The sequence below is a fragment of the Eublepharis macularius genome, chromosome 2 (assembly GCF_028583425.1).
Source record: "Eublepharis macularius isolate TG4126 chromosome 2, MPM_Emac_v1.0, whole genome shotgun sequence".
Taxonomy (NCBI): Eukaryota; Metazoa; Chordata; class Lepidosauria; order Squamata; family Eublepharidae; genus Eublepharis; species Eublepharis macularius.
The window spans coordinates 40,256,545-40,328,633 of NC_072791.1; the positions used below are offsets into that span (position 1 = coordinate 40,256,545).

The 72,089-nt window shown below is 43.4% G+C and overlaps 1 protein-coding gene across 1 annotated transcript; it reads left to right on the plus strand.

The window, feature by feature from the left end:
• Positions 1–17,662: 17,662 nt before the first annotated feature.
• On the plus strand, positions 17,663–58,817 carry SEL1L (SEL1L adaptor subunit of ERAD E3 ubiquitin ligase). The gene is made up of 21 exons (XM_054970465.1): positions 17,663–17,795; positions 27,761–27,798; positions 28,457–28,682; positions 30,741–30,908; positions 32,325–32,430; positions 33,316–33,478; positions 36,183–36,236; positions 36,345–36,404; positions 36,511–36,592; positions 37,753–37,907; positions 40,971–41,027; positions 42,726–42,794; positions 44,049–44,126; positions 44,566–44,628; positions 45,943–46,030; positions 47,424–47,572; positions 49,094–49,259; positions 50,541–50,615; positions 51,748–51,920; positions 52,303–52,431; positions 54,378–58,817. The coding sequence occupies exons 1-21, from the start codon at positions 17,708–17,710 to the stop codon at positions 54,579–54,581; spliced, it is 2,391 nt and encodes a 796-aa protein (XP_054826440.1). The 5' UTR covers positions 17,663–17,707; the 3' UTR covers positions 54,582–58,817.
• The last annotated feature ends 13,272 nt before the right edge of the window (positions 58,818–72,089 follow it).

A 72,089-nucleotide genomic window follows, 5' to 3' on the forward strand; every position in this document is an offset into this window, starting at 1 on the left:
GTCGCCAATAGTTCCGAGACCAAACCCCATAAATCCTCATTTTCCTCCTCTTTCACATTCTGGAGACGCAAAATTGTTTGTGTTCGTTCCACTTGTAGCCCGATCAGCTGGTTCTCCACCAGCTTTAACTCTTTATTCATAGCCTTCACGAGTGACGCACTTTCCTGAGCAGACTTCTCTGCCCCCCCCCCCCGCTGCTTCCTTAATGGTTTTCACTTCGCTCTCAATTAAGCCCACCCTTTGATCTGTTTCGTTCAGCTTGTCAACAAAGGGTTTTATGGCTTCGGTAACCGACCTCCACACCAGTTCTTCGAGCGACTCTCCCTTCCCCTACAGGGCAGCCGAGATTGACTTGCCCAGGGCGGGACTCTGTTTTTTCGCTGCCATTTTAGGGGGGAGGGACCGCCAGCCAAATTCTGAGACTCAGCGAGGGGGAAGAACTAGCCTTCTTAGCTTCAGATCCCACCACTCCTTCGCGTGCGCTTGTAATAACAGAAGGGATTCGCTTACTTGCAGGCTTCTGCCTAGTTCTGCTCTTTGCCGTTTTCCATGGCCCGGCAGCACACGAGGCGCCGCGCACATCTGCCGGCCTCCATAGGGACAAACGGGCAATTTACCCCCTGCATAGGTTTTCGGGGGGCTCTTCCCACAGCGTCCCGGACCCTGCCTCCCTCACTGGGAGTCCTGGGGGCTAATCTTCGCAGATCAGCCACCCGGTCAGAGTGCTCGGGCGCTTCCTCCCGGACCTGCGGAGAGGAGCGTCCGACATGGCCGAGAAAACGAAACCGAATCCTGTAAAAAGCCTTTCTGATAGTTTGTGGACAGCCAGGAGAATGGGAACTTTCCAGGCCTCTACAGGCAGGCCATTCCATAAAGTGGGGGCCACCACACAGGGGGCCATCTTCCAGGCTAAACTGAGTTTAAAGAAGGCTTTTTTTCCCAGCTGCATTCATGTGCTTAGTAGTCCACTATAACCCCAAGGCTCTTAACAGAGTCTGCAAAAATCAACTGAACCCCACTGAAAGTGGGGATCACAAAGTCCTTTAATATCTCCACCTTCTCAACCAGCACCAGTTCTGCCCTGTCTAGGTTCAGTTTCAATTTGTTTGCTTCAATTTGATGTACCAGTATATTCAACACCCAAATGATCTTTGCATGTAACCAAGTTTTACAGCTACAAGTTCTGAACAAAATTACAACAGAGAGCCATTGCTAGAGGTGAGGAAAGTTATTAACAGAGAAGATTACTATAGTCTGCTCTGTGCCTGAGAGTTAATGAAATGGCAAGAAATGTGGCCACTTGCTGATATAGGCTATGTCCATTAGGAAGATTGTGATAAGAGCAAATTGTATTTTTAATGAATTAGTAAGATCACAAGAAATCGTCTCTGCTGCCTAAAATCAAGGGAACATTTACCTGAAACTACTGTGTTAGACAACTCAATGTGTGTGTGTGTGTGTGTGCGTGCGTGCGTGCGTGTGTGGTCTCAACCAACTTAAGACAACTCTGGAAAGGGGCTTTCAAGGCAATTGAAAAGCAGAAGTGGTTTGCCATTGCCTTCCTCTGCAGAGTCTTCCTTAGTGGACATCCATCCAAGAACCAACCCTGCTTAGCTTCTGAAACCTGATGATTTCCCACTTCCCTCCAAGTCAACCCAATAGGAGAACAGTTGTCTTGTTAGTTTATAAAAGGCAGAGGCAGTGAGCTTTGGGGTGCATACAGGTGAACTATAAAAAGAAAAGCCAGCAGCACATTCACAACACTATGAGCCTTATATGTACTTCATGTGTTTGTAGCATATCTGTAAATCAAATGCTGGTATATAATATAATAATAGTAACTCAATATGCTCAATATAATAATAGTAACAGTGTGCTTATATACTGCTCTTCTAGATAGATCGGTGCTCCACTCAGAGCAGTGAACATAGACAGAGCTATTATTACCCCCACGATACAGCTGGAGAGCTGGGTCTAAGAGAAGTGGCTAACCCAAGACCATCTGCTGAGCTCATGCCAGTAGTGGGATTCAAACCAGCAGAGGGCTGGTTCACAGCCCACTGTGCTACAGCAGCGTTGCCTCCTTTCCCTGTTGGGGAATCAAGTGACCCACAGCAGGATGTCTACAATGGGAAGAGGGCTGCATTGCCTGCATCTCAGATCCTCAGTGGATCCTCAGGTGCTTTCTTGCTCACCTACCTGCATCCATGCCTACACAGCCTCCTCTCCCTTACACTTCTTCCTGTTAGGAAAGAACCTAGCAGTGACCAGGCCCTACAGCCATGCCTCAGGTGGAAACTGCACCTCTTCCCATCCCAAGCAGCCAGAAATGGGCTGATTCAAAGGAAGAGGAGGTGGCAGTGATCAGGCCAGCCAGTAGGAGGCGCAAGAAGATGCACTGCACTGGTATTTAGTTTAATGCTATATTATAGGCATATGAAAAGCATTTCACAGCGCTGTGGATGTATTTTGGATTCTCTTATTATATTTTGCCTATCGATGTGCTTTATGGCACGTCGCAAATCTGCCTTGCCAGAATCTGGGCTATTCTAAACATGTTATCTATTCTAACAGCAAGCAACAGAAATGACTTTTTAAAGGCAGAAAGGAAAGAAAACATATAAAGAGAAGAGATCTATAAAAGCCGCTAACAATGGTTAGTGGAAGTGCAAACTTCATTTTCAGAAACAGCAGAGTTTCAAGGACCAGAATGACAGGGAGTAGCTGCAGGGGATCAATTTTGTTGCCATCAAGTTCTTCTCAAGAGCTGCCCTAAGACACCTGCACAACTGTTATAAACAGAGAGAATACTAAAGCAGACAAATGGTTGGTCTCACCCAGTGCAACCCTTTTTATGTTCCAAAGCTTCCAAGTATTTCCATAAGCCTCCTAAATATACAAGATATGCACTGTTTAAAAAAAATCAAAAGCTGCCCTATGGTATTTCCCCAGGATTTTTCCAGCACTGAATAATGGTGGGTTGTGCTATTAGCAGGCTCGTTGCCATACCACACTAGCTCCCTTCGAGGGGTATAATTTATTGAACTTTTCTAACAGTTCGGCAAAAGAGCAAACAGGAGAGTTACCACAAACAAAGCCCTATGCTTTGGGTTCCTGCTTGCCAAGGTAAAAGATAGCTTACAAAACTGGGAAAGTTTTTGCTCCTTGTTAGGCAGACAGAGAGAGGGGGAGGATTCTGATGCTTGTAAAGGGAGTCTGGCTATTGTTGTCAACTCTGAGTTGGGGGATTCCTGGGGATTTGAGGGCAAAAGCTGGGGAGGGTGGAGTTTGCAGTGGACGGAAGCTCAGCAGCAATGCAATGTTGTACAGTCCACCTTCCAAAGCTGCCATGTTCTCCAGGAAACTGACCTCTGTAGTCTGGAGGCCAGTTGCAATTCCAGGAGAATGCCCCCCCCACACACCTGGAGGTTGGCAACCCTAAATCTTGCTTAGGCTGATAGGTTGTGATTCCATTAGAGGATTGCAACGAAGCAGAGGGCAAGGAGAAAGGGACTGAGTGGAAGAAAGGGTGGAGCGGAATCAACTTATTGAGGTCTAGCAGCTTTCAACCAGTGCCAGCAGGGGAAATCCCTCATTCACAGGGGTAAAAATAGGAGCCTAAGGAGTCATTTTACAACAAAGAGAACGACCAAATCCAGAGGCAGTAAACCTATGAATATCAGAGCTAGGAGGCAACATCTAGGGCAGGTCTTGGCCTCTATGCCCCGTTGTTGGCCCTCTCTGAGAAGGTGTTAGTGTGGTAGTGCACAGTACTTCTAGAGTTTTTGATTGACACATCTGCCCTTGACCCATTTCAATCTGGCTTCAGACCTTGGTTTGGAACTGACATGGCTTTTGCTGCACTGGTGTACAATCTCTGCTTGAAGATGGACAGGGGACAGCCATCCCTGTTGATGCTATTAGAGGTATCAGCATAAATGACACGATCAACCACTCTGTTCTGATCCACCAGTTGGAACATGGCAAGGGAGTATCCTTTTTGGAAGTTTTTTTAAAAAATCTGATCAGACACAAAGAATTTCCACTGGAGGAGCAGAAACAACTGGGTGGGATTTGTCTTGTGGAGCGACACAACATTCTATTTGCTCGCCCGTGCTCCTCAATAGCTATACCAGACTGCTGAATGAGATCATGCAGAGGTTCAGGGATGGGTATCATCAATATGTAGAGGGCACCCAGCTCTATATTTCAGCTCAATACTGGCTGTGATCTGATGCTTTGAGGTCAGGAGGCTAAGGGATAACATGCTGGAGCTGAATATAGCCAGAGGTAATGCTTGGCTGGGAAGGCTGGTGTTCTAGAAAGACTGGATCCACTTATCCTGGATGGAGGGGACTTGGGTTTTGCAGAGCTGGTTAAGATCTTAGAAGTGCTCATGGACCTAGCCTTGCTCTTTGAAAAGCTGGTTGGAGTAATGGCCTAGAGTGCTTTCTATCAGCTGAATTGGATCCACCAACTGTCTTCTTTCTTAGAGTCACTCAAGCCTGCCATGTTCTTGTAACCACACATTTGAATTACTGCAACGCACTCTACATTGGGCTGCAAACTTCAGTTGGTTCAGTATGCAGCAGCTTTATTATTGTCAGGGGTAACCAATGGGAACAGACCTTGCCAATTTTAAAACAGCTGGACGTCTGTTTCCCAGTGCAGTTCAAGGTGCTGGTTAGGTAAAGGTAGTCCCTTGTGCAAGCACCGAGTCATTACTGACCCATGGGGGGATATCGCATCACAACGTTTTCTTGGCAGAATTTTTGCAGGGTGGTTTGCCATTGCTTTCCCCAGTCATCTACACTTTACCCCCAGGAAACTGGGTACTCATTTTACCAACCTCGGAAGGATGGAAGGCTGAGTCAACCCTGAGCCAGTTACCTGAACCCAACTTCCGCCAGGATTAGGGCTGCCAATCCCCCGCCCAGGGCAGGGGAACCCCTGTTCCCACCTCCTCCTCCCCGACCCCACTTACCTGGCCAGTGGGGGTGCCCCTTGTGGCACCGCCTGGCAGCATGGTGCACCCCTGGGCAGTGAAGCGCACCCCCAAGTGGCACAGTGCGCCCCCATGCCCCACAACGGGCCTATTTGGGGCCAAAACGGGCCCATGGGGCCAATTCAGCCCTTCGGTGCAGGAGCACACACTGGGCCACCCTTTGACCTGCATGATGACATCACTTCCCGGAAGTAACATCATCATGCACGTTGGGAGCATGCGCGCGCGCGCGCGCGCATAGCACATGCACAAGAAGGGACACCAATCGCCACAGAGGGTGAGTGCCGGGTTCCCAGTCCCCTGCTAGGGGACTAAAGGGATCTGGCAACCCTAGCCAGGATCAAACTCAGGTCGTGAGCAAAGATTGGGCTGCCGTACTGCAGCTTACCACTCTGCACCACCGGCCTCTTTAAGGTGTTGGTTATGACCTTTAAATGCTTTCACAGCCTCTGACCTACATACAGGGATGCCATCCCTTGGCTAGCCATCCCTGGAGTTTGGTATTTGTGTGGAGGGGAGGGATCTAGGCATTCTGCAGTGTTGCATGATACTGCAACATCAATTCCAGACACATACCAGCAAGTGACATGCAGCATCGCAATGCTATAGATGTCTCCCATCTACAGGTAAGCCTTTGCATATATCCAAAGGACTATCTCCTCCCATGAGCCAACAAGTCTCCAGGCTGCCCCTTACTGGCTGTTCCCCCATTTAAGGTGTCCCATTTGGCACCAATCAGAGCCTGTCCCTTCTCCTTTGTGGCTCCCACAGCACCATCTTTTAAAATCTTTATGCATTTCTGCAAGGCCATTTTATTTGCCCCGACTATTAAACTGCGGACCATTGTAAGGACACTATGACTTTAAGTGGGAGGTGCTTAACAGGTTCTACACTTCCCAGAGGGCTTTGCAAGAAGGTGCCAAGAGATCTGGCTGGGGTAGCAAGTTATTTGTTCTCTCTCTAATACTGTTTTCTAAGTTAAGTAAATAGTTAATAAAAGTTCATCTTATGTTGTACTGCATCCTGGATCCAGAAAGATACTCATAAAGAATGTAACATGGTGCCAGAACAAAAGCTACTGATGAACAAAAGCTACTTATGTTTTTTAATGCAGCTGGATCAGAGACATTAGATTTAGTCAGGGCTTTTTTTCTGGGAAAAGAAGTGGTGGAACTCAGGACCGCACAATGACATCACTTTGGGTCAGCTGGAACAAGGGGGGAGTTTTTTAAAGTTTAAATTGCCCTTGGCGAAAATGGTCACAGGGCCGGTGGCCGGCGCAGAGGGCAATCCTCTGTCTGGAGCTCAGGGGCGGGGCCACTGGCCATGTGAACATTTTCAAGAGGTGCCGGAACCGCGTTCCTGCTAAAAAAAAGCCCTGGATTTAGTTAATAGTTTGCAAATTAGTGAAGAACAACAAACTAGTTATGAGACTGTCTTACAGAAATTTCAAGAATATTGCTCCTCTAAACTAAATGAAACCTTTGAGAGATACTAGTTTCATATGAGATTGCGGAAGGAAAGGGAAACGTCTTTTGAGGGAAGAGGAGTATGTTGAATCTTATTCTATTGATTTTAAATTTCAAAACAGCCCTGAAAGCAAAGGAAGGACAAAAATATTTAAATAAATAAACAAGCTAATTGGGCACTGTCAGTGCGATACTGAGGGACAGGGGCTGAAAGTGATCACGGAGCTAACCAGGAGTTATGCCAGCACATCACAAACTAACCCCAGCGTAACCCCCCATGATGCCTCAGGATCCTGATCCGCCCAAGCCTTCTGCCAGTGCCCAGCTGTGGCAGCCTGGCGTGACTGTAACCACAGTGCAAGTCCCTGCACCAGCAGGCCAAGGGGCAGGCTGGGGGTGGTGTACAAGTTAGCTCCCTAAGCCGTTTCAGGCCCAAGAATGCTCCCAGCAGTGGCAGAAAGTTATACCATGAAAAATGACAGCATAGCCCCATAGGCACCTACTGTACAGGAAAAGTCAGCTGCCCCATGCCCCACCCAAGCAGCCCAGCAGAACATAGGATGTTGACTACTGCAAGGACTAGGGTTGCCAGCTCCAAGTTGGGAAATTCCTGGAGATCTGGGGGGTGAAACCTGGAGAAACCTGGAAAAAGTGGTGTTTGGGGAGCGAAAGGACCTTGGCATGGCATAATTCCATAGGGTCCACCCCGCCAAAGTAGCCATTTTCTCCAGGTGAACTGACCTCTGTGGCCTGGAGACCAGATGTAATTCCAGGAGATCTCCAGCCACTACCTGGAAGCTGGCAACCCTAGGAAGCATGAATCTGCTTGCACCCCCGTGGCAGCCGAGCCCCTTCTCCCATGCCCACTCAGCTCCCTGGGCACCCTATATAATCTTTAACCAGGGTGCTAATAACTCCAGGTAAGTAGGGAGGCAGCCAGAGGCTCTGCCTGAGAGCCTCTTGCCATGGGAACCTAGAGTGCAAGGTGGTAGAGGGTGCTCACAGTGGCTGGGCAAGAGTGTGCAGGGGAAACTTTGTGAAATCTGGGGCATACCTCATGCTCACATATGGGAGGATAACCATGTCCAGTCCCCTTGCAGGTTACCTGTCACCTGAGTCCTGGCTTGGGGAAGGGCAAGGGTGCACAGACAGGTAAGAAGGAGCTCTGTGGATGAGGTGCACTGGGAGGGAACCCCTGCCCGTGAGACAGTGTTGCCCATGCCTGCCATAGAGGCAGTCAGGCAGGGAGCCCTGCTCAACCTGGCTGTTTTGGGGGAGAGGGCCGCAAGCAGCCCATGGCAGGGCTCTGCTTAGACACCCCCCCTTGGCCGACCCCACCCTCAGGCAGTGGAGAGGGCACTGCCACAGGCTCTGGTAACTAGGTACTCGCTTCAGCAACTCCTCAAAGTTGGCAGGTGCACAACCCTTTTTCTGTCTCCCTTACAGGATAAGAGCTCCAAGCAGCCACAGTAGCAGAACACCCACATGCAGATGATGAGCACCATCCCACCAGAAGGACATCCCCCATCTGACTGCTGGCAGAAACAGTGACAATGGTGCCACCGCTGCTGCTGTCCCCAGCCATGGACTCCTTCCCAGGATGTGGCGGACCTGCCCATGGCTTGCACAAGGCCCAGTTCCTCACCACACTTGCCCTCGCCATGGCCAGAGGCACCTCAGCATGATGAGTCACCATTGGGCCTTTTGGCTCATGGCAGCGGAGCAGGTGTCAGATGATTGGAGTGAGGGGGCGAGGATGACACAGGGCACATGCAGTGTACCCAGGGCCCAGACACCCAGCCTGACCACCTGGTTTCTGCCCCTCAGGGGCCTGCATGCTGTCAATTGTTACTGAAATGGAGGCAAATTTTTGAGCCATGACCCCCTCGTTACAGGCTGCAGTGGCAGAGGTGACTGTCCTCCAGACTCTCAGTATCAGTAGTCCCCAGAGCTGGAGGCTGCAGGGGATCCTGTACCATAAGCAGACTCCACATCCTCTGAGAGGGACAGAGCAACACTAGAGGGGAGTTTGGAGGAGAACCACAGGCTGATGGGATGGGCAGACCTGATGGGGAGGGTGTAGCAGGCTCCAGCCCGGAGGGGGGTGTTGGGGACATGGAGCCCAAGCCAGGGGCCTGGGCACGGGGCCATCAGCCTGTGCAGCACATCCCCCCTACTCTCTCCGTCATGTGTGCAGTGATCGAGAGGGAGCAGCTGGAGACATGCGGCGAGTGGAGAGAGACTGTGTCCCAAGGCCACAAGTGCATTGCTGGTGTGGCTGCATTGGCAGCAGCAACCACAGCCTGCCTCGGGGATCTGCTGGTTGGACAGCTCATGGTTGTGGCTCCTGCCCCCCATCCCATTATCTGTGGGAGTAGCCAGGGGACAATCCACGTCCATTTCCTCATCCTCCGGGGGGGGGGGGTGGCACAGGGCACCAAATCACTGTTTCTGCATGAGGTTCCCCAGTGGGACAACTGAGGTCAATTTGCACTGGAACAGCCCCCTCATCTGCATAAAGGGATCCTTTGCAGAGGCAGTGACAAACTACCCTCCTTGCACCCATATGGCCATGGCTGGACAAGGATGGCCAGCCCTATCCAGCAGGTCATGCAATGCTGGCGTGCAAGGGTGTCATGAGACTGCAGGAGCCGTGGTGGGACGGTGGTGGCAGCGGGCAGCAAGGATCATAGCCCACACATTGGCTGCACCTTTGCTGGCTGCTGACGCACCTGTTGGGGGGAGGGCAGGACAGCCATTGGGGGATGCTGGGGGATTTGCCAGAGGAAGAATGGGGCAGGCATTCTCGCCAGGGGCCTCACCGTGCCTTGGCATGCACAGCCGCCAGCACAGCTCTCCCACCAAAGTCCTTTGGGAGCAGACTAGCGGCACTGCAATCATGCAGCCTTGCGGGCCTCAGGATTGTGTTACCTGTAAAACAGGACGCTGGACTAGAGTGACCACTGGTCCAGTCCAGCAGGACTCAAGCAATGGCAGAAGAAAAATAAAAATAAAATAAAAATGCTGCTGGCAATACATCAGTTCCAGGGACAAACCTGAAGTGACATGGAGTAACTCCAGGAATCACTGGAAACACTATGGTAAAACCAATTATTCCTAGAGTTATCTATTCTTACTTCCAGGTTGTTCTCAGAACTGGCCTACTGATATTGGCAATGCTGCTGATGTCACACATCCCCATGCCCCTGACCCCACCCCACCCTCCTGTTAGTTTTCTGGCTCAGCCCAACAACTCTAAGCTGGGCTCTTCTCACATTCTTATTATCTCAGTCATCACGGCTGGAAAGCGTCCTACTTCAGACTTGGGAAAAGTACTACTCATCATAAAAGATCATACTAGACAAAAGATAATAAACTAATTATATCCTACCTTGTACTTCCAAAATTGGAAGAGGAGGCTTCCCTGCATTTATTGTTCTAATGCTTGCATTGTTATTATCTAAAAGATTTGTGTCAACACTTTTCCCTTGCTAGCTATATGAGGCAGCTGACTTTTGTGTTTTTTTCCAAAACGTTAATTCAACCCCATTTGATAATGTGTTTCAGTCCTATGGGCTAATTAATTTCACTCAATTTAATATACACATTTTATAGGCACCTAGTGTATTGAGAGGAAACAATAAAATTATCTGTGCACCAACTATAAAATTCCTGCTATTTTCTTAACAAATATCCTCCCTTGAAAGCTTAATGGATGGTTGTTTATTTTTCAGAGATGGTTTCCCCTTAAATAATTTCCATAATATGTAACCTGGAGCTTTGCCTTCCACAGGCAATTGCTGAAGAATTGGAGGCCAGAAACAGTACTATTTCATATCAAACAAACAGAAAAATGGCTCAAATAAAAGTTTAGAATAATAACTAGCAATTACTGAAAGCCTTAAATAAATGGAAGCCAAGCCAGGAATCAGACTATTACAGGCCACAGACAATAGATTACCAGTGTTCTGTCCTAGCTTCCACCTCTAATTGTACAGTTTTCCCATTTGTTATATTCGTGTCCCGACCTGGATAGCCAAAGAAACACTTTGCTCTAGCCCTCCTTCTGCCCTGCTGCCAGCAGCTGCAGGCAAGGCATCTGCCTGTATCTAAACTGAAATATCCCTGATTTGGATAGCTTAGGCAAGCCTGATCTTGTCAGATAACAGAAGCTAAGTGGAGTCAGCCTTGGTCAGTAATTGGATGGGAGACCTTCCAGGATTGCTATGTAAAGGCAGGCAATGGCAAACCACCTTCGTTAGTTTCTTGCCTTGAAAACTCCACTGGGGGGGAGGCAGTTGCTATAAATCAACTATGACATCAGGGCACTTTCCTCCTGCACCATGAGCAGAAGTGACCAGAACTCCTGGTGATGTTTTACCTTAATGGGGGGTGGGAGGTATCTCCTTGTGAGTTGGGGGAATTAGCATTCAAGGAGATGCAGCAAGAGGGGGTAACTTAGGGATCTCCACCAATGTATACCAGGATTGTTCTCTTAGAGAACTCTCAAATAAACAAGCAGATATTCTACAGGAAATGTTTCTTTTATTAACAGAGAAATAAAAGGGAAATGTACAGAGAAACACACAAACAACATACATACAGAGCTAGCTAAGAAAAAAATTGAGGAAACAGGGAGAGCACTTCAGGATAGGGTGATAATTACATTACCAGTCTTGGAGAGGGGGAAGGTCCGTGGGAACACCAACAAAATGACCAATGCTTCACAGAAGAGAAAGAAGAGCTCAGACATAATCTGAGGTTGCATAGTTGGGTCCCAGAACACACACCCATCATGTGCTTGAGGGCAGCCCAATTATAGGGCAAAATGTGTCCAAGGCAAAACTTGATGTCTTGTCTCAAGGATAATGGCTTGTCCAGGATTCGGTTTCGCTTTCTCAGCCATGCCGGACGCTCCTCTCGGCAGGTCCGGGAGGAAACGACCGGGCACCCTGACCGGGCGGCTGATCTGCAAGGATTAGCCCCCAGGACTCCCAGTTAGGGAGGCAGGATCCGGGACGCTGCGGGAAGAACCTCCCGGAATCAATGCGGGGGGGGGAATTGCCCGTTTGTCCCTATGGAGGCCGGCAGACGTGCGCGGCGCCTTGAGTGCCGCCGGGCAACGAGAAACGGCAAATAAAAGAAACAGGCGGAAGCCTGTAAACAAGCGAATCCCTTCTGTTCTACAAGCGTTTGTGAAGGAGAGGTTGATCTGAAGAAGACTTGCTCTTCCCCTTTGGTGAGTTCCAGGATCTGGCTGGCGCCCCCCCCCCCCAAATGGCAGCAAAGAAGCAAAGTCCCGCTCTCGGTAAGTCAATCTCGGCTACCTTGCAGAAGGGAGAGTCGCTCGAAGAGTTGGTGCGCAGGGCGGTGGTGGAAGCCATAAAACCCTTTGTTGACAAGCTGAACGAAACTGATCAAAGGGTGGGCTCAATTGAAAGCGAAGTGAAAACCATTAAGGAAGTAGCGGGGGGGGCAGAGAAGTCTGCTCTGGAAAGTGCGTCACTTGTGAAGGCTACGAAAAAAGAGCTGAAGTTGGTGGAGAACCAGCTGATCGGGCTACAGGTGGAACGAACGCAGACAACTTTGCGTCTCCAAAATGTGAAAGAGGAGGAAAATGAGGATCTGTGGGATTTGGTCTCGGAACTACTGGCGACACCCGCGAGGACAACTAAAGAAGAGGTTAAAAGCGCCATTTTGGAGGTCCGTCGGGCTTCTTCAAAATATGCAACAAAGCGACAGTTGCCTCGCGAGATCATTATTGACTTTTCATTTTAAAAGATTCGGGACACTATCCTATATAACTCATACAATGCGGATTTGGACTTTATGGGTCATAAAGTCAAGATTTTAAAGGACGTTCCATTTCTAGTCCGGAAAAGACGTTTTAAGTACAAAAAGTTCGCAGCTCTTCTGAGGGACCATGGAATAAAGTATAAATGGTTACTTCCGGAAGGAATATGGTTTAGACATAAAGATCAAGCCTATAAGATACTATCAGAAGATCAACTAAAGGATTTTGAGGATAAAAACCTGGAATTCCAGTGTACCAAGAACGAAAAAAAGGAGAAGCCTGAGGGGGGGGGGGAGGAGAGCACCGCAGCTGCGGTTGCACAGAGAGAATTGCGTCCGGGACCCAGAAGGGGGAGGAAAGTTTAATTAGAATTTGAAATGTGTAATCTGTATGATTAACCACCCCATCATCATTTTATTGAGCTATTTTTTTCTATTATGGCAGTATGAAGGGAAAACATTGAAGTGTAGTGTTGAATGTAGTTTATCCTTCCCTTTATGTCCCCTTTTCCCCGCCCCTTCCCTTTCTCTTCATCCTTTCCCTTTCCTTGTGATAGTCTTGTGTAGTGTTATTGTAGTGTTGTGTAGTATACTGAAAAATAAAAAATTTATATAAATAAAAAAAAGGATAATGGCTTGTCCAGAGGTTTGGACAATAAGGAGAAGCTTAATGGCTCTACCAGGGTAGACAAAAGGTGTGAATGGGGTTTCATGACCCAGTTATTGCTGGATGGGGAGAACTATCAGGTCTCTGAATAGCTCTGATTGGGAAGGTGGGCGAGAGAAGATATAGAAGGGCATTGATGAGATAAAACAGGAACTCCTGGAAGACTTCTTTGTGTCACTTAAGTGCTTCTCTGGGGCGTGAGGGGCAGCTAGTCGATCTGTCACATCTGGTAATTTTCCAACTCCAGCTGTGGTTGGCATCTGCTCTGCCTTTCCAGGCAGTGTTTTGTGCTTATGGGACAAGAGGAAGAAATTTATATTACATTCATAAACTGCTCTTTCAGTATGAGGAAGGGGTCTGACTGCTAACAATAAAGGATGCAACCTTCCAAAGTCAGTGAGCCAGCTGTGCAATTAGGGGACATACTACCCACAGAACAATGGTGGGTGATTGGACAGCATGCCTATCAAGAACATACCGGCTGAGTCTCTTATCTCCCCTCGCTGCCCCTGCCTACCAACTGCCACCCTGGGAAACAAAATAATTTGTAAACCTTCTGATGCCAATGAACTGTGCTCAACTCAAATTTTTATTAGTTACTTTCTGAATGCACACCCCTATTGATCTCTTAAAAGCAAAACCATGGATCTATTCACCCAACATAAAAATGTTTCGTTCCAACACTGCAACCTCAAGCTGGAATCATCACACTGTATATTGCTGAATTTTGCCTTGGGTTGCCATTCTTTGTTATAGGATAGGTGATGTTGTAGCGAAGGCCTGGGACAGGAAACGGCTTCTGCAATAGGTCTATATATGCATGAGAAGAGGCAGTTTGTTCCTTTAAAATTCAGCTTGCATAAAGGAGTGATTCTTGTACGAGTTACCTGTGCTACCAGCCAGTTAATGGTTCCAAGATTGCTTTCTGAACTAACCTCTCCAGGGAGTGAGATAAAACAAAGCTAATTAGTTCCTTTTTGAATTTCTCACTTCAGCTCTGCCTTTTTGGATAGCTCCTTAATAAACCGCTTAAAGTCGAGGCACCTGATGAGAATAAGATGGCTGAATAGACTTCAAATTCTTTTCCTATGTATGTGTCTTTCTGCAAGAATTTGAGATGGGGAATATGGTGAATGCCAAAGAATGTATCAAGAGGTTTCCGGGGGGGGTTTTGTTGCCGTCCCAGACAGATTTCTCTTGTTCTACCTAAAATCCTGCTGTTAATGTGGATGTGTGAAAGATGAAAAAGGCAGACTTTTAAATGTATTTGCTTCAGGTTTTTTAATCAGTTGGTGGTCCTCAGGAAAATGCATTGGTAATCAATCACATTTCAGCATTGTTGAATTTGTTGTGTCATCCACATTCCTTTACACAGCTGATCTGGCCACCTGGATTCATGCCACTGTAACATCGAGGCTAGACTACTGTAATGCACTCTACATAGGTCTCTCCTCAAAGTAGATTCAGAGACTCCCGCTGGTGCAGAACACTGCAGTTCACTTACTCTTAGGACCTAGATGGAGTATGCATATTACTCCCATTTTGCAGTCGCTCAATTGGCTTCCCATCAGTTACTGGCCTCAATTCAAGGTCATGACTGTCACATTTAAAGCCCCTCATGGCCTTGACCCCTCATATCTGTGTGAACGCCTCTCCTCCTATGTTCTGCCATGGCAGCTTTGCTTATCTGAACAGGGATTTCTGCAGATATTGCCCTGCAGTTGGGCAAAATCAACAGCTGTCCACACAGGTGCTCTCTGTGGTTGTCCCTATCTCATGGAATGGCCTGCCTGAGGAAGGCAGGAAAGCTCCCACTGCTGGCTTTCCATAAACTATGCAAAACTGAATTATTCAGGAGGGGTTTCTAGCCAGATTACAGGGCTATAGGGAGATGCTTTGGTTGGGACATGGGACTATATACTACACTGTCTGCTGATGTAGATAATCATCACCAGGGAGTGTCCACTTTGCTTAACAGTCCATGTAAATTAGTTACTCGTTGTTTCAAGATTTCATCTCTATGCTCGATTTCATGCTTGTTTTCAAATTTCCTGCCGCCATACCCTATTGTATCTGTTGACTGAATATCCTAACTGTTGTTCATTATGGTACTTGCTGCTCAGTGAACATCCTGACTGTTGTTTATATTGTATTTCACTTGCACAGTGTAATGCACCTTGGATCTCAGTGAGAAAGGCAGACTATAAATGAATAATAATTCTACTGGAAGCACATTTTCAATACTTCATCCACCTTTCATACCATCAAGTTGTGCCCATTTAACTTCCCCACATTTACCTTCCCCACCCCCCACCGTTGTTCGATTCTTCTTTTTCTAGGAACCTGGACATCTGGATCGTGGCTTTTAGCTTCTTCACCTCCACAACCATCACCACCAGCAGTAACTGCCTTTTGGTAGAACTTTAAAGGACAGAAGAAACCTTTGTCTATGACACTAGTGGGTATTTTCTTCTTCATACAGGTTATACTTCTTTTTTTTTAATTTAACACATTATTTCAACGTTCATTTAAAATATGAAAAATAAATACTGTTAGGGAATCTGTGAAATTTCTCAGGAACCAGCTATCTAAGGTGATTACTGCCTCTTTTTCGCAAGGTTTTATGTACCTCCACAGTCTGTGGAGCATTCCTCCAAGGTTCTGTTAGTTTATCATCAAGCGCTTCATACTCTAAAAAAAAACCTCTCTACCAGATAGGAACTTCCTGGCCAAGGCAGCTGATCCCTCAGCCTCTCTGGGGTGTAACCTACCTTATCTCCAATCTGATCTGATCTGTAACACTACACATCTAGGTATGCAACTTGCAGAATCAGAGCGGCTGCAATCCTAAGAACTTTCCCAGGCGTAAGCTCCATTGAATAAAAGGGGACTTACTTCTGGGTCGACCTGTTTTGGCTTGCTCTCTCAAGCACTTGAATATGATAAAGTGGTTTTAATGGGGGGGAGGGATAAAAAGACACATAATCTTAAGTCAAATTCTGTATCTACATAGACTGCAGAACAAACCAATCCTACAATCTTAACCAGTTACTAAAAAATTGTATTTATATCGCCAGATGGAGAGGGACTCCCCAGATGTGGAAAATCTGGAACCCAAGTCTTTTTTCAAGGAGATGCTAAGAAAGGAAATGTTTAGCTTCTGGGATGTTGGCCCAAGCTACTTCAAGAGGACTGAACTAATCTGAGATACTGATTTAGTCATAACCAGTGTTAACCCAATTCCCAACGGTCTAAAGCATTAGAAATACTTCCCTTGAAGCTAAAAGTAATTATCCACTCTGTGGTTCTTTCAAAGACCCGCAAAGTGTATTGTTTCAAAGATTCAAATGAGCCATTAATAAGGGGAAAGTTAAAGTTCTGGCTGGGGACATTTGCAACTGATTCCCCTGACAGGTGGGTTGGGGAGAGAAGCAATGGCCACAACTTCCTGGGATTCAAGGAAACTGCATTGATTTGATTTAAGACGTTATTTATCCTCTAGCAATACTAACCTCTCTGTCTCCCACCATTTGGAACAGTGAAAGCAGGCGTTAGGAAGCTAAAGTTCACTTAATGCGCTAAAAAGATTCAAGAGGTGGTTTAAATCTAGTCCAGATTTGCAGAAGTTTCACTTCAAAATGTATAGATGATTTCCTAGCATAGTATTTTCAAGACTCAACAATCACCTTTTCACGTACGGAACCTCAGATTAAATAAAAACATAAGCCTCTGCCTTGGCTGAACGATCATTGACCCGACAAAACTGTGCCTGCTTTACTTCATAAAAAGCAGTGTCCATGACACTCCTCTAATGAGTCAAATTCCATCCAATCGGAAACCTGAGCTAATTAATAATAATCTCTCACTTTATTCAAGGTTTCGAACCTAAGAAATGCAACTGGGGCGGGGAGGGAGGTTGAAGTTTCTTGGAAGGCGAACTGTGATTCTCGAAAGCTTATGCTACAATAAAATTGGTTAGTCTTAAAGGTACTACTGGACTCTTTTTGATTTTGGAAGGCGACAGAATCACAAGTCATTTGCTCCCGGCTCTTCGGCACAGTTGCTCAGAACGGACGCCTAGATTGGAACGCTAAGGGGGGGGGGGGACGGTCGCACTGCCTTTTGGTTATTGTAGTCCTTCCTGCTCAGTACTTTGCGCTCGACTCTGCGACGAGCCAAATGGCTACGGTTTTAATTAATTTTATTTACTTCCGGTTCTATGGCAATGCATAGAATCCGCCATATGCGGAACACGAATGCAAACTTACTGATAAAGTTATGTAAAATTTTCCTTAAAACGCTCCAAAATGCAATAACCCTCCATGCGGGGTGAAAAATTCACCCAAAGGGCTAGCTAATAATAACTCTTTTTTCTCCTTTTCTGTCGCCAGGGCCCCGCTTGGAAACACTCCGCAAGCTGCAATAATTAACCGGAAGAAATTTTCACCCATCCCTTTTTTTATTCTCTTTGGGCAAGCGTGCAAGGGCGGCGCTTCCACCCTCCTGATTGGCTGGAAGGAAGGCGTCGCCCATAATCATCAGTTTCAGGAATTGGCTGCTTTTACCCAATTCGAAGCAGCCATGTCAAGGAACGTCTGGGCCAATGAGCGCTCGGCGTCGACGACGTCCGGCGGCGATTGGAGGCTCCGGCGCAGCGGAGGCGGCCCAGGCGTTGCGGCGTGATTGGCTGCGGCGCCGTGGGTGGGCGGGGCGGAGGGGTGCCGGACTGAGGGCTCGGTCGGCGTTGCCTCTCAGGCAGGGACCGTCAGCGAGATGGAGCCGCGCAGGAGGGCGGGGGCCCCGTTTCTGCTGTGGGCCGTGGCGCTGTTGTTTGTCGGGGTCAGCCTGGCTGTGGCAGCTGGTCAGTGGAGACTCCGTTTCATATGGTGGGGCCCTGCATGAAGGGGAGGACCCTAGAAGGGAGTGGAAGTAGCTTGGAAGGGGGCTGCGGAAGAAGGGGGGCGACATGCAGTAGGGAGGCTGCCACCCACCTGTTCCCCCTCCAAGGAACTCATTGCAGTTCCCTCCTCATTTTGCCCTCACAACAGCCCTGTGAGGTAGGTTGATCCTTGAGAGAAATTGGTTGGCCTAACTTTTACTGCAGAGGAGGGATTTGCATCTAGGATCCCTAGCTCTAGCACATACGCTGATTGTAGGCTGGGTGCATCAAGAAGACCCCGGTGAGCCATAGTTCCCCCCGTTAGTTGTTTCTATGTTAATCACTGTAACATTTTTTTTAAATTTAAAATCTTGTCCCTGCTTCCTGTGTTTTCTGTGCTGAGCAATATGTAGAAAGCCTTGAGTTCGATTCACAGCAACTTCATTTAAAACGACCTGGTGGCAGGTGATGTGAAAAACCTCTGCTTGAGACCCTAATGGGCCGCTGTCTGTCCAATATAATAATACTGATGTTGAAAAGCTAGTGATCTGATTCAGTATAATGTCAGTTCACATATTCAGTAGTGTTAGGTGGGTAGCTGTGTTGATTTGCAGTCAAACTGCAGGATTTGAATCCAGTGGCCACTGTACTCCAATCCCACTTATTCAGTAGTAACACATTCAGTATTGAAGGACAGGCAGAAAGGATGTCTTCTTAATTTTCACTCTGAACACTTACCATAGCTGTACTCTCTTTTTGTCTTCTCCCATCTTTTGCATTTAAGTTTATGCTTTAACTAAGATTAGCATGGTCTGGATCCTATTCTGGTCATGATCAGTTGCTAAGCTGTCTCCATGTGTCTTTTCCAAAAGCACAGGCAACAACATTTTTTCTCCAAGATGCATATGTAACTGAGTTGGATGTCCCTGGAGTTTGGCACCCTGCAGGTTTCTTGATTGGCCTCTGATTGCACCTGCCCATGGAGCTAGATACCAGTAGGCTGAGCGGATTTGTGCATTTTGTGCATGTGGTAGCCTGAGTGAAATGGAATCAGTGGCTTTTGGAGGTTGGAATAGGAACTACTTGGGCATTGTTGAATGGAGAATGGCTGGTGCAAGAAAGAATGGGAATATGATTTAAAGGTGACGAGCGGATCTCTGAGAAGCTTCGGGCAATGTTCTAATTTGTTGAACTGAAAATGTATGTTTGGGTAAGTGGCTGTACAGTTGGAGGAAAAGTAGTTATGGGAGAGTAATGTTGGACCTCCAGCAGTTTACAGTTTAATTTATGTCCCACCCATAATTGAAAAACTGGGTAGGTACCACTAAAGGGTGGTATATAAATCGAATGTTGTTGTTGTTACTACATCGGAGTCATCACAAGTCAGCTGTACCTTAGCAGCACTCTCCACCACTACACCAAAACAAAAAAGCCTCACACATTACACAATTATTCTTTCTCATGATCATGTGTTCTCTGTTTGGCAGTTGTCAGAAATGAACAGGCAAGACCCTGATTGCAAGTCTGTGCCTAACTTAAGTAATTAATCCCTTGTTTCAAAGCTCTTTCCCATAATATATGCTGTTTGAAGAGGAAAAACATGCTAGTAATTTACTTAACCTGTGGTGGCAGATAAATCTTATTTGTAAACTAGTATGCAAAAAGCATTGATTGCAGTGTTTACCAGGAGAGTTGATTTTGTTGTACCATAGTGTCTGTATCTGGAATTGGCCAGCTTTATAAAGCTGTTGCTAAATTTTAAGTGTTAGGAAAGAGTTAAAGATGATTTGGGGTGAAACTCATTATATGCCAGTGGCGTTGCTGTTTTTGGCTGTTCAGCTGTTTGAAATGAGGTTATTGAAAAGGTTTTAAGTAGACTACTTTCTAAATAGCTCCAAGGTATCAAGCACTTGTCTAGGGCAGCAGTGATATTTTGTTGTGCCTTTAGGCAGGGGACACCAGCACTCAGCAGGTACATCCCCTGTTCTCATTATACTTTGAGCTGGTGAATGGACATTTGTCCATTCCCTAAGAGCAGGTCTCTGTGTGTCAAAGTGTTAAGTGGGACAGTTAGTCCTAAAGTTGGGCCCTCGGTTTTTTTTTCATGCAGCAGAAAGCCCTTGTATTGAGGGAAGTGTCTGGGCAGCAACAGTACTAAGGGTCCAAATTACAGCTACAAGATTTGAAGGAATGGAACTGGAACTGTAGCCATCACATAATAAGGCCAATACATATCTGTAACCTGTTTTACAGATAGGGAGCATCAGCATTATCATTTTAAGCCATCGCTAAGTTGTTATTCTGGTTTCAGGTTCACACATTTCACTAAAGCAGATAAACTTGTCCAACCTTTCGCCAAGGGCAAGTATCTGCCAGTATAAGCAGCTGAGGATCAATAAAGTATGTGGGCCCACAAGGAACAGTGGGCTTACTGTTTGAGATCAGTCGCTGTGTTCTATTACATGGCTCATTTCAACTTGATTTGTTTGTTCAGAGTTTCAGAGAGCAAACATTAAGTGAAGATGCATGAAAAATTTGTAGGGCCTTATCGCCTGTGCCAGGTAGTGTCCACCTTGTCTACTAAAAATCAGCACACCCATTTGCAGCATATTTTTGCACTGTTGACCTTGAAAGCCTAGTACAAATGGAAACTGGCTGCAGTCCAAAGTTCTTAAGGACCCCAAACTATGTTTTCATGATAACCATGAAGAACACGCGAAAGTACTATACAAATGGTGTTTAACAGGTAGTATATTATCTGTACAACAGCCCTGTACGCTAGGTGAATTCTCGCATGCGCTATCACCATATTAAAGACAGGGGACTGAAAGAGAACTGCTTGCCTAAGGCCACCCACCACTTAATTTCACAGTAGATCTGAACTGTGGGCTTTCCAGCTAGTAGCACAGCACAATGTGTCACTTACAGAGAAGTGGTTTTGTATCATGGCCCAACTGGTAATAGCTGGGCTCTGGAAAACAAAGCCCATTAAATCTTGGAGAAGATAAACAATCTAGCTGACTTCCTTGGAATAATATTGAGGTTGCTGATGTGGTTATCTCCAGATCTATACATTTCCTTTATTTATGTTTATTGAGATGGATGTAGTGATCTTGATATAATTTCTCAGAAATGGGGAGGGGTTTTAGGGAGGCTGGGCCTGCATTTTTGTTTCCTTCTCTGTTTTAATATCTTGTAAGACACACTAATGTCAGTGAGGGACCCTTAAGCACACGGTTAGTTCTCCCATTTAATTCATTGACATTTTGGCAAATGGAACATTAATCAGCTTCACTGCAAAGAGACTGTGCACCAAATGAAGGTTAGATTGGCAGGTGGGCAGTTTGGAGAGCAGGTTCCTTGCACACCTTGCACAGGTTCAACTGGGAATGCAGTGGCAGCTCTGTAAGGTAGATCACCTAACTGATTCAAATGACAGGCTGATGAAACATTGATTTCATCATGTTCCTGATGTCCTGTCATTGGTTTAAGTTCGTGAGAAAAAATGTCTCCTGAGAATCCACCATCTGTCCCTCCTGCAACTACAACACAGGGGTGTATGCCTTTCAGGGAAAATGTGCTGGACGAATTGGTGAATATGTTACCAACTACAGTCCTTTTTTTGATAGTGGGGCCCCAGTACTGTGCGTGGCACCTCATGCAAGAAGGCTGTTGGAAGGTTATCTCATTGACAGATATGATTGCTTTAAAACTCAAGCAGATTAACCACCTGTGCTTTTCCTCAGGTATTTTTTGGGAAAGCTAGATCTGGGGAACCAAAAAAGGAGTAGAAAATTTTCAGTGTCCATATGTTTCAGGGTTTGTCACTTTATAGATAATTATAGATAAGCAGATCATTAAACAGCATCATAGCATATGTTAAGTTTTTTTTTATGATGGCCAAGTCCCCTGATACAGCACTCTTAGTGACTGTTAAGGATTCAGTCAGCAGATAGAGGGTCATGGATAAAAAAATACCGTATCCCTTTTAGAGAGTCTTAATGTATAGAAATGGGCTTTTGAAGCTTTTCATGGCATGGAAGTAAATTATTTCAATTAAGTCTGTAATAGAAGTAGAACATTTTTCTGCAGGCAAGTTGGCATCCCTACACATAGCAACTAACTTTACCAGGAGGTATTTGTGGCTGATTTTGATATCCAGAAAGCATATTTAGAACTGCTTAATGCTGTGACCTTGTAGGAAAAGTTACATTTTCATGTGAAGACTAACACAATTAGTGGTAGGGTATGAGCTTTCGTGAGCCGCAGCTCACTTCTTCAAATACCGCAGCTCACCTCTTGATCTATTTTAATGTAAAGAACAACGTAGATTTTATGGTACCATCCTTCTGTTTTCCATAAGTTAAACAAAGTGTATAGCTCTGCTTAACATTGCACTGAAATTCTGATACTGCATTTGTCCTTAAGGTAGGAAATTGTATGGAAAAAATAGGGTTGATGATGAGTAAGTTTCAGTGAATTGAAATATATTGCACAGTTCTTCTACCCTGTATCAAATCAATCTTCTTATCTTTAGGGTCACTTAAGTACCAGAATTGCTTTTATATGTGTGTGCTGTCCATGAAGGGAATGGTCTTCAAGTTTTCCATGCCCAGGACTCACCTTTAACTCACCTTTAACTTCAGGGAGGTAGCATAGGACACCCTGAATTCATGTCCCTGCAAGCTGCATAACATCAGTCATCTAACAGGAAGAGGAGCCACAGTCTTTGAATCAGCCTGGGCTAAATCTATTTAGCCATTTTCCTCCGCCATGCATGTATAAAAAGGTGGGAGATGTGCCCTTGAATTCCACAAATGCACACTATCACATCAAGTGCTTACCAGAAAGCAGCAAATAAAATAGCAGCTCTATGGGAGCTTACGACCCAAGAGGTGGGCTACAGCAATCTACCACATGAGTTGAACAGCATTACATCAATGTATTCCAATGCCTGTTACGAGAACTGGACATGCAGTGTGCTTGGACACAGCAGAATTGTAGTACTTGGTCTTGAACAGGTTGCCCACAGGGTCTTAGTGTTAAGAACATAAGAACATAAGCAAAGCCATGTTGGATCAGGCCAGTGGCCCATCCAGTCCAACATTCTGTCACACACAGTGGCTAGAAATCCAGTGCCATCTAAAGGACTGTCAGTGAGGCCAGGACACCAGAAGCCCTCCCACTGCCTTCCTTCCAGCACCAAGACAACAGAGCACCACCTCCCCACAAAGAGAATACCATCTATCTCCTGTGGCTAATAGCCACTGATGGACCTCTGCTCCATATATTTGTCCAGTCCCCTCTTGAAGCTGGCAATGCTTGTAGCTGCCACCACCTCCTGTGGCAACGAATTCCATGTGTTACTGTTTTTAGAGATTTCGGTTTGCTTTCATGGATCAATTTGACCAGCCAGCTCTCACTTGATAATGTTGCAAAAATCTTAAATGATTGGATATTCTGCTTATCTGAAATAAAGATCTGGCATGTAGTTTTTTCCAGATATCTGTCCTGCAAAGTTTCTGCTGTTATAATTGTAATAATAAGAAAATTGGTAGACATGATATTTAGAATGCCATTATGAGTATCTTATTTGTGTTCTTAAACCATTAAAGTCAAAAAATAGGCTGGGAGAGAAGCAGTACTAAGGCGCATAGTCTTCACTGAAATTGTGCTTACCCAGTTCTCTTTCATATGTGCTGACTTGTTCTGTATTGATGTAAAGAGAAAGTAGCTTTGTAGAACTTTGTGGGGAAACGTTGTCATGTTAGATTTATTGAGTAGTATGTGAGCTTGCTAAAAAATCTTCTTTTAAGAGGTTTTGCCTAGACTTTTACTTAACTAGATAACTGACCATGATGGGCTGGTGATATTTCTCAGATGCCAGAAGTATACTATGCCAGCCAGTATGGGTTCCCAACTCCATGTATATCCTGAATGCGTGGATGAGGGGATCATTGCCGCGGAAGAATAGATAGGGTTATGTATATGTGCTTGTCTATAGCTTTATTTCTGCAACTTTCACCAGACTGTTCCCCCTCAGCCCCCACAGCTTCCTGGGAGTCTTCCTTGAGAACGGGAAGCGAGAAGCAGCTATTGAGGGTGTGTTAAGCATCCATTCTCCACTTCTCTTCTGCCAACCCTCTTCCCCCTCCCCTCTTATTCAGCAACAAGGGGTTAGGAACTTGTCTTTGCTAATATAACTCATCACTGACAGTTTGTAGTATTGCCCCTCCAACATATCTAAGTTTCCCCTGTCAAAGCTGATTCTCCTAGTGCTCCCTAGTAGCAAGAGCTAGTTGTGACAAGTATCTCCAATTCAGTAGGCTTGCAAGTTTAGCGTATCCTTTGGTTGGCTTGCTTTGTGCAAAGTAAGTGACTAACACATATCATCAAATCATTCATTCACAGATAGGATATATGGTTTGTCTTAACAGTTTGATTCCCATTTGGGGCAGCAGAAACTAGTAATTGGTAAATGTCTGGTAACTGAATTCCAATGTAAAATATGAAGGCTTGAAACTATGTATTTGCCAAATTTAGGCTGCAATCCTAAGAACACTTTCCTAGGAATAAGCCCCATCGAATAAAATTGGCCTGACTTCTGCTTTGCATTATTCTCATAGTTTTCTTTATAGCAGTAATTAAATGTTCCCCTAAATTGGTTTTTAAAAGCTGTTCACTTGAGTAGTCTGCTCAGAGAATATAACTTTGATTTTTGAAGCCATTTTGCATGCCTGCGGTTGGCTTCTGGTCCTAAATCAATAGGATCTGTTTTTTACCTTTTAAAGATTTTACACGGCTTTGACTAGGGTACTGGAAGGACTTCCTTCTCCTTTGTGAATCTTAGGATCATACGTGTGAATCTTACGAAGTCATCTTCAGTGGCCCTATTCCCTTTTTTCCTGTCAGATGTACAGAGTTTGGACAGGTACATATGGGACATGGCCTCTTCAGTGGCAACACCAAGTCTGTGAAATTAGTACTCCAAAGAGATATGATGAGTTTCTTCCAGTCCTTCTTGGCCTTAAGGTTTTGAGTCCAGAAAAGTTTTATTTCATGTGACTTTAGGGAACCGTTACTTCTTTTGAGTTTTACATATTGAAGTTTCTCTTTGCTTTATGCAGATGGAGTTCTTCTATCACACTAGTTGTTCTGTCACTTTAACTTTCTTTGGTTTGGTTTTGTATGCTGCTTTGCAGACCTGCCTGACTGAAAGTCAAGTTATAAACAGCTATGTAGTAACTTAAAAGTGAGAGGGTCAAACAGACAACTTGAGAAAAAGGAGTGTCTTTTTTAGTTATTAAGATTCACTACTCTACCTAACAGAGTTCCTAAGTCTTGCTTTGCTAAGCTTGCTCTTTTCATTTTGGAACATTAGTTCCAGTAATTAATTCTACCTCTTGTTAGTAATGCCTGTGATTGTTTTTTCTGAGTTGGTCCTTCATTAAGAGGGCTATTTATTTCACTGCCAGCTCTGGCTAAACATTTGAGTAGCCAAAATCTAATATTTTCAGCCCTCCTGGTATTTATTCATTAAAACAAATTTACTTATTCAGTTGCAGCTGAAATGCCTATCTATTATTCAGTAGTTTGCTGCCAAGAATAATAAAGCTGTAAATTATCCCATCTCCAATGACTCCCCTACAGTTCAGTCTGCCAAACTTAAAGGCAAAACTTTGTGAACACTAAAAGTAACTTAAACAAATCCTGTTATCTCCCCCCACCCCCCCATAGGACACAGCTTTGGAAAGAACATCTCTTTGCTGACAATCAGCTGTGTTTTGACTACAACCTAATGCAGAGCTTATTCCTTTAGAGAGATGTTAACATGATGCAATGAGAATGAAACACACTGCTGGCTTCACTGGATACAGATACTAATATGTTTGTCAGTTTCTGGTTCAGTTTAAAACAAGATACTCTTACACCCAGCATAGTGGTTATCTGGACTCAGGACTGCCTTGTTGACTGGCAGTTTCTGATTTAACATTTTATCTGACTTGGTCCTGGTTTCTTTTTTCAGAAAATCTTCTTCTGAGGTGTTAAATGTAGACTCGTAGTTAATGAGACAGGGGTCACTTCACCTTCGTAACTGTAAAGCAGATACCTTCTGAAAGAAAGCCAAACTTGTTTGGAAACCCTAAGTGGGTGCTTCACCACTGTATCAGGCCCTTTAAAATCTAATGAGAGTTTTCATAAAATCATACAGTTTAGGGCCATGAAGAAGAGAAGAAACAATTTTTTTTAAATGAACATTTGAGGGAAATTTGGAAAATGTAGGTCTTGTCAAACTTAATTGTTTTAACAGCATGAAATACATAAAATGTGAATAACTTGGTATATAAAAATTGTAATTTGACACATTTATGGAATTTAGTCGTATAAATGGCTTCTGAATACCTTAAATATACCAACTAGTACAGTCTTATATACTCAGTACGGATGCTTTGCACTGCAGCCAGCTGAGAGGTATGAAAAAAAATAAGAATTGAAAATAGGAATCAACTCTTGTAGTAAATAAAAAAGTGTATTTGGACAAATAAAATAGGATGAGTATGTATGGATACTAATACAACATTGAAAACAGTGAACAAGCATAGATCTGTGTTTTACATATTATAAAATAGCAGGATCAAAATTAGTAACATTTACGTACTGAAAATATCTTTGGAAAAATACATTCTATATGTTCACTTTATATACAATAATTATAATTACGTGATGCTGGAGACGCTTGCGTTAAAATCTTCACATTACACATTTTGATTAACACCTTGTTTTCAAAAACATTTCAGTCATTACCAAAAAAAAATTCATAGTAGTTTTTTTTCCAGCCCCCACCCCCACCCTTGGGGGTCTGATTATTTCCATCTGAAAAATTAAGGGAAAATCCTTGAGGTGCTGGTGGAGATTGTTTTCCCTGAAATCTTCTGGTTTATTTCCCTATCTTAACATCTCTAGTAATAACAAATGGCAGTGAAGTTTCAATGTTTGTCCGTGTATACATCTTCTACAAAGTATGAAAAGGACCCTCTACAAAGAGTGAAAAGAACCCCCTATAGAAGTTTGTCATCTTTTCTCCACTGCTACCCTGCAAAATTCATGCTAGTCTTTCATAAGTAGTTCATTAGTTTCTTAAAGCTGACCTAACAATTCTATGTCTCTGAATTTTGCCATCTTCACACGTCAGACTGTTTTTTCCTTGCTACCCACATTGAATTAGGATTCATGGCTTGAAACTTCATCTTTCATTTTCTTCATACTCCTTTTCTCTTCTACTTCCACAAAAAATTTCCCCTGTGCTTTTCACTTCCTGTGTTCCACTACAAAGGTAACCTTAAACAGCTTTTACCTTTCTAAGTGCCAGATTCTTGGCAGGCTTGCTTTTGGGAATTTGGGAAAAAAACACATCTTGCTATCAGTGGTTGTTTTACCCGTAACCTGTGGTATATTTGAAACTTTTTAAGCTTTAGAGGGAAGGGAGAATGAGAGAGGGACCAGTTTTGCGGTTCATGTTTCATATTAGGTGTGGAGTAGCATGTGCAGAGGTTTTGCATCCTTATTTGTATATTTGTTACATAAGAGGACCATGCTTAATATATAATTTATAGAGATTGTTGGTCAAGAAAAGAGCAGTAAAACAAATAAGAGCAGGAGCAAGCATATGTTTGAACTTCCATACCTGAAGAAACAAAGAGTTGGTATCTGTAAAGCTTATAGGTTTTGGAAGAGGAGAAGGGATTCCTCTTAGCAAGAGTAGAGTCTGGGTTTTTTTGTTTCTGAACAAATGGTCGACCAGAGCCTCAATTTTATTTAAGCATGGGATCAAGATGGTCTGTATTGCAACAGGTTCCAGTTCTGTTTTATTACAGCACACGACTAATTTCTGTATCCTTTTAAGGCAATACCCTACAGAGTTTTAAAATCTTGTGTTTATTCTGCAGATGAAGAAGGAACTCAGGATGAGTCTTTTGAGTCACAGGTGAGCTTTGAATCCCTTCATGGACATGTGTTATATCCTCTTCTTGCAATAAGTAAATGTGAACATTTAGAGTCTGTTGTCATTGACAGATGTATGAATCCTTTGGTCTAAGTAGTTTGGGGAAGGGAAATTATTCATGTGTTGAGATCAATACTTCTACATTCTGAATTTTTACAGTTCATTTTAAGTTGTGAATAAAATAGATTTGACATAAGGGAGAAATGGGTCTTTTAACTCAAAATTGAAATTACTAAGTATTTGTTTGGGGGCTGGAGTAAATTAATATGATGTGGGGTACATTTAGAAAAAAAGAGAACAGTTTGAAATTTAAAACAGAAGTAGCAGATGTGCTTTTACTCTTGGAGGTATGTTAGGAAGCTGAGAAAAGAATAATTGAATTTTCAAAGAAAAAATATCTTACGATTTGTAAAAATCAGTAATTGGACTATAGACCTTTGAAGCATCCACACTTAGAGATTTCTATCCCCTAAGAATAAAAACTCTAGTTTCTGTCTTTAAATTTTACACCCCAAATCTTATGCTTGTCAGAATTGGTGGTGTTGACTGGGTCACCCTGGGCATTATCGGAAGACAGAAATGTAAATATCTTAAATGAATAAATAAGTTTAATCTGACTCTCCTACTTCTTATTCTGTAGGCAACCTTGCCATCAGAAGAACAGGTGAAAGACCATCGAACTGGAGCCCATGTAGTAGCAGGGCAAATTTTTATTGACTCTGAGGAACCGGAGTCTCATGCTGAAGATGGAGACGATCTTAGGAGCCCAGAAGAGGAACAGGAAAGAACTTTAGAGGAGTTGAGCTCTCCTGAACTGTCAGGCTCCTTAAATAAGGACTTGGAAGAAGTTGAAGTGCAAAAACCAGGTAGTCTTTTGCATGCCATCTTTAATCTATATTTGCAAAATTCCACCATGTAATAGAAGCATGCATCTAGGATAAAATTGGTAGGAACTGCGGGAATCGCTCTTGTTGTCTGTGGCCAGAACAGACAGTGCAGTGGATATTCTCTTAATCAACTGACAATGATAGTTGTGTATTATTCCTTTCTTGTATTGCTCATATATATCCATAGTTACAGTTTTATAGTAGTTTTGACAGTGAAAGTAATGCTTTGTAACCTTCATCAGCATTATGTGCAGTTCTTAACTGCAACCAATCATTTGATAATAAGGTTCCAGCTTTTATCTGGGGTTGGTGAGGAAAGAAGTGGCACGTGAGCCTGTGGAAGCTTTTGAGGTCCTTGGTTGCAATGAACAAAGGGGGCGAGAGAAGTGCTAAAAGTGGGGAGGGGGCAAACACTATTCCATTCTCTTGCTTTGCAATAAAACTAGTAAGTGGCCATACACATCAAGAATAAAAACAGAAGTACAAGCATACCAAATGTCTGTGGGATTAGTGTCTTTTGAAGGGAGCACCCAGCATTTCTCTGCAACCAGCATTGCCCAGCATCTCAAGGCCCGTAAAGGTGACATATCTAGGGCTAAGCCAGAACATGGGGAGAGAAAACTGGCTCTGCTTGCAATGTCCGTCCTTATACACGTTTGCCAGAACACAGGCACACAGCTCTTTTGCGTGTACAAACTGTATGCACATAGTTACACCGCTGACTGGGAACTCTCCTTTAGCAATTTATCTGATCATGGGAACATGAGTGCAGGAGTGTAGTACTTTGCCCACTTTTTGGCAAATGCACATAGATCTTTTGGAAGGGCCGGTACACTCATTCGTACTCATCCTCTAGATACGTTGTCTGTTCAGGGCTGTGGTATTATGTATTGTGGCGCACTCTAGTATTGAGTTTGTTGGCCAGAGTTCACTTCTTCCAGGATAAAAGTAGTACAACTGGTCAGCAGTGTTTGTCTTCTATAAGTAGGTGCCCATTCGGAGAATGTAAAATGCAAGTATGGCTGTAGTGCCTTAGAAAGCATGTTGGACTCAACTTTCCAGTACTGTGGTGACGGAATGTACTAGGGTTAACATTGATGCTCGGGGGAGTGGGGGGGAAGAAAACAGTAGCAACATGATGAAACCTGTATTTATCTAATTATAACAGTTGAAGGACAGAAGATTTGTTTCATATAGACACAGCAGGTGCAGCCTTAACTTTTTCACTTCTCCTAATGCCACGTCAACAGCAATAGCAGTTTTTGTGTAAAGTCCAGAATAGCCTTACATCTGAAAACAGAACAAGTCTGCCAAGCCCCAGACTGCCTTGTTGTCAGATTAAATAATATAAGTTTAATAGTTTTCACAGAGAACTGCCAGATTCAGGTGGCTTAAAATAGTTAGGGGCTGGGGTGCTGTAAGAGTAGCTTTCTCTAAAATCTCATCAGATCCTGGACTCTAAAAGTTGCTGTCTAGGAATTTCTGCTCTCAGTGCTTACTCTGCCCTAGTTGAGTTACTGTGACCGTCTTACTCTTTTTCAGCTTTGTTATTGACGGAGAAACCAATACACTTTTATTTTGTGTGTCAGAGCTCAGCAGTGCATAATGTGATTCAATCACTGTGCAATAGCAGCTAGATGAAGCTAACAGTGATGCAAACAAAATTGCCCAACTGTATCAGTTGTTAACAGGATTTTTATTAAATAGTAAACTTCCAAACTGCTTATGTGATGGGGGGCTGGATCATGAACTCCGGAGTTTCTAATCTTGAATGTTTATTCTTATGGACTCCATCCAGATCACAGAAACAGGATTTCAGGGAGGATTTTAGGTGTGCTGTAGAAGGGGAGAGAACCGAGAATCACATTTCTTCCAACCAGAGAAACTTTAGTCTGGATCCATGCCTTTGTGAGTTAGAGGAAATGTTTGTACTGAAAGGAAAAGGCTTAAAGGTTCTACAGATAAAATGATGAAGAAAGAGCAACAATCAAGATCCTTCCTGTTGCTAACACTTGGGAGTTTTTGTTTGTGTTTTAGTTATAACAGCTATAGGAGGAACTGCAGATGGTGAGCTGTGCCGTTTCCCATTCCTTTTTCTGGAGAAGGAATATATGGAGTGTACTGCAGATGGAAGGGAAGATGGCAGACTGTGGTGTGCCACGACCTATGACTACAAGAGCGATCAGAAATGGGGTTTCTGTGAAAGTAAGCACCTCACTTTTGTTTTCTTCTAATGAGCTGCTGAGCAATGCAAGAGAAACACTAGTGAAAGTATAGGATTTTGCTTATCCAAATACATTCATTGGCCTTGTTGCTTGTGGAAGCTATCAAGAGAGATTCAGTTCTTGGATTGCATGCGATAAAAATTATGAGTGGGGTAAAAATAATGGAATGGGAGCAAAAAAGAGATCATGCAAGAACTCAGGCTTGCCAGCTAAAATGGGTTGGTAATGGATTTAGAACAATCAAAAGAGTGTTTCATAGGACATAATTTATAGGACAATGATTTTGAAGTTAGAAGTAACGTAATGAAGTCTGTATTTATCTAGTTATAACCCTTGGAAGCTAGAAAACTAATAAGATTAGTTTAGATTGTTTTAAGGGGGATTTGACAAATTCATGAGAGCAGTTAACTAGGACCAGCAGCAGTATATGTCTGAGTACCAGATGCTGGGTGACTAGTAACAGGGAGAACTATGGACTCTGTGCCCTGTGTTACGGGCTTCCCAGAGACACCTAGCTGGCAGTGTTGGAATTCAGGACTGGTTGCACCTTTGACCTGTTCCAGCAGAACTAAGGTGTGCATAGATTGTAAGTTTCTAATACAGCCTTCCACCCTGCAGTTGCCTAAAAATAAATTTCTCCATGATGCACTATGCTACCTCTCCAAAGGAAAAAAAAGTCAGAATAAAGTTGTATTGAACTACTTCTACATTTTTTAAAAAGAAAAAGTAGCTCTCCCTAACTCCTTTCATACCAGCAGAAGCAGGTACAGTAGCTAGACAAATCCCTGACAGAAAAAAGGTTTAGCATCCTCTTGTCCCTCACAGGTTGTATCCCAATTTGCAGCCTCTCATGGCTGCAGAAGGAAAAGTGAATTGCTCATCATGTTTGCCCAAGGGACCCAAAGTAGCTTTAAATTTCTTGTGATTGCATGAGCCAGCTATCCTAAATTAATTGAACTTCTGAAGCTCACACAGTCATGTGCAAAAGCAGGTATAAAGTTTCATTGTACTAAGCAGAATGAAATTTGTATGTCTTCTTTTCAGCACTCAAGCCTCTACTGTGGCTGGCAACTGATATCATTTATTTCAGCGGGAAAAAGGGATTTGGCTTGGCAAAGTGCAAGCAGGCATATTTCGCTCCTTAACGTGGCAGTTGCCACCAAACTGGAAGCTCAGTGTACTTTTGTGTCAGTTTGTAACTAGGTTTATCTCTGAGCTTTTCTTCTTTGAATGGCAACAAAGCATATCTATAAAGTGCTGTGGGCTACTTAGAACCCAGGAACCCAGGGTGAACCATAGTTTTGAGGTGGTCTGTAATGACCAAAACATCCCAAGTACTGTGTTTGAGCAATGCTTTAATGTCTGAAGTACTAATTTCTGTTCCTCCCCCCATAAGCTGAAGAACAGTCAAATAAGAGAAGACAAATGCAAGAGGCAGAGGATGTTTACCAAACTGGGATGAAGATCCTTAATGCGAGCACCAAAAAGGCCCAGAAGAAAGAGTAAGTTGACTTCTTTTCTTCCAGGATTACTGAGTAAACGTCATACTCCAAGTATTAGCCTAGTGTTCTAACTAAAAGGTAAAGAGGCTACAGTGATAACTGGGACTTACAAAGAAGTTGGTGACATATGACTGCTCATGTTATTAATGAGTGGCACATTTTCATGCTGCCGGTTTTTACTTTCTGTTAACTTCTGTGTCTCTTCACTGCACGCAGTGTTCAGAGTGGTATCCAAATGTGCGGCTTTCACCATGCTTCCTGTTGAAAAATTCACCTTTTTTCTTCCCTGGCTTTTGTGATTCCACCACTCATGCATAAATTGGCACTGGATGCAGAATTTAACATCCTGACAATCTCTTCCATTCAAAGAAAAAAAGCCTGTGTTCTGCCCTTTTACAACCTTGAATATGTCTGGGTGCTGCTTGCTGAAATCTCAGAAGCCAAAGTTCCAGGGCTGAGATGTCAGTTATCTCTTTCCTCTCCCTTATTAACAGAATAAATTTTGCAAATCATATACACAGATAATTAAGTCTGTATAAATTGTGCAGACTGATTTCTCTATTTTGGGAGAATAGAATTTTGAAGGAAGAAAACTTAATGGTAAACTATACAGATTCCTCTGAGAACCAGATGCTAAATATGTCCAGTGATAAATTACAGCAGTAAGTATTGCACCACATTTCTAGTAAACAATGTTTGCTATCACTTAAAGGGTTGTACTATTTTTTCCAGTTAATGTGTTGAGGCCTTTTATTTCATCTATTTTGCTAATGCATACAATGAAAGCTTCAAGTAACAGCAGGAAAACCTTTTTTTCCTACTTTCAGGGAGCAATTTTTGCTTTCTCTGAAGAGTAACTGAGCATATATGTGTGTTCTTTTTAAGAGCTTATCAATACCTTCTGAGAGCAGCCGACATGAACCATACCAAGGCAATGGAAAAAGTGTCTTACGCCTTGTTGTTCGGGGACTACTTGAAGCAAAATATCCAGTCGGCTAAAGAGCTGTTTGAGAAACTGACTGAAGAGGGGTCTCCTAAAGGGCAAACGGTACAGACTTCTTAAAGAGTTCTGATTTGTGAAAAGTATATGAAGCTGTGTTGAATTGAATATTATTTCCTCTAACTTGCATTGTGTTACTTGATTGAAGAAGGCTGCTTGTTCAGCAGTAGCCAGTCTTCAGAGGAACTACTGGAAAGAATGACCACACTGCAATTTCTGTTCCTGTATCTGGGTTAAGAGGTACATCAGGGTGGTTTCTAGGGCATTTCTCATCATGGCTTTCAGAAGGCTCATTTGCTGTTCAGAGTTAGCTGAAATAATTTTTCCTGAAGGTAAATCATAGATGGGGGGGGGGGTTGTCCTCTGCTTGTGGTCAGTTGTCAGGGACACTCCAAGTGGCTTCTGTTGGCACCACATCTCCTTATTTAGGCCCCACCCCCCTGGCATGCCTCAGGTTTTTCACAGAATGCACAACAGGCTCCTTCACCCAGCTTTGTGCAGCCAGGAAGAAAAGTGAGTGTGGTTTGCATGATGTCAAAGTACTTGACTAAATTACATATATAAACTTTTGAATCTCCTTATTAAAATCCAACCTTCTCATTGCATCTATGAGAACAGTTGCAGAAGCTTGAGTCTTCACGATTAAGTGACATAATAAAAATATGCTGTGTAACTTTCTTCTTTAAGGACAGCAAGGAATATATTTATGGGGGCTTCCTTCTGCTACCTCCCAGCCTATTTTTAGGTTGGTTCTTAATTAGCTCACATTCATCATTACTATGGAACCTTACCAAGCTTACCCTCATGTTCTAATAACAAGCTGCTGTCAAATTTAGAATGTGGTCATCAAGTCTACTTGCTGTGCAGTAGGCCGTACCACTTACTGTAGTTAAGTGTTTTGAGCATTTTGTCCAGCTATGCAAATTAGAGATAAGTTTAGAACTCAGCATTAGTTCAGATGTTGAATCATTTTATTTATACAGATTTTGGTCATAATTAAAATCTGACAAAGGAGCACACTGCTGCCTGAAGAAAGGTTGTAACAGAGTGGGCTGTTTGTTTTTTTTAAATTTTTTATTTTTCAGTATACTACACAACACTACAATAACACTACACAAGACTATCACAAGGAAAGGGAAAGGATGAAGAGAAAGGGAAGGGGCGGGGAAAAGGGGACATAAAGGGAAGGATAAACTACATTCAACACTACACTTCAATGTTTTCCCTTCATACTGCCATAATAGAAAAAAAATAGCTCAATAAAATGATGATGGGGTGGTTAATCATACAGATTACACATTTCAAATTCTAATTAAACTTTCCTCCCCCTTCTGGGTCCCGGACGCAATTCTCTCTGTGCAACCGCAGCTGCGGTGCTCTCCTCCTCCCCCCCCCCCTCAGGCTTCTCCTTTTCTTCATTCTTGGTACACTGGAATTCCGGGTTTTTATCCTCAAAATCCTTTAGTTGATCTTCTGATAGTATCTTATAGGCTTGATCTTTATGTCTAAACCATATTCCTTCCGGAAGTAACCATTTATACTTTATTCCATGGTCCCTCAGAAGAGCTGCGAACTTTTTGTACTTAAAACGTCTTTTCCGGACTAGAAATGGAACGTCCTTTAAAATCTTGACTTTATGACCCATAAAGTCCAAATCCGCATTGTATGAGTTATATAGGATAGTGTCCCGAATCTTTTTAAATGAAAAGTCAATAATGATCTCGCGAGGCAGCTGTCGCTTTGTTGCATATTTTGAAGAAGCCCGACGGACCTCCAAAATGGCGCTTTTAACCTCTTCTTTAGTTGTCCTCGCGGGTGTCGCCAGTAGTTCCGAGACCAAATCCCACAGATCCTCATTTTCCTCCTCTTTCACATTTTGGAGACGCAAAATTGTCTGCGTTCGTTCCACCTGTAGCCCGATCAGCTGGTTCTCCACCAACTTCAGCTCTTTTTTCGTAGCCTTCACAAGTGACGCACTTTCCAGAGCAGACTTCTCTGCCCCCCCCCCGCTACTTCCTTAATGGTTTTCACTTCGCTTTCAATTGAGCCCACCCTTTGATCGGTTTCGTTCAGCTTGTCAACAAAGGGTTTTATGGCTTCCACCACCGCCCTGCGCACCAACTCTTCGAGCGACTCTCCCTTCTGCAAGGTAGCCGAGATTGACTTACCGAGAGCGGGACTTTGCTTCTTTGCTGCCATTTGGGGGGGGGGGGGCGCCAGCCAAATCCTGGAACTCACCGAAGGGGAAGAGCGAGTCTTCTTCAGATCAACCTCTCCTTCACAAACGCTTGTAGAACAGAAGGGATTCGCTTGTTTACAGGCTTCCGCCTGTTTCTTTTATTTGCCGTTTCTCGTTGCCCGGCGGCACTCAAGGCGCCGCGCACGTCTGCCGGCCTCCATAGGGACAAACGGGCAATTCCCCCCCCCCCCGCATTGATTCCGGGAGGTTCTTCCCACAGCGTCCCGGACCCTGCCTCCCTGACTGGGAGTCCTGGGGGCTAATCCTTGCAGATCAGCCGCCCGGTCAGGGTGCCCGGTCGCTTCCTCCCAGACCTGCCGAGAGGAGCGTCCGGCATGGCTGAGAAAGCGAAACCGACACAGAGTGGGCTGTTTGTGACACTGGTGAGGCAGCTGTGCAAAATTCCCTTGGGCCCTGTCTTCAGCCTTTTCTCCATTTATTGTGAACACAGCATTACAAACATAACCTTGTGAAGTGGATTTAGTTTAACATATTTCCAAATTACTATTTCAGGCCCTTGGTTTCCTGTATGCTTCTGGCCTTGGTGTTGATTCCAACCAAGCTAAGGTATGGCAATTCTGTTGACTTTTTTCCTGCTCAGGTTTTTTAGTTCAATTTTTCAGCAAAATTATCTTCATTAACATTTGCCTCCCCCCCCCCCCCGCCCCCTCACAGGCACTGGTTTATTACACTTTTGGAGCTCTTGGAGGAAATCTGATAGCCCACATGATTTTAGTAAGTGTTCTTCTCCTTACTCCTTAAAGCATCTTTGTTTAGAGATGCATGTGTTTCATGTTTTAGGTATGGAGAGGAGTCCACATAACACTTTCTTTGTTTCCAGGGCTACCGCTATTGGGCTGGCATAGGAGTCCTTCAGAGCTGTGAGTCTGCTCTCACGCATTATCGTCTAGTAGCCAACCATGGTATGTATGTTTAGGTTTTTCCCCATTAGTTAACGAGCATATTCCAAATTATGTGCTTGTAAAGGTGGATGTCAAAACATAAGGAAGCATGAATACTTGATGAAGTACATTATTTTTAATTCTGCCTTCCTTCCAAGGAGATTAGGGCAGCATACATTCCCCTCACCCCATCACCACATTTTGTCCTCAAAACAACCCTATGAAGCTGAGAAGGAATGACTTGGCCATGATAACCAAGTGTGCTTCCATAGCAGAGTGGGGACTTGAACCTGAATTTCTCAGTGCCTAGTTGAGCACTGTGGCCACTAGCACCTCTGTTCTTAGACAGCCTATACAGAAATCAGGCAGACCTTTTATAGCCTTCCCTGGCTATAGGGTGGCTGCTGCTTGGTCTCCAGTATGCTTTAGCAGTTGTAAGATGGGGAAAAGGTCTTACAAGCATGGTCTTACAAACATCTCCTTGTACTGCAATTATTAAAGGGCTTATTAATCAAACACAGCTGTCTTTTCTATGTACAAATAGTTCTGATCATATTATGTTGGGTTGGATCTTTAGGTGCCCCTCTAAGCAGAAGGCATTTCTTTTCTCACAGGGGAGATTTGCAGTGTTTGGTTGTGCCTTCTTTACTGCATCCTACATATAGGTTCCATCGGGAGCAGCTTTTCATTGGCCCAAGGAGCTGCAGTAGATGTGGGGGGAGTGGGGAAAATCCATTCCACAAGTGGAGCAGATTCCCTGGAACTTAGTCAACCCAGTGTATTTTAAAGTCTAAACATCATGGAATGTATTGTCTGTTTTCACATTCTTTCTGGAATATTCAGCTAATCTGCTATCCATATATCCTCTTGTTTCATTTCTAACATTTTCCTGTATATTTTGAAGGCCACTGCCTGCACATTGACTGCTTGGTATGTGTTTAAATTGTCTTGCACACGCCAGAGAAATAAATGTGTATTGTCAGGGAATTTGGATTGACTGTAGCTCCCTGCTGAGTTAATTTGGTGGCAGATGTGACCTTGCTGTTGCAGAATGTGTGAAGTAGCCCTGAGTTTGTTTGGAATTATTCCTCTGGACCTTTTACATGAGCATTATTTTTTTTCTTTAAAATTTTATATTTGACTAACCGTTAAATGTTCTTGCGTGTTTTTCTCCATTCTAGTGGCAAGTGACATCTCTCTGACAGGAGGTACAGTAGTACAGAGAATTCGTCTGCCCGATGAAGTGGAAAATCCAGGAATGGCAAGTGGGATGCTGGAAGAAGATTTGATACAATATTACCAGTTTTTAGCTGAAAAAGGAGATGTACAGGCGCAAGTAAGATTGGTTTCCTACCTAAGATGGGAATTTGTTGTTCCTGAAGTAAATACCTGCATTAAAAGCTGTGGGACACGTTTCAGTACTACCCTCCTCTTCCAGGGAAGATGGGGAGAGACCTCTACGAAGCGTCACAAATGATTCTATACATTGGTAGAATTTTTAATATTCACGCTGGAAATCTTCCACAATGCCCAGAGATGTATGAGCACTTTGCTAAAATTGTAATGAAGGGTACATTTATCATCCTTTTTAAATGCTGGTGTTGGCCCACAGAGGCATAATCTTGCAGTTTATTCTTGCTATGAGTTTGCGAGTTCTCTGAGGTATATTCTGTGGCCTAATTCTCACTGATGTGGGAGCCTGAACCAGTAAAGGGCAAACAAAGACTTGCATGTAGGGACTTGCATAAAAAAATGCTCCTCCATATAAAACTGAATCACAGAGTTGGAAGGGTTCATACAGACTAGAGTCCAACCCCCTGCACAATGCAGGATGAGCCTAAAGCATCTCTGACAAATATTTGTCCAGCCTCTTCTTGAAAACTGCCAGTGAAGGGAAGCTCACCACCTCCCTAGGCAGCTGATTCCACCTTTGAACTACTCTGACTGTGAAAAAGTTTTTCCTAATATCCAACCAGTATCTTTCTGCATGTAATTTAAGCATGTTGCTTCGGGTCGTATCCTCTGCTGCCAACTGGAACAGCTCCTTGCCTTCCTCCAAATGACAGCCTTTCAAATATTTAAAGAGAGCAGTCAACTCCCCTGTCAGTTTCCTCTTCTCCAAACTAAACATTCCCAAGGCCCTCAGCCTTTCCTTGTAGGGCTTAGTCTCCAGACCGCTGATCATCTTCGTCGCTCTCTTCTGCACCCTCTCAATTTTGTCCACATCCTTTTTGTAGTGAGGCCTCCAGAATTACACACAGTACTCCAGATGTAGCCTGACCAAGGCAGTATAGAGAGGGACTATGACCTCCTGCGTTTTCGATGCAATGGCCCTTTTGATGCAACCCAAGACTGAGTTTCCCTTTTTGCCACTGCATCACACTGACTGCTCATATTTAGTTTACAGTCCACTCTTACCGCAAGATCTCTTTCACATACACTACTGCTCAGAAGTGTATCCCCCATCCAGTATTTGTGCTTCCCGTTTTTGTGGCCCAGATGTCATACTTTGCACTTACCTATATTGAATTGCATCCTGTTCACAACCGTCCACTTTGTCCAGAATCTGGGGCCCAGCCCCCGGACTTGCCAGAAGAAGTGGATGGGAGGCAGCTGGGGGACTGCTACCCAGACACACCAATGGACACCCAGGACCAGACCAGGCTGACAACAGAAGGAGAAAGAGAGACACTCCAGGCTCAGGAGGGTAGAGCAGCAACCAAGCCCCAGAAAGTCAGGCGGGGCAGGTGGAAGCCAGCTAGCCCCACCCTCCGGGGGAAGGCCCAAGGGTCAGGCCAGGAGAGTGAGAACCACCAGGGAGGGAACAGCCCCTAGGGAGAAGGCTCAGAAAGCAAGAGCAGTCAGCCAGCAAGCCAGCCAGCAACCTTACCAGCAGGGGAGGAAAAGCAACAGCAAAGACAGCTCAGGATCACACCCCAGGCTCCAAGCAAGCTAGAGGGGATTAGCCAGGACCAGGAAAAGCTGGGAGCAAAGCCATCCCAGGTGTGGTGACCTGAGGCAATCAGCAGGGAAAGCTTGATAGCCAGCCAGGAAAGCACAGCTGTGGCTGATCAAGGCTGCCAGCAGAGAAAACCCAGGTGTAGCTGCCTGAGACATCAAAGGCTGTGGCTAGAGTGCAGGGGAGGGTGTGGCTAGCAGGTGGAGCTGGGAATAGGAGAAAGGATATAAGAATCCACCCACAGAGCGTGGTGAGTTGTTGGGTAGGAGGATTGTGGAATTGGGGGCGGGGGAGAGAGGCGCTAAGAGGAGGAAGAGGATGGAAGATGAAGGAGAGAAAGGGACAGGAGTCCGGAGGTTGCAGAAGGCGAGGAGTGAGGGAAGGCAGCCAGGACTTGGTCAGGTGGAGCAGGCCTGCGAGGGAAATGAGAGGGAGCGAGGGTGATGTAGATCCCCCCTCCGTCCACAGCGTGGGAACCTGCATATTCCCTGACGGCATCCCTATCTCAAGGTCAGGCGGGCCGGCACCTCACAGGGTGATGCCCAAGACAGAACCTGACACACTTCACCAGAGTATTCAGGTCTTGTTGAATTTGAACTCTGTCTTCTTGGGTGTTTGCCACTCCTCCCAATTTGGTATCATCAGCAAATTTAATGAGTAGCCCATTTACCCCTTCATGTCATGTCAGTGTACTTATGTTTTGTTTCAGCGTTGTTTCTGCTCTGTTTCAAATATCTGCTTACACTGTGTAATATGCCTTGAGTCTCAGTGAGGAAGATAGACAATAAATGAATATTAAAATCATTTTTGCTGCAAAAAGCAGAATAACCTTTCAACCCTGCAGACACCTTTTTAGCGCAGGCAACTGCAGAATCCTGCGCCCCCCCCCATACACACACACAGGAGGAGCCAGAGTTATGACCTCACCCGTGGGGAGGTGGTCCCTATGCCACAAGCATGTGGAAAGCATTGGAAGACCAGCTGGCGGAGATGGCCAAGCAGTACTAGGTTGGGAGGAGTAAGAGAGAAAACAAGAGAGCTTTATCATTGAGGGGGAGGATGAGTGTGTTCATTAGGAACCTGCTCGTGCTAAAGAGAAATCCACTCCATCATTAAGTGACTTTGCCTTGCAATCTTTCTGCTCCCCTCACCGATTGTGCAAAGAAGAGTAGGAGGTACAGTGCCTTTCTTTTAAAAACTGGAAGGTTGGATTTTTTAATCAGAACAAAGATTCCCCACCTAGACAAAGTTTCTTGCTGGTTACTGGCTTCGTTTTGTTATACCTGTTAAAACAGAACAACAACTTTTCCCCAAAAACATTTCCTTGACCTCTTGATATCTAGCACACATGTTGGGTACACTTCATTCATTTTACACCTGTACGTCTTTTGAGTTGACTTGCTTGGTAGGAAAATACGTGACATTAACTTAATGTTCCAGGTTGGACTTGGGCAGTTGCATCTCCATGGAGGAAGAGGAGTAGAACAAAATCATCAGGTAGTATGCTATTTAACTGTTTTGGGAAAAGGAAAATGTCAGTGCTTATAAAAAGCTACTGGACTGAAATACTGTGGGCACAGCAGCTGTCTGTTGCTAGATATAGGTGTTGTGACTGTTACATACTAGAAGTCGGGTGGGGGATGTGTAAAACAGTAACCTTGAAGCTGGGAAAAATAAACTAGATGGAGCGAGATTCCATATAATGCCCAACAAAAGACTGTCTTTGATTTTCAAAGTAGTTCCAGCACTTAAGAGATTTTAGAACTTTCTACTTCTCACGATTTGATGAAACACAACAAATTTGCTCACTCAGCTGAGTAAGCAGTAAAGCTGATAGCTAGTGCTGTTAAGTATTCAGGATTCCCAGTTCATACAAGACCTATCCTATGCAGTGCTTAACTAGCAATGTTAGAGGGCTATGGCATTCTTAAGTAGCCAGATTTTGCTTCTGATAAAAGAAAGTAGCAGACAGGATGAACAAGGTGTCTAATATATTGTGGTATACATAGTCAGATTAGTACAAAAGGAAAAACTTGGTTTAAAAACGCATTTTTGGAGAGACCTCCAGTAAAGTAAGAGTGGATTAATTCTCAGGAAGAAAAATAGCATAGGAGTGTGGTCTAGATTAGAAGTAAAAAATCTCTTTTTAGTTGGTAAAAACTCCTGGGTCCAAAAAAAGCAAGTAGGATGAAGATAGTGATAGATCAGCCAACATGGTATAATGTTTAGCACTGGACTAAGATCTGGGAGGCCAAGGTTCAAATGCCCACTTGGATAACAAGCTTCCTGGGTGACTTTGGACCAGTCTTAGTTCAAGCTATTTTACAAGGTTATTGTGAAGGTACTATGGGAGAGGACAAACAGATGAAGGTGAAGGGCAATCTTGGCAAGTTGTAATCCAGTGCCATGTTTTTGATTAATGCAACATTATAGTAAAAGAACCAAGAAATGACATACTCATTCATTCAGCCTTGAATTTGAGATTTTTCTGCGTATAGTTAACTTAAACTCATAGAATCACAGGGTTGGAAGGGCCATCTAATAATAATAATAATAGTAACATTTGATTCATATACCGCCCTTCAGGACCACTTAATGCCCACTCAGAGTGGTTTACAAAGTATGTCATTATTATCCCCACAACAAAACACCCTGTGAGGTGGGTGGGGCTGAGAGAGCTCCAGAGAGCCGTGACTAGCTCAAGGTCACCCAGTTGGCTTCAAGTGGAGGAGTGGGGAATCAAACCCGGCTCTCCAGATTAGAGTCCCGCGCTCTTAACCACTACACGCATGCACGCACGCACACTGACCCTTACGCCTTGCCCAGAAGAAAGCAAGGCACCATCAAGACCCCTAGCCAACTGGCCTGAGGAAAATTGCTATTTGACCCCAAAGTTGCGATCTACCTAACCCTGGACATGTAAGAAGGGGCCACGAGAACTAAGCACTGATGTACCCTTCCTGTCCTCCCTCTCATGATCTGCCTAGCTTCACAGGATCAGCACGTGTGAGCATGTTGAATGTATAAGTGTCCATATTAGTTAGAATTGCTATTGTAGCTCTCAAGGTACTGTTTACTCTGTACTATTCATTTAAAAATGTGAGTGCTGTGGTGATGGTCAAATATTCTCTTAAGTCTGAAACTTACTTTTGTGATTTCTGTCTTCTCCCTGTTTTACTCCTCTCTTCAAACCAGAGAGCTTTTGAATATTTCAATCAAGCAGCCAATGCTGGTAACTCACACGCTATGGCGTTTTTGGGAAAGGTAAGTCTTCCATGTTGAGTATTTCAAGAAGAATATTGTAGATGAACTGAAATACCTTTGCCTGAGACCCTGGAGAGCCACTGGCAGTCAGCATATGTAGCAGCAACTTTGAAAAGATCAGGCAGCTTCATGTGTGTCAAGAGCCCACTTTTCAAGGAAATGGTTCTCTCTCTCTGCAATTATCTTGTTACATGAATTCTTTTTGTCTGTTGAATAACAAATGTTCCACAATTGTGGGAGATCCTGTGCTGTATCACTATTACAAATTGATTTTGATTCATTAAAATAGGAATACATCCCTGCCTGTTGAATTATCCAGTGCTGTGAAACACGGGATGCTGCCTTTATGACATATGAAGTTGAAAAATTGGTCTGTGGCATTGGCTCTCTGGAGTCCCAGGCAGACGTGTCTTCCAGAGCCTGTTATCTGAAGTCTTCTAACTGGAGGCACCAGGGATTGAACCGGGAATCTCTTGCATTAAAAAAAAAGTTACCTTCTCCATATATGTGATTTAGGCTTATTGGGTCAACAGGCACAGCAGGTTGTTCAGGAAGTTTGAGAGTGGTTTTATATCACACAGCACTACTAGCATGCTCCAACACAATTATTAGTAGCTTCTGTTCATCTCTTTTAGGAAAAACATTGATAAGATGCAAATATGATCTCCTCACTTAATAACAGTGGTATTTTCCAACAATCTGTTTGTCTGTATCTCTTCCAAATGTTGAGTTTACAGTGAGTAGATCTTTTTCCAAATTGCCTTTGACACATTGTATTAGAGCTATGGTTGTTGTGGGTTTTCCGGGCTGTATTGCCGTGGTCTTGGCATTGTAGTTCCTGACGTTTCGCCAGCAGCTGTGGCTGGCATCTTCAGAGGTGTAGCACCAAAAGACAAAGATCTCTCAGTGTCACAGTGTGGAAAAGATGTAGGTTATTTGTATCTACTCAGGAGGGGTGGGGTTGAGCTGAGTCACCCTGTAAGAGTTTCCCAGGGTGTGGAATACATTCAATACATGTATTAGAGCTGTTTGTAAAAATCAATGGCATAGTACATTATCTGCCCAATACCAGCTCAACAAGCATTGGCTAGGTTTTTTTATTGGTTGAGGAGGAGAGGGAGCGTTATGCAGTACATGGCCTAGAGTAAAAGGGATGAATTATATGTATTGGGTTTCCAATGTCATATTTGCTTACAAGCATGATACAGTCCATTTTTTTCCTGAACAATTTTGATTTGCTTGTTTTATTTCCAGATGTATTCAGAAGGAAGTGATATCGTACCCCAGAGCAATGAAACAGCACTTCAGTATTTTAAGAAAGCTGCTGATATGGTATGGCTCTGCTGAGCTATTGAAGTGGAGTATATTTTCATCTGCTCAAGAATACAGTGGGCCTTGTACTGAGGATATGTAGCTGAGCTTATTCTTACACTAATATAAAGGGGCCTAAGCTTAGGCTTGAGTAATTCATGCTTTTGTTGATCCTTTTTCCCATGCTGTGTCCTGCAGTTACAATGTGTTAATGTCATAGTTCTTCCACACTGCACCTTAATCGTAGCAGACTTTACCCTAGATTGCTGTTGAAGTAGAGCTATAGGTGCAAAAAGTAGGATGAAAGCTGAAATTATGACGCACTTTGCCCTGAATGTGTATTCCCCTCCCCCAAGCTCTGTCATTGTGAATGATAGAAGTACAATTGATTATCTAGATTCAAATGTTAACTTACATTTCCTTTGTTATCACACATTATTGATACCCTCTTGTTTTTCAGGGTAACCCAGTGGGACAAAGTGGTCTAGGAATGGCTTATCTGTATGGAAGAGGTGTTCCAGTGGTAAGTTTGCCCAGTACACTTGCTGTTTGTCTCCTTGGGATGGTTTCACAATACAGTGTAGTCGGATTTCCACATCAAATTGGATTCCTTCCATCTTGGTGTCTGCTTATGAGATCGCAGTCTATGGGAATTCCAGTGAGCCGTCTGAACTTGGCAGCATATTTTTTTTTTGACTAATAACACTGGAGCACGTTCCCCGTCTACTGAAAATGAAATCAAGGCATTGTTAGCGGCTAAAAGCCTTAGTTTCATTTCAGTACCCTGGGAGAGTAATAACAGTGCAGTCCTAAGCAGAGTTACATCCCTCCAAACCCATTGAAGTCCAAGGGGCTTTGGGTACAGTTGTGTTTAGGAGTGCACTGTCAGTGTGTTAGTTCTGCATGGGCACAGAACGGTGAAACTAGGGATGCCACTTGGCCTTCTTGGAGGTATGGTCCTCTGAGGAAAAGGGTGATTTTCCAAATTCTGGACTGCGGGAAGCAAAAGAAGGGGAGGATCTCTCCTGCCTCTCCTTTTTCCTGTTCCAGGGATTACACCCAGAATTGAAAAATTTCTACTGGAGAGAGATTTCTCTGAAGTAGGTTGGGTTTGAGCTGTTAATGGGACAAGAATTCAGTTGTCCCTATTTGTAAAATAACAAATGAAACTCAGGTTCAAGTTATACAAGATTGACACGGTCCACGTTTTGTCTGGCCTTTTCCTTTTTTTTTGTTAGTACCATTACCCATCTACATAATAGAGTCCCCATGAAAATGAAAAGTACACGAGTGGCTTCAGGACTGTACAGCCTTGTCTGCAAGCCAGCTCGTAAATGCAGAGCAGAGTGCCAATAAACCCATTGACTCGCATGATCACTGAAGAGGCTGTCTGGTACACCGTTCCTCCAGGGAGTTCTGAGCCCCCTAATGGGTTGGGTCCGCTGGAGCAGCTTCCACAGATGGAAGGATTTCTGCTCACTGAGTGAGCATGACTATCTCCACCCTCCTGTTCCCAGCCCCAAAGGTTGCTCCTGGATGATGAGGAAGTCCAGGGAACAGCATTTCAGGGCGCATGTCGGGCTACACCCAGGGAAGGCAAAAAAGCAACACTCTGCTCACAGAATCCGTGTCTTCAGAATCTCTCAGGGGGATTGAAGCCAATGGAATTCTCCCTTCCCTGTTTTTATTGTTGCAGCAATCCTCTGAGGTAGGTTAGGCTGAAAGTATGACCGGCTGCAGATCAACCAGTGATCTCCATGTCTGAGTTGAGATTTGAACGTAGGTCTTTCAGGTCCAAGTTGAACATTAACCACTGCTCCACTGGCTCTCCCTGCAGAATTACGATCTGGCACTGAAATATTTCCAGAAGGCAGCGGATCAGGGATGGGTAGACGGACAGCTTCAGTTGGGCTCGATGTATTACAGTAAGCAGCTTCATAATTTGTTGTACTGTCATCTAGTTTTACAATCCATCTTTATTTCATTATTTTTGTATGTATTCTCTTTTTTACATGGTTTTCCAATTTTGAGGTCTTAATGTATTTCGGGGGGGGTTTATGTTGTGAAATTTTGCAATCCAGTTTTATTGCATTGTTTGTATGTATTACAGTGTTTGTGACATTATTTTTAAATTGTATAATCTGCCTTGAATCTCAGCAAGAAATAATTATAATATTTGCGTGCTACCACTTCACAGCTGACTCATGGCGACCCCAGGACCATGGGGTTTTCAAGGCAAAAGGCAGAGGTGATTTGCCATCGCCTTCCTCTGCACAGTAACCCCCTTCTTCCTTGGTGCCCTCCTACTTAACCAACCCTGCTTCGCTTCCAGGCTCTGACAAGATTTGGCTAGTCAGGGCTATTCAGGCTGCTCTCAGCAAGAAAGGCAGATGAAATGAAGTAAATGTATATTAACAATGTGGGATTTGCTGTGCTACTTAATGCCTGTTAGGGGGCTATTCAGTTCATTTGAGTTCCTTTCCTTTTTTTTTTTTTAGAAGAGGATACTTGAGGGGTGTTAATTCATTTTTGCATACTTCATGGGACTTTTTTTGTCTAAAAGGTAGATATTGTGCCTGAAGTACATGTGGGAGGGAAGTACCCTGGTTGCTTCCAGGTTTTCCCTCCTTTTCTTGGTCAAATAAAATAAAAGGCCTGAGCACTTAATATGTTAAGTGACTAGAAAGAAAGTAAATCTGAGGCGGGGGGGGGGGGAGCATAAATTTTATAGATTTACAGTGCAATCCTAAACAGAGTTACGCCAGCCCAAGGCCATTGATTTCAATGGGCTTAGACTGGCGTGACTGTGTTTAGGATTGCGGTGTTAGTTTCTCATCACCAATTTAATGAAGATTGTGATGACTTACACTCTGCTGGTTTCCTAGAATTTGGGGGGAGGGGGGAGTTAACTTTTAAGGACGTAATCTAGAGTGTACTAAACCGGGAGCCAGGTCACTGATATTGACAGAATATGCTTCTGAGTGAACACTTAAGATTACCTGTCAATAGGGTTGGCCAAGGAAAGATAGAAGGAGACTTTTAAAAATACCGTTATGTACACAAGATTTTCCAATCTTTGTAGGAAGCTTACTTAAGATAAAGAACACCTAATAGTTCTTGGGCCCTTTCAGAACTCAACTTTCGCCATAATAACTCAATCTTGGTTGCCGTTTTATAGTGTTAATCTCACTCTGTGTTAACTAAGCTTTTGTACCTTTAAATCTACCATTGGTGGAGAGACTGTAGGTCAAGGGGCATTGGTTACATCAGTCCAAGTGACAAACAGCTAACCTTCTACTACCACTTCTCTGTTCATAGACGGCATCGGAGTCAAAAAGGATTATTCAAAGGCCTTGAAGTTTTTCAACCTGGCTTCTCAGGGAGGCCACATTCTGGCCTTCTATAACCTGGCACAGATGCATGCCACTGCCACGGGAGTGGATCGTTCCTGCCGTACTGCAGTCGAGGTGAGAATCTTGCACTTGCTCCTGTCTTCATTGGACCAAGATCTCTCCCGTTACAGCCAGGCAACATTTTGTACTCAGAATTCAGCTCTCTCCAATTTCATACTGATGAAACTTCTCTGACTCTGAGACTTTGTGTTGGGAGGAGAGGGACACGTGGATACTGGAGGTTACCAGAAGGCTTTGAATAAATTTGCTGTGGCTCTAATTCCAGGGCAGTCCATTAAATACTTCCACAGAGTTTCAAGGAATTAGTTCTTTGGAATAGTGTGACATCTAAATAAAGTTATCGTTACCATGTCATTATGCAGGCCATTGAATGTGTTATAGTTCTTTTATGTCATTGTTCTTTAATTATGTAATCCAGTTTTATTACATTGTATGAGTTATGCTGGACAATTATTGCATTGTTCTTAAAATTCTAACTGGCCTTGAGTATCAACAAGAAAAGCAGATGATAAAGTACATAAATGATATTGTGTCCTCCCACCCCCAAAGCTGTTCAGTAATTGGTGCCAAATCTAGCAACATAAACAGCTGCTTCTGTTCTCTGCCTTCTGTAATTGTGCAGGCATCTCAAAACAGGAATAATGTATTGATTTATTAAGTTTATATTCTACCTTTATATTCTGGCTAATCAGTGTTGAATACACACATTACTTAAAATCATTAGAATAGCAAATTGAAGAATGGGCTCCCCCTTCCACTGATGGAAGTTGCTCATATTGCTGCACAAGGGATGGCTTGATCTTTGACTGTTGCCTAATAAGCACAAGTTTAACACTTTTAAAACTCTTGGCTTTTGCATAGGTGTTGTTTGTGCCCTTATTTATCTGAAATATTTATATCCTGTATTTTAATTTCATTTTCTTTAAAGTGAAACTTATATGCTGACCTTGGTATGTCAAGATAAAAGCCAGAGAAGGGCTGTTCAGTAAATCGTTCAGATTTACAGAAACTTTATTTAGCATTACTCAAAATTTTTATTTCCATGTTTCATGATAACATGTGGTTAGTAAAAATATCAAACCTACTGGTTAAAATATGGGGTTTTGTGTATTGATATTTTAAAAATATTTGACCAGTACTTGATGAATCAGTTAGCCAGATCTTTTTTTGTGACTCATCATCATACATCAGCTACGAGGAGGGCAGCTCTCCTGTCCCTGGTAAGTGATCTGTTGTTCCTTTGGGTTGTGCTACTCAGTCCCCTCTGGCTACATCACACAGACCCACTGAAGCATCCTTTTTCTGAACCTTAACATAAAACAAGGTGAAAAGATTTCAACAAAACTATTATTTTACTGGGCAAATTGCTGAACAGTTTTTATAATCACTTCATTTTAGGAATTGTCATTCTTATTCCTTTTTGGATGGATTGTGGTCCATTTCAGTAATCCCTGTTAACTGCCTTATAAAGTAGGCTATTGAAAAAGCTTTGGGATACCTAAACTGAATGTCCTGAATGCATATTAACTCATTAGTTAAAGAAGTTACAACTGCCTAATGTTTGTTTCTCTGCAGCTATTTAAGAATGTCTGCGAGCGAGGCCGCTGGTCGGAAAGGCTTATGACTGCCTACAACAGCTACAAAGATGGCAATGCAAATTCTGCTGTGGTTCAGTATCTCCTATTGGCTGAGCAAGGCTATGAAGTGGCACAGAGCAATGCCGCCTTCATACTTGATCAAAGTAAGGGAACAGGTGACAATGAGTACAATCCTGGCTTGCTGCAGTTGAAAAGTGATCAGTTCCTCACATCCAAGGCTTTTTGTTTTTGATGACAGTAAGACAGCTGACATGAAATAGTGCAAGAGTTGCTACGAACTGCTGATATAACTTGATTCTGTTCCACTTGTAGCATTTTGCCAAACTGAAACTCTGGAACGTCAGAGATCTTTGGAGAATGTCGTATAAGCTGGACCAGTTTCAAGTTACCTACTCTTCCCCGTTAGACTTTAATGAATAGATTGTTGCAAGAGGATGTTTTTTATTTTATTAGGACTCTAGTCCTTTCCACAGCAAGTCTTCAAGGCAGCTTACCATCCAACGCTAACATAACTCATAAGACAGTAACAGAATCAGCAGCAGCAAAATAAGAGCAATCTTGGGACTTGCAGAACCAAGAGAGAATAAGATGGTTTTTAACTTGCTGCCTAAAAAATAAGAGGGGCAGAAGCTGAACGAGCATTTTTTGATATGCATCATTGGAGCACCACCACAGAGAAGGGCATCCGGAAAACCTCTGAAGGCAGTGACAGGTCTCAGATGCAGATCCCCTATAACAGTCTGCATTGATCTTGTGTGGTGTGATGGGGTATGTGGAAGGAAGCAAGGGGGGGTGGGTTGCTGGGGAGGGTGTTAAAGTGTAGAACCCAGATGTCTGAGCTGTCCAGTGCGGTCTCAATTAATCCCTTATGTTGATTATAAATACCGCTCAGACTTGCAACAGAAAATTATCATAGGCAAGCAGTTGGGAATAAACAGTGGCTTCTCAGTTAATTCACATAAGTTGTTGTGGATTTTCCGGGCTGTATTGCCGTGGTCTTGGCACTGTAGTTCCTGACGTTTCACCAGCAGCTGTGGCTGGCATCTTCAGAGGTGTAGCACCAAAAGACAGAGATCTCTCAATGTCCCAGTGTACACTGTGACACAGAGATCTCTGTCATAACCATCATTCTCCAGCCGTGAAAGCCTTCGACAATTCACATAAGTGTTTAGTCTTCATGTTTCTGCTACTCGGGTAACAGTGCACTCCAAAGCAGAATTATATCCATTAAAATCCACTAAAGTCAATGGCCTTAAAAGGGTGTAACTGTTTAGGATTGCACTGTGACAGTAAAGTGAGCCCCAAGGCTCACTCTCAATGTAGCTCTTCAGAGTAGCCTTTCAGTGGGCTTCGTGGGTATTGAGTCCTTCTGGAGTTAAATGTGGACTTGTCTTAATTCTCTCAAACTTTTGTTCAAACTGCAGAAGCTGCCACCATTATAGAAGAAAATGAAACGTATACCAGAGCCTTGCTGCACTGGAACAGGGCAGCCTCCCAAGGTTAGTTGCCATCGGAATGGGCATGGCTGTGGGCTGTAGGGCACAAGTCCCTTTTAAAGGTTTTTGTTTGTTCATTTGTTTCTGCAGAAAAAAGCAAAAGAAACCCTGTGCATCTTTTTAAAATTTCCTTGGAGGCTTCTCTTTCAAGTACTAACCAGTGCTGACCTGGCTCAGCTTCCAAAATCTGACAAGATTGCACTAGGCCGGACCATCCAGGTCAAGGCAAAAGTACATACAAACTACAAATACCACATTCTAAAATACGTTCCACTAAGAAATTTTGTTCTCTGGTAGTGTTGGTTGCTTTTTTCACCATCAAAATAAATTTAAAAAACTGAAAATGTTGCTCTTTCATGAGCGCAGTTTTCTCCTTTACTTATTCCATATGTGCCCTCACGCTTGGTTCAGAGCATATGCTCAAGAAATGTTACCAGCTTGCAGACTTTTTTCCTGCAATTGAGCGAGAGTGAACCAAGAACATTCATTCATTCATTTAGCCTGCCCTTCTCCCCAGCAGGGGCTTATATTGCGCTCCCCTCCTTGACTTTATCCTAACAGATCGTTAAAGGGAGAAATGAAACAATTTAGATTGTCAGTAACTGAAACTTCTTGAAAAGCTTCCTAGCTTTTTCCCAGTGTTTTTTTTTAAGAATGAGCCCCTTCCCCATGGGTTAAGCGCTCAAACTTTGTGTGCAAAGGCTTCCCCCCTTCCCCTTACCACACCAGCCCACGTGGCTCCCCGAAAGGTATTGTTATGGGACCGCTGTGAATATACTGCTGTGTGGCGTGGGGGAAAGGGGCTGCCGCAAGGAGAAGCTTCCATGCTACGTGCCTTTTGCTTACAGGAGTCGCCTAACCCTCAGTAGTTCCGTGTTAGGGGAGGGGGTCACTGGGAGCTGCTGCAGAAAAGGAAGCCGGGCAAGTTTTGCTTCCCTGAGCACTCTGCACTCCATTGTCTCTTTAGCTCAGCAATGCAGATCCAGACATTTCTGCTCACTGCTCCAAAACAAGCTCATTTTCAAATGCCATGTGGAATCTGCTTAGGGTACTGGAGTATCTTGCATTAGTTAAAGAGCTGATATATCACAGCTCATAAGGATTTTTTTCACAGACATTTTCTTTTCAATAATAGGTTACACCGTTGCTAGACTCAAACTTGGTGATTACCACTTCTATGGCTTTGGCACTGACGTTGATTATGAAACGGCATTTATTCACTACCACCTGGCAACAGAACATCAGCACAGTGCCCAAGCTATGTTCAACCTGGGATACATGCATGAGAAGGGACTCGGCATCAAGCAGGTAAGCACAGCTTGAGATGCATGAAGTTTGCTGAAGCACCAGTGACTTTCTATAGAAATGAGTTGTCTCCTGTCAAGAATGTACTTTGTGCCCTGTGCATAATGCCTTGTCATGAAAAAAATACTTCAGTGTAACAAAAGACTTTTAATAACGAAGAGCTGGAGTGCCAGCGGTGTAGTTGTTGAAGAGATGTAAAGGCATAATTGTTCAAACACTATATTAACTGTTTCCCATGCAACACTGAGAAACACTGGTTTTGTTTCTTCCTGTCTTAAGTAATACATCTTTGAGACCTAATTAACGACATCTTCATTGTTATGCGCAAATCAATACTAGTTAAATCTAATTTTTTTAAAAATTAAACATCCCCTATATTTTTCAGGATATACACCTTGCAAAACGCTTCTATGACATGGCAGCTGATGCCAGCCCTGATGCTCAAGTTCCAGTCTTCCTTGCGCTCTGCAAATTAGGAATCGTTTATGCTTTCCAGTATGTCCAAGAAACCAACGTAAGTAACTTAGTGAATTTAAAGGCAAAGAACAACACCTTCAGTGTCTCGACAGTGTTGCATTCCTTGTCCCAATGATCCTTCTTTACTATGTCTGGTGTGACCCATTGGGATAGCTTCAAGGTTAAATGATATTATATGGAACAGCTTTTGCCATATGAGTTGTAATAGTAATTTGTATTCTTGTTTCTTTGTTGCACCTAATGCTTGACATCCCATTCCCATTCAGCTGGTAGGTAAAGTTATGCTCAAAATGACAAGTAGCACTGTTTGTACTGGCTGATTCATTCGGCTACTCTGGTCATACAGGTTTTAGTGAGTAGCCAGACCAATTTGTTTTGCACGTGGCCCATCTGCACCATTGATAGTGGAGTTGTTCTGAAATTGTTGAAAGCTCATCTTTCACATCACTGAAAGCATCGCAGGGTCCAGAGCGTGCTCTGTGTGATCCAACATGCTTATTGCACTTGAAGCCACTTTGGAAGAATTGACACAAGTTCAATTAGGCCAATCAAAGCAGGGAAGGGGTTAGCTTGGCTTGTGGCCACTACCCATGCTCTTTCCGTACCCTGGCAGCATTTCTTAGGCAGTGAAACTCATAGTGGGAGAGGCTGGACCTACCCAGAGTAGAAATGCAAATGCTCTTTCTGGCTTCTTTCAGCAGCCAGCTCTCCAATGATATGAAAGCACTGGCTTAGCTATCATGAGTTTTGGCCATAGGGAGCTGCTTCCTTCCTCTTGAAGATGGTACATTTTTCTTTAGCCACTTACAGCCCAGGTTCTGGAAATTTACTTATTTTAAAAATGTATACCCCACCTCTTTCTTTCTCTTCATTCAGAGGGATTACAATAAAAAATAACAAGAATAAAATCAGAAACAGCAATGCAAACTATAATGCCTATGTATTTTAGTTCATCCATCTGCCAGTCACAGTTCAGCATTGCCTGATAATGCAGCAAGCCGTGAAACGAGAATGTACAGGAACAGCAAGCTGAAACAAGGAGGGTACTTTTGTCCAAACACCATTTGAGAACCATCACTTTAAATGTTTTCCGTCTTTAAAGAACAGTAAGACATAGGTGTAACAGAACAGAGCTGCTCTGTTGGGGAGAGGAAGCAGGTATCAAAACAGATCTGGTTGAGTAGAATGTTGCTTTTGCCCTTTTATTTGTGTGACAGAGATCAGAATACATCTTCACATAGTAGTACAGGTGGCTGAATTTGCTGTGCATAGCTCAGTAACAAGGGGTAAAAGTAACAAGGGGTAAAAGTCCATCTCTCCAGGATTCGCTCAGGTTGTAGACTGCCATGCGCTGAATGAAGTGTAATGGTAAAAATATCTATACTATGGCTTGGATCCCATGAATGAGTTCCATGAGTGCAAGTCTCTGCCATAGAGCATGCTTCCTCATCAGAAGGTCCTGCTGAGAACCACTGATCTTGCACAAGTGGAATTTTATTGGAAGGTGAAGCATGCTTCACAGCAGGGATTCGCATGTATGGAACTCGTTCATAAGATCTGGGCCTGAGCGTTCCATGGTAGCCAGAGTTGTACGTAGAGAGGCAGCGTGCAACAGTGGTTTTGTGTGTCAAGCTGCTACCTGGGAGGTCCAGATTCAGATCCCCGCTTAGCCAGGGAACCCGTTGAGTGGCCACCAGTTACTTTTCTCTTGGTGGAGGCAAAATGCTGGAGAGGGTAACCATGTACATTACAATAAGATCCTTGAAGGAAGGGTGGGATAAATGTAGATGTGCTGTTGCAAGGTTTCTATACATGACTTGAGTGTCTCATGTGCTAGAATTGCTGCTCGGGCAGAAGTTTTTCCAGTAAGCTGTTGTCACACTGGACAATCTTTTAAGTATCATGATCACATGCTTCTCTTTGTATGTTCTCTCTGTTGTTAAAAAAAAAAAACACTGTCACTTTTCTTCTTTCCTTGTTCAGATCAAAGAAGTGTTCTCCCATCTTGACATGGATCAGCTCTTGGGACCAGAGTGGGACCTTTACCTCATGACCATCATTGCTCTGCTCTTGGGCACGGTTATAGCTTACAGGCAGAGGCAGCATCAGGCAATCCCCAGACCTGCAGGGCCCCGGCCAGCCGTTCCTCCTCAAGAGCCTCCTCCAGAACATCAGCCACAGCAATAGCAAAAGCCAAGGATCTCCACGAGGTGAACTGGATTCGTCCAGCTGGGACTGCTCTTGTGATTTTTTTATGACGCCAGATTGATGGTCACTTCCACACCAGAGAGATAAAAGAAGTGTTGCATTCTGAAAGCTGCTGAGAACAATGCCTTTTTTCAGGAATATGCAACTTTCTTCAAGACTGAAATGAATGTTATTTCAGTGCCAATGGAATAACACAATGGCGGGAGGTGGTGAAACACAATTGTGCTACTGCAAAAGTGATACCTGCTGTATCCAGATGGTTACTCAGAGCCCTTTTTCCATCCTCCCATGAGTGTTCAGATGCCCTCCCTGGTGAAAGCTGCCCCTACCCAGAAGTTTTGTGGCTCAATACAACACGAGAATCAGATCTGCACCCTCCTAAGCAAATGGCAGCTCTGTTCTCAGAGTGCGTTTGACATTGTGATAAACACGAATGATGCTTTTATCTTCCTCCTTCTCCCAAGTGTGTATGTTAAAGCTGTCTTAATCCCTTGATGCTATTTGTTTGTCTGTTTTAACCTGGATGCACCAGTCATAAGAAGCAGATAAAGACAATCAGTTAATAGATTGAATATGTTATTTGTTCCCTGTGGTCTCTGCTTATCCCTCGCCTCTTGCACGTACCCTTTTGCTAGTAGCAAAAATGGCTTTAAAAGGTTTAGGGATATGGACTTACATTTATAACAGAAAAATGTAATTTAACAAAACCCTTGAGTGTGAAGAATTCAAATTTGTCCCTTTAGCCTGCTGGGGGAGGGGGGCTCACAAGACTAGCTTGTTCAGTTTTCCTTTAAAAGGAGGGAGGTCCACAAATATGCCAAGGTTGGCCCCAAGTGTTCAAAAATCCTTCTGAGTTCAATAATAGGTAAGCTTTAAAAAAAAAAACACTACCATCTTATATAGTAGTGGTAGTTTATTTTTCAGACTCACGATAGCGTTAATGAGCCAGATTTGTCTTAACCAAATACACTGCTTGTGCTGCACACTGCTTGTGCTGCAGTGGAGTTAGTATAATTGGAAACCTACATATCAGAATATGTGTCCTAAGTTTGTTGAAGGTGGCATCTAACGTTATTGGCTAGTAGCCTCACTGTTTAGACCAGACTATTCTTAACACCCCAAATTCCTCTGCCGGTCAGGATGTCAATAGAAAACATAACATGAGCTTTTTTTTCTGCACTTGGCAAAGATGCTTAAAAAATATTCAAAAGCTTGTTTCCACAAAGCAGCAGCTAAGACCCAACTTGTAGTAGGAAATTTCATCCCTTAAGTTTCTTTTGCAGTTTTGGTCTAGTTGCTTTTCCTGACTTCCCTGTTTAGGGTAACTTTTTCACAAAAGTGTATTATTTTTTCTACTTTGGTGGCAGATGCAAATGTCTGCTCCTAGAGTCACGCTAGATGAGCTGTCAGTACTGCTGGCAGTAGCGTGGTTGTATGTTGATCTCTTGGCTGGATCTCATACAGTGCATTTGAGAAGCACGTAATTTTACTTTTTGTGTATATCGGTAGTTTGGGGCATCTGGTTCATAGTTACCATTGGAAAACCTAGTGCCACCTCTGCCAAAGAAGATGCTGTATGGCTCTGAAGCAGAAGTATGTTGTTGAGCAAGACTGCCTGTTGTCTGGGAAACTGGTGAGAAGGGCTTCTAGCAGTAAGGCATATTATTGCAGCTTAACTACAGTGTTACGAAGGCAGGTTTAGCTGGTCTTCAAAAGGCACACATCAGAAGGATGAGATGGGGGGGTGGAATTTACCATGAGTAGAAAGTATCAAATGTCCAATTTTAGTTTACGTCTATGCCATGGTTCAAAAAAGCATTGTTTGTCGGGGTGAGGGGAGGTATGTATTTAACAGGTCAGTAGTTCTCAGAGCCCTAGAGGCAAGTTGCTGTGTGTGTGGCTTAGCAAGCGTTGTGGCGCTTGGCAACTAGAGCGGCCACTGAGAACTATCAGAGTTCCCATTGTAACTGGTGGTCTCCCATGTATGTCCATGATTTCCATTCATCATTGAGTGCAATCAATGCTTGATTTCAGTGAGATCCAAATATTGCACATAACCTGTGATCTTTAGGTCCTATTGGCTTGAGTCACATTGAACTGTACTTTCACTGGAATGACAACCAGTAACTGCTCATTGGCTCTTCAGAATATCCATCCATGCATAAAACCTCTTTCTGACATTAAATGTAATAGTTACTGTGGAGGTTCTTTAAGAATGGCTGTGCCCCTTAAAACCCTTTTTATTTGTTAAAAGGACGTAAATCTTGCTCTTTCATCTCCATTAAATGATGTAGCCATCATATTTACCTTCACTTACTAAACTAGGCTTTGGAGAAATAAGCAAATACTGCGTAATGTTTAGCTTTTTGAAAAAACAAAATGAGCAATAAGGTTCTCTTCCCCCACCCCACACATACTCCGGGCTTTTCCTCTTCTTTTCTTTTAATAGTATCTATTGGGATATGATTTTGTTGGCACTAGATACATGGAGAAACATCAAGCTAACTCAGGGATTTAAGAATAATGAATGGATCTTCTAGGTTTTCTGTGTAGCATGAGGTAACTTTATTTGACCATCTTCTGCTATCCTATTGTAAGCTTATCTTTTATTTTAAAACCTTCGTATCAAAACAAAACTGCTTTTATTTAATCTGTGCTAGGAAAGGAGGGTTTGACTTCAAAGATTTTTATGGAGTGTAATTTTGAAGAGCATCCTGTTTCTGCTGTTGGAGATGTGTCTTGCTAGAAGAACTAGATAGGTTAGATTTTCAATTATTCAATTTGAATGGATTGCTTAACCTAGAAGTAATATTCAATGGTGATTCTACTTCAGAAGCAATGCATAACTGGTGGTTGTGATGGAATGTCTTGGATCCTACCCCTTGCTCCCCATTTGTTCTTTGTGGTGGCAGTCTCTGCTACAGAGCACATTCCTCTTGTGTTAGACACTTTTCAGCTTCTTGAAAGTCATTGGTGTCTTGCATGAGCGGAAGTGCCTAGCACCAGAGGAATGTGCACTCCACAGTGGACAAAGGAACCACAGGTGGAAGGATTCAAGACTAGGTATTTAGAAGTCTCTTCTGAGAGTTCTTCGAAAAGTAGCAATGTTTAATCGAAGGGTTTTACTCAAGTTTTCAGTTACTAATCTGGAAGTATATGATTAAAATAACACGGATGTTCCCCCCCAAAGTCTGGCCAGGCTTCTGAGTTCTGCCACCCATATCTTGATAGCTTGTGGCAGCTCTCCAAATATATTACCCATAAAGTAGTTTTGTATATATGTGAAATACTTCCGCTAACTTCCCCAGAAGGAATGTAAAGGGGAGGGTGGGACTTGCCTTTAAAAACAAAAGTCATTAGTACCTCCCTTGAGGGACTGTTTCCTTTGAATGGGATGAGAAATTGTTTAATGCACGTACCAGCCTCAAGGCAACTAAAAGTGTTGGAGACTATATTAGGCTCTGGTTTTAACATCAGACGTCATATCCACTGAAACAACTGAGGCATAAAGATGCAGCACCTTGTAAATCAAATCATTGATGCTATGTGCACAACACAGGTACACCAGCATTGCTTAGTTGCAAGCCATGGGTTCCTGGCTCCACTAACTTGTTTCACTGGTACTTGGGTTACATTCGCAAATATGTACAATATGTATGTGGACGTCTGCCGCATTAAACATAATGGGACTAGCTTCCAAGTAAATATGTCTAGGGGCAAATGACAAACTAGGACTAATGTAAGCTGGATTGGTACCACAGTTTGCAATCTGTCAATGTGCTATTTCCAATGAGAGTTAAAAAATCTGGTCCGACAGCTGGATTCAAATGTATACATAATCGTTTTCACCACAAGCCTGGTTTTGTTTACCTTTTCTGGTTCTTATTATTTTAAACTGAATACATTTACACTCTCCCACTCCACCAGGGTTTTTTTTTTTCTTTTTCAGTGCTTGGTATGATTTGAGAGCTGCAATTGAATGAGTACACTTGGAAAGGGCTAGTGAGAAGTCCTTTTTTGTTTCATATTGGCCTGAGTCATTAAGTGTAAGAGGGATTTTGTAAATTCTCTTTTGTATTTAAGTGATGCAGTATAAAGGTTGGAAAAAGTGTAATATAACTATGTAAACAAATCCTGTTAATAGAAAGATGTACAGATTCATTTTTGTACTATATCTTGTTGAATAAAGATGCCACTTTTGTGATTGGCCTGTAATGCTGTAAGAACTTAGTTTCTTTCTTTTTCCCCCCCCGGCAGCTCTGAACTACGTGTTCATGTCTTTCAGATGTGGTACTCTTTGTATTCTTTAACAGTGCCATTCTGCACATCTGTACTAGGAAGTAAGTTCCATGGGGTTCGGTGTGTCTTCTTCTCAAGCAAGTGTGCTCAAGATCAAAACATTGGACTTCTAACTACTTTTTATGAAAAGTGGACACTTTTTCTGAATATATGTCTCTAGTAGGGATGATTCTCAGGATGGGATTCTTTACTTTTCTGAAATAATATTGGGAGGAAGTTGACAGCATAAGCAAGCTGCCTTCTCTTTCCTTACAGACAGTAGAAGGGCAAATGTACAATCATTATTGTAGTCAGTTGGTTTCCGGCCCAGTGCAGAACCACTGATACTGAAATGCTGTACAGAGCTATTGAGTTTGGTACAGAACCACTGAGATTTTGAAGACTTTGGTGCTTGCCTAAATATATTGAATTGTTTTAACAGTTTTAGACTATGTGAAGTTTTAGACTGCATGACAAAAATCAACATCATTCCTAGCTAGACGTACAGAACGAGGTAAATGCTGGGTCTCGTCTCCATACCCACTGTGATTGCAAAAATCTAACAGACATGATCATAATAACAGTTAATAGCACTTGAGAGGATTGAAAGTATTTTATATGTTGTTGTAAGGAGAACAGCCCTGTAAGGGAGGTCAGCATTCCTGACTTGGGGTGTTCATTTAGATAGTTCCTATCTGGAACAGAGCCTGAAATTCCCTTTTTGGTTTTAGATTGTGTCTTTCTGATCTGAAACAAAATGGAATTTCAGATAATGTTTTGGATCGGAAATACTCTGGCTCAATCAAAAGCCAAGAGTCTTGTCAAAAATACTTACTTTTAACTGAATATTTACAAGGCCCAAAGAAATGATGTTTTCTTAAGTACAAGACCAAAGAGTTCACTTGTCTTTTTATTAGTTCCCTTTTTATTAGCAGTTCTCTTGCAGTTTTAACATATGTAGTAATTTCTTAAGCCAGAAGAGGGTGCAGTTGTTCAGCCCTTCACTGGCAGAATACAGTAAAGATTAATTCTTGCTGGAAAGGAGGTCTCTGTGAAATCAAGATAGAGATCTATACCTAATGGAGAATCTCCTGCACTTACAACATATTATGCCCTGTTACATGCATACACATATATTCTTGAGTATACATGCATGCACAAATGTGTAAAATGTAGATAATATATATATAATGTAATTTTTATACATATCTACACACAAACCCTGGTTCAGGGAAATGGTGCTTTTGTTTCCTTCCAATACGTATAAAAGCATACTTATAAGAGCACCATGCATATACACACACATACAGAGCCCTGTTCCACCCATACCATGCATATGCATGTACATTTCTTGCATAGCACAGTCTTATTTGCCAATCACCATGGGAACCAGATTCCATACTTAGACCCCACCACCGGTAAATAGTACTGCCACCTAGCTTTGTTGAGATGTGTTTTTAAACTGGAGAGAAGGTTTATTCTAGCATATATACTTGGTGGCTCTCCTACCTACATGATAGTCAAATGCAACAACCACCAGTCAAATGCTCAGTCAAAAAAAAAACTGGGAGGGGACTATGAAAAAAGGTGTTTAAGATTGGCAGTAAGCATAGAGAGACAGCATGTGAGCTCTGATCTGGGCCTCATTCAGGTTTCAAATCAGCTGTGAATGAGCTGGGAGTCCTATGGATTAGTGCTGTCTCCACCTCATCTGTAATATGAAAAATGCTGCCTGCCTTTACAATCGTTCAAATTCACCTATTCACGGAGACGGGCTGTGGCTGAGTAGCATACAGAAGGCCCCAATTCAGTCTCCAACTAAAACAATCAGGTAGGAGTTCATGTGGAAGGCCACCACCTGAGATTCAGAGTAGACAATTCTGGCCTTGATAGACAAATGCCCCAATTCTATATGAGGCAGCTTGATTATGTGTTTGAAAGGATGAGATAATGTATATGAAACACTGACTTTTCTTTTGTAGCTACCGTGCAGGCACACAGGATTTGTATTTTCATGAAGCCTTGTTCAGAACCTTCTAGAGCCAAATCCACCTGAGCTTGTGGAGGACCGTGCAGCTTCACAAGGACAAGATCGCTGGCCCTCTATTTGATTTTTACCCTACCTTTCCTCCAAGGAAGTCATGGTGGTGTAAATGATCCCTTTCCGCAGTTTTGTTCTCACAGCAGCCCTGTGAGGGAGATTAGGCAGAGAGAGGCCAAAGGTCTTCCGGTAAGTTATAATGGCAGAGTGGGGAATTTGCGCCTAGATCTCCCCACAGTTCTACGCTCCAACCCCTGAGCCATAATAACTGTCCTATTACTTGGTTTTTCAACCAACGCAGCACTTAGTTGTTTTGGAGTGTTTTCCTGAGAGGCCATTCTGGTATAGGTCAGTGCGGGTGCGGGACTAGGAGCGGGGAGATCCAGATTCAAAAGGAGGGACCAGCTATGCTCTTGAGGGATTAACATTTGACAGTATTTTTGCATTTATATAGTACTTTTCTTACATACGAATAAGGCCCTGTACAAAACAAATCTACAAAACAGAACAGAAACAAAAGTTTCCCACATTCACACTGATGTCGAGTTTCTTTTTGGTACTGATGCTTCTCTAGTTGTAACAAACATTAAACAAAGATCTGCTTATCATATTTTGAAAGGAATAATGGAAAGGACAGAATTTTATTTCTATAGGCTAATTTTTATAACTAGGAATGCTGAAACTTTTTTTCCAAAGTTTATATTTGTGATTTGCATTCAGAATATACTTGGTAAACTTACCTGTGCAGGCTTGCACTCTGTTTACTGGACTGATTGTGTTGGTTTGAAGCGTTCAGTGTTGTTAAATTATATTCCTAACAAATGAATTTATGGGCATGAACACTAAAAAGTCAGTGAAATCAGTGTAATCCTATAGTTACTCCATTCTAAGATCATTGGATTGCACTGGGACACATTCAGTGCTTTAATTTTGCTGCTAGACTTAACAAAAAATCTTTAGGCTTAATCACTTTACAGTCCCATTTATTTCAAGAAAATTAAGGTATACTTAAATTCCGCCCCCCCTCCCCAATCAAACACTGTAAGACCAAGAAGCACTTATCTACAGACTGTGATGTATTGTTTTGTTTAGACTTTTGGAGATTAGTTGAGTTTGGTTCTTCCTGGGAAGAATCACACAGAAGGGAGTGGAACAAAATAAGAGAATGCTGAGCTGAATGACATCATATGATCTCACTCTACAGCTGTCTGTTCTTTTTTTTCCCCTATCAAGGTTCTTATGGGTCATCCAATATTCTGGATGATCCATTACTCAAAGACACTCCTAGGTAGTACTAATGGTCTTGCAGACTTGTTTAGAACAAATGGAAAGCAAATCCCAAAGCATTCCATCTTCCAGCATGAAGAAAGACTCTCTGAGCTAATGCTGTAATTGTGATTGCCTGAAAACCACTGGAGACAACATACAATTTGAGCCCATCCTTAGATTGGACTGAGAATGCCTGCCCTGGCATGCAAACAAAGATTTGATTAGTAATGGAAATGTATAGTCACTCCAGGTAAACAGGGAGATGCTGTTGAAGTGCTTTCACTATATCAAAGCAACTGTAAAGCAACAGGTTATACAGGCTTTAATTCTCTGGGTTTTCCCCCAGACTTACTATTCCAAACTCCTTTTCTTCACTGACTTGACTAACAAAGGCAGGGTCACTGAGAGGGGAGGCCTAGTTAGGACAAAATTCAGAGGGGGCAGCATGGTGCCAAGCAGGTCATGGTATTTGTTTTCCAAGAATGGCTGAGTTTGTGGTGGGGCAGCTGCACAGATCATTCTGGGCAATGCTTTTGGGTGCATACTCTATTTGAGCAAGCTACTAACTGGCCAGAACAATTAAGCTGGGCCTATGCATCAAATGTATGTACTATATAATCCAGTATATCCCTGTGGTTATATATTGCAGGGAAACATCAGCTGTCTTTCAGGGAGGCTTACATGTGATTACTGATCTTCTCATTGTGAGGGACCCTTCATCAGCTTCCAAAGGCTTCCAGAATGGGTTTTGGGGAAATGAGTACCAAGACCCAAAGCTACCTACACTTTTAAGTTTTCAGAGTCAAAGGAACTCTCAAGACAGATGTAGGAGGATCCTCTGGCCTCCATAGCTCTTAGGCTGCTCGCTGACATTTTTAGAATTGTTTTGCAAACATGTCTGCATGTTCAAAGCAGTAGCTATTTTTGAACCAGTACAATAACAAATCATGATAACAAATCATGGTAAATTTTTGACTTTTCCTTTTTGTGCTTTTGGTATTCATGATCATGACTGCAAATCTGCTTTCTATATTGAAATTAGTTCCCATTGTTATTCAGAAGTTGTAGGGGAAAGAGAGTTCATGTGCATAAGCTTTATCAGGGCATGGCATTTTCAATCATTTGTCTACATGCAAAATTGGTCTCAAACATTGGGTGTATGCATATAGCTACTCCTACATATTTGGGGCATTGTACTGGGTATGCATGTGCTCTGACTAATTTATGCCAGCCTATTCTGCAATAAGAACAGACCTTGTGGGCATTTGTGTAGGAGTGAGCATTTCACTGTTAAATAATCAAATCCCAAACCAAAAAAATTCAGTAGTATAGGTGTATAACCCAGATTGAAAATTAATGGCAGATATTTGGAAAACTTCAGATCTGAAATCCATTATTCTGCTCTCCAGATCTGGTCCAGGATCTCAGGCAGAGAACTTCCACATCACTACATGATCCTCTAACTGGGGATGTTGTAAGTTGTACCTGGTACCTTCTATGTGTGAAACAGATGCTCTACCCCTGAATCTTAAATCATATATACTGCCATTGCTGTTTTTTGCAAGCACTGTTTTGCGCATGCTACTAGCATAAGGAACTATACTACATAAACACCACATTGTCTGGAGTAAAAATTACAGGTGCTGTGAGCTGATGCAAGAAATCTTAGTTGCTTTAACTAAATAAATCTATGCTTGGATGTGTAAATGAATAAACCAATAATTCTGGGGTGGAGGGAGCCTTTCATTTTTGGCTGTGCATTCATATGACAGAAGATACCATTTTAAGATAATTTCACTCCTCTGAGAGGGAAGGGGGAAATAATCTTCTAAGATGGTGCTTGCTAATTAATGTTTTTCATTTTCATACCAGTACCAGCTGCTGGTAATGAATAGAAGGGAATCTTGTGCTGTGTTGATATTGCTGATATATAAATAAAAATAATCCTCTTTGCCCTATAATATTTAATGAGCCAGAGAGTGCTAAATGCAATAGCAGAGAGAGAATGATCTTGCAAGAGAAACCAGTATGTCTGTATGTGTTCCAAAGGGTACAATGCAAAAGGATTCTACAGGTTAATAGTGCTGAATCAATCACTTCTGGTGAGGGAGAAAATCCTACATTAGATGTTCAGAGGGAACAATAATCTTTGTCCATCTGTACATGCAAACCTATTACATATAAAGGCTCCTCTCCCCCTCCTAATAAGATTAAAAGCAGCCTCAGGCTGGGGGGGGGGGGTTGGCAGATGGGGAAGTGTTAACAAATCCTTCTTCAGCGTTGCAGCTCTGAGCTATATCAGTGGTCTCTCTGCAGATGCCTTTGGGGGCTAAATTATAAATTGAGAGCTCTGGTTACAGATTCCCAGGACAGATGGGCTTTTATGGCCACTGGCATTTTCCTGATGGGCTAATGACCTGCCTTACCCCAGACTTGGTTAGCCCAGTGGTGAGAAGAGATGCAACCTGGCTGTGCTATGTGTGAATGGTGGTACCCGGCTGAGTTGCGTGGTGTAGATGGCCTGACTATGCAAGCAGGGACACTTTCTCCTTCCTTATTGGGGGGGGGGGGGCTGGGGTGAGCCAAGGGGCAGAGCCCTTTTCCAGGGCTGGTTTTTCCTCCCAGCCCACCCCCTGCAGATTCTTAATGACCAGGGTATTAGGATGTTATTATACCTCCTATTAACTCTCACATCACAATGATGGTTTGCTATGGGTTCCAAGTCCTTTATCCCAAAGTGGAGCAAATATGGGTTAAGGAATCCCTGATTATACAATTGCCCTTTAATTTCAACCATTTTCCACCTTTGACATTCACTGCAGAGATGATGATACAAGCTTATCCTTTGGTGCTGGAATATGGGAACAGACTGTCACACTTGATGTATTTGCCTAAGTTGATTTTGTCATTGTGAAGCAACACAATAGACGGCATGTTTGCAGAACAATCCATACAGACAAACCTATGCACAGGAGCAGATGCAAGGTTTTGGTCACAGAAACGCTGCTTCTGCACTATGCACACATAAAAACACTGTTGCTTTCACTCCTGTGAAGACACATATACTTGTGCACTGAACCTTGATTGTCTCTTCTCATTTTTTTCTCATACCTTAGGTTATTCACTTTTTTCCTTCACGTGCCTGTCAAATGCAACCTCATACATAATGTAGAGGAGTTAGCCGTGTTAGTCTGTAGTAGCAAAATCAAAAAGAGTCCAGTAGGACCTTTAAGACTAACCAACTTTATTGTAGCATAAGCTTTCGAGAATCACAGTTCTCGAAAGCTCGAAATACAAATAATACATAATGTATTGTAGTAATATAGAAGTGTTATAACATTATGGGTAATTATGGCAGAAACAACTGTGGCACATACAGTCTATGGATGATGGACATTTCTAGTGCACGTAGGGTCTTCAACAACAAACTCACATTTTGGAAGATGTACAGAAGAAAGCACTGCAGTGCGTGAACAGAGTGAATATGCATGACTGATGCTGAGTCAGACCCTTTGTCTATGGAGGTCAGTATTGTCAACTCTGATAGGCAGCAGCTTCCAGCGTCTCAGGTAGAGTTCTTTCATTCCACCTGTGTTTGATCCTTTTAACTAGAGATGTTGGTCACCGAACCTGAGACCTTCTGCATACTAAGCAGATGCTCTACCACTGAGCGATAGCCCCTCCTGTTGGAGAAGTGTCTTTCCTTCACCAGTGAGTAGCTTTAACCAGGCCCAGTACAGCTGTGGTTAGGAGGACAGAAATAAAAAACAATCACACTCATTCCTAGCATTTCTTTTTGGAAGCTGGGGGTGGCCAAACCATGCATTCCACAAAAATGTACATGGCTTGTTTCTTTGCTGAAAAGTAGCAGTGAAAGGGGTCAATGTTCAGAAAAAAGAATTGTAGGAGGGGGAGCTGAACTGTTTTCCTGCTTGCCATTTTTCTACTGCAACTCTCTCCCCATTTAGGCTCCCTCTTCCTTGCATGATTCCAGATGCCTCTTGGGAAAGATAAACTTACGCCACGTATGAAACAGGTGGCAGGAGTTGCTGTGGGTGACTGGGGAAAAGGGTTGAGCACTCTCTGCCTCCTTTCCACATGACCAATTCTCCATTGGAACCTAGAGAAAACGGGCTGCATGCCTAGATGAGACCACTGGGGGGGGGGCATTATATGTCCTCTAGCTCGAGTTCTATGTCAAAAGGAGAAGGGGGGTAGAAATGTAAACAAATAAGTAATTGCATATAACTGCACTCACATAACCCCTATTCATTTGTCAAAATAACAGCATAATGTACAAGCTTTCAGTTCTGTAGAACTCTTGATTAGACAATGCTGGAGGGGGGAAACCGCTGTACAGAGTTACTCCAGTCGAGTCAGTTGATTTCAGTGGGCTATGACTTGAGTAACTGCAAAGGATTCTACTGCCTGACCTAGATCTTCTACTTGCTCCTTAGACCAGATATCTATTTTGTTTGCTGAATGGGGGGGGGGGGTAGGGCTACCAACTCTGGTTTGGGAAATTTCTGGAGATTTAGGGGTGGATCCTTAGAGCAGAGGGAGCTCAGTGGGTTATAATGCTGCAGAGTCCACCTTCCAAAGGAGCTATTTTCTCCAAGAAAACTAATATCCATAATCGAGATCAGTTGTTATTCCAGGAGATCACCAGGCCCCACCTGGAGGGTGGCAACCCTGGAAGTTGCGGTGGACAAACACACACGCTGCCCCACGCATCCTACAAATTAACACAATACTTTGTGAGAATTGAAGGAACTTGCCATTGTATTAATGATAAGGGGGAAAGAATTTAGGAGCTAACAGTTCCATCGGGAAGGGTCGGTGAGTGGGGGGGGGGCGAATACAGTGTTCACGTTCAAATCCTGAAGAAGGACTTGGGACGGGAGGAAGACCCTCTAGGCAGCGCCATGGGAGAAGCCGAGATGGGTCACTCCGTCCAGCCTCCAGCATCCCCGAGCGCGTCCGAGCCGGGGAAAGGCGGCAACACCCTTTGAAGGCCTGCCACACCCTCCCTGCTGCCCAGCCTATGCGCTTTCTCCCTGGCTTTCCTTAGGCTCCAGATAGCGCCCAATAGAGAGAGGCGCTGGCGTTGGTGCCTTCCTCCAAAGGGGAGGAGGACGAGGAGAGCGCCGGAGCGGTCCCCTCGCCGGGAGTGGGGGGCGGCTCTTCTGGGTTCCCCTTCGCCTTCTTCATCTGTGCTCAACTTTTCCTGCGGGGCTGATATCCCCCCATCTCCTCATCCCCCCATCTCCTGTGCCTAGAGAGAGGAAACCGCCTGGCGCTTCACAGGTAACCCGATCTCCCTTCCACCGCATTTACGGCTTTCTGCTTTTCGCGTGCAAGCCCAGCGAGGCAGGTGGAAAGTGCCCGAGGGAGAAACAGGGGGCGGGGGGAGGCAGTCGTGGAAGGCGAGTCTGCCTGCGCGCTCTAGGTAAAGCAACATGACCTTTCCCTCCATAAACAGACGCACGGACGGATCCCCTTGAGGGTTTCACGGGGGCTTTCGGCTGAAAGTATTCCGAGAGCCGGTCTGCGAAGCCGGCCAGAAAATTGGCCATGCTTCGCTCCTGGCAAATCAGAGCCAAGCGTGGGGTCTCCTCCCATCTAAACAAAGACCAGATATTAGCCTCCCGGCATTCTGTTGAAAGTCGCTGGATGTGACTGGGGGTTGCCCTGGCGAGGGTGGACGTGGAAGAGTACACTTGAGTGGTAGAGGGCTTTTATGGGGCGGGGGGGGGTCTTGTTTTTTTTTTTACAGTCATCTTAAAGTCAGTGAGAAACATAGGGAGTCCGTACTCTCCCAGTCCTGGGAGAACAGTGCTTTGTATACAAGCTGTGACTTGGATGCCAAGGTTTCATGGATCTGCAAGGTGACTGATTGTTCCCTGTTTGAATGACTAGATGATCACTTGTCTGATCTGATGGCACTGTTGTTGTTTTTTTAAAAGCCCTTGAGATGTGGCTCAAAGTGTGGTGATTGTTTCAGGTAGTTGGCAATGTCAGGTAGTGGCCTCTTCTTACATGCCCAGGGTAATGCCGATCACCACTTTGGGGTCAGGAAGCAATTTTCCCCAGGCCAGTTTAGCTAGGGATCCTGATGGTGTTTTGCTATCTTCTAGGCACGGAGCAGTGGTCACTGGGTGTGTGTGTGGGGGGGGGGGTAGTTGTGAATTTCCTGTACTGTGCAGGGGGTTGGACTAGATGACCCTGGAGATCCCTTCCAACCCTATGATTCTATGAATATTAGTCTGCTGTGGAACAGCAGGATTTGAGTCCAGAGCCACCTTAGAAACCAACAAGATTTTCAAGGTATAAGCTTTCAAGAGTCAAAGCTCCTTTTTCTGAAAATCTTATTGGTCTCTAATGTGCCCCTTGACTCAAATGCTGTTGCTCTGGTGCTGGGATGTCTTGCCTGTTTGCCCCACACAATAACTTGCTCCAATATTCCTACATCAGTTGCACTGTTGCTCCTAATTTATGACACCATCAGTCGCTCTTGGGTCTTTAAGCAACTTCTTCAGTCACTTGCTTAAAGGAGAAATGATTATTTCTTGCCCTGCTGACCTCCCAGTCTCACCCTCTTTTGCTTGTCTGTATTAAATTCCAAGCTGCTGGTAAAAGGGGAGGGGCAGCTTTGAAAAATCATTTACTGCCCAGTACATTCCTTCTCTTATTCTTAACCTGCCAGAGCAAGCCTAGGTACATGTTCGTGTTTTGGCGGTATTTCAGAGTTGAGAAAGGCCAATCATATGGTTATGTATCTTTTTGTGCCTGTAAGGAATTCATGGACAGAATGAAAATAAAATCCAGTGTGTATATGTATGTACCCATGTACATACATATACCTTCCCATGTGTGTAATAAAACTTCTGTTGCCTATATTAAGGCAGCCTTAAGCAGCTGGTTTGGGGGAAGGGGGACAGTAAGGGTAGCAGAGTAGGAGAGACTGTGACCTACAATCCACTCACAAGCCATCATTCCAGTTCACTTTGATGCGGGCCTATGCATGAGAATGCTCTCATAGACTGCGCCTCTGTGTTAGAGAGAAGAGGGCTTTCATGGATCTTCTTTACATAGTTATCAACTACATTGGACTAATGCTGTGCCTAGAATTCTGGGATCATTGGTTGTGTCACATGTACATTGCAAGAGTAATTTGTGTCCTTTCTGAAAAGAAACGAAAATCTGATTTGGAGAAAGGAAGATGTTTGTATGTTTCTGAGAGGGAAACATTACTGCCCTTCCTCCAGACTTTGTAAGTGTTGCCCTACCAGCTGTTGCACCTCTCATTTAATACTTGCTTGTAATCAAAATAAGGATTTAGAAACAAGCAATCTGTATTGTATCATGCTTATGGAAGAAAAGACCATGGCTCAAGGAATAAAGCTGAATGTTTGAAGTCTGGTTTGAAGTCTAGAGGGAAGGGGAAACTGTCATTGTGGCTGGGATTCAGGCCTTACACAGACTACAACAACAGTAGTTTTATGAGAGAAAAAGAGGACTGAAAAGAGATGTTAAGAAACCAAGGGGAGGGGAGAACAGATACATGCATGTTGGCTGAAGGAAGAGTACCTCTAATTCACTGAAGAAGTGAGCTGTGACTCATGAAAGGCCATATCTTACCACAGATTTTGTTAGTCTTATAGGTGCTACTGGACTCTTGCTCTTTTCTGCTGCTACAGATGGACTAACACTAACACAGCTACCCCTCTTGATATAATTAACTGAGAATCAAAAACTTAGGTGAACAAATCTTGAGAAAAATGGGAACTGGGGCAGAAAGAAGCTTAGTAAGAGAAGAAAAACAGTCTATGAAGTTCAGAAAGTTGAAAAAAATTCTACTGAGTAAGCAATGGGCCTAAGGCTAGTTTTAACATAGCGCGCGCACACACACACACACACACACACACACACACACACACACACACACCTTTTAAAGATATCTGTTACCTAAAAATGTCATCTGAGAAAGGTATCTTCAGAAATGGGTGTGTGCACGGGAGCCTTAATGCCAGAAACATTGACTGCTTTGTAGAAGAGCAACTGAAAATACTGATATGTCTCACCAGTTCCTGTAAAACTTCCACAAGTGATTCCATGAGCACTGTGGAATTCTAATTCTTTGGCTGCTGCTGTTGTTGAATCTTAGTCAGAATGTCCACCCTCTCTCTTGCTGGGATCCCTCCAAGTAGAATATGTTGTCTTGCTAGCCTGCTGATCATCTGGTGTGTGATGGTCTTTTTCTGCCAAGGAAATGTGGATATCAGCTGCCCTTCCCATTTAATGGAAGTTTCTGTAAGGCCTGAATTAAGTGTTGATGCTGGAATTTACCTGTCCAATGAGGCACACACCCAGCTTCTTGTTTAAACTGGGCTCTGTGTGTTTGTGTGTGTGTGAGTGATATTGGCATGCCCACGCAATGCCTGCCCATACTACAGACCTGCAGTGTGTCAATACTGTACACATAGCATCCAGAAGTGCTGCTTAAATGAGATGCAAGGTGTGTGTACAATATTGCGTGACTAAGTTCCATTTGCCTGCCAGCATTGTCTAAATTGGGCCCAAGATGCTGAGAAAGAGGGGCCCACTCTAGAATGAAGGTGCTACCTTGACAGTTCACACAAGTAGCAACTTATTAGAGAAGAGAACTGCTGGAAAGAAAGAGGCGGGAGAACTCTCAGCGGTTTTCTCATGGCTCCTTTCAGCACAACCTAAAAGGGAGCCAGCCAGGCCTACTCTTTTATGTTGCTAAGCAACAGCTCACAGAGACTCCCTCTCCCCTACACCATACAGCAACCTGTTGATGTTTGAATGCTCCCTAAATCACTTTAAAAAGTACCACAAAATAATACATAGAAAGATGCTCATGGAGTTTTGGCTGTGTTATTCCACAATTGTCAGTTGTATGGAACTCAGACATTTTGCCTCATAATAGTCCTGTTGTGAAGAGGTTGCTTTCCCCCCCTTCCACTCCTCAAAAACTGTAGTTTTGTTGCTGGGAAAATGCCCCTCCATCAGTTGTGAGTTCTGTAGCACCACCATCCTAGGGTTGCCAGCTCCAGGTTGGCAAATTCCTGGAGATTTGGGGGTTGAAGCCTGGAGAGGACAGGACTTAAGGAGGGGAGGAACCACAGCATGGTAGAATGCCACAGAATCCACTTTCCAAATCAACCTTTTTCTCCTGGGGAGTTGATCTCCATGGCCTGGAGATCAGTTGTAATTCCAGGAGATCTCCAGCCACCATCTGGAGGCTGGCAACTCTATGACCATCCCCCTCACACAAAGACATTATAGATTGCTTTATAAGCACTTTTGCTGGGACAGTTCAGTCATCTGCATCATCTTGCCAAGTGGTAAGGGACTTCACCACATGTCCAGCATAAGGTATGGTAAAATGGACCTCTGTAATCATCTGTTATTCGAGAGCTTTGGTTTGGATGCTATAAATGTACGCTATTATGATTATTTTTTCCATTCCTAACTAAGATAACAATTTAGATCAAGGCTTTTCAGAAGCCAGCTGATTATGTAAGTGTGAGCGAGATTTGTCGTTTGACAGACGGCTTGATTTGAAAACTTCCCCCAGACAGCGTGAGGCATCTTTCAGCTAGGCCAGATCTCACAGACTGCTGTGTTGCAAATCTGTATTTTATAACTGCATGATTGTACACTTTTCTCTTTGTTTTGTTTTGTGAAACTGAAGAAAATCTTTGGCATGTGGGATGAAATGGGCTGTTTCCCTTGTTTACTATTAGAGCTGACTTTTCACTTGCAGAAGAAACATTGGGTCCTGGTGTAAAGAGAGAAATTTGGTTAGAATTGTAAATTAAATAAAAAGAATGAGTCACTGGGAAAACATAAGGAGCACTGCCGTTTAGAAA

Coding starts and splice junctions, on each gene's coding strand:
- SEL1L (XM_054970465.1), top strand. CDS start 17,708: ATGGAGCCGCGCAGGAGGGCGGGGGCCCCGTTTCTGCTGTGGGCCGTG. Junction 44,629..45,942: donor ATGGAAGAGGTGTTCCAGTG/GTAAGTTTGCCC, acceptor CTCTCCCTGCAG/AATTACGATCTGGCACTGAA. Junction 46,031..47,423: donor GTTGGGCTCGATGTATTACA/GTAAGCAGCTTC, acceptor CTCTGTTCATAG/ACGGCATCGGAGTCAAAAAG.